The sequence below is a fragment of the Apium graveolens genome, chromosome 10 (genome assembly GCF_009905375.1).
Source record: "Apium graveolens cultivar Ventura chromosome 10, ASM990537v1, whole genome shotgun sequence".
Lineage (NCBI taxonomy): Eukaryota > Viridiplantae > Streptophyta > Magnoliopsida > Apiales > Apiaceae > Apium > Apium graveolens.
This window is the reverse complement of record NC_133656.1, coordinates 29,297,733-29,369,821: the sequence shown is the minus strand read 5'-3', so window position 1 is coordinate 29,369,821 and position 72,089 is coordinate 29,297,733. Positions and strand designations below refer to the sequence as shown.

The window sequence follows — 72,089 nt, the reverse complement described above, 5'->3', positions numbered from 1 at the left end:
GGCTGTGTTGCCCATATGAAGATAGCAGGCATTCATCTAAAAAAACTTGATGATAGAAGCAAGTCAGTCGTGTATTTGGGCAAGGAGCCAGGGACCAAAGCATTTCGTTTGTATGACCCAAGGGAAGGAACAGTTCATGTCAGTAGGGATGTGGATTTTGAAGAGAAAAAAAACTTGGCCCTGGGATAAAGAAGAAATTAGTACAACTTTGGTGGAGAATGGTTTGAGAACGTTCACGGTCCCGGATGTCGAGACAAATGTACAAGATAACAGCATGGGTGATCAAAGTCAAGTACAAAGTACACAACCTGGTATGTCAGCTACAGGTGGTAGTCAGTCTGGTATGTCGTCTCCAAGAGGAAGTAATGAAGAAGGTGGTTATAGATCTGATGTCTCGAGTCACAACAGTGAACCCTTAAGATACAGGAGACTGAGTGAAATCTATAATCAAACGGAAGAAATTCAAGCTGCTGAGGAGGAACTAATGTTGGTAGAGATTGATGAACCTACCACGTATGATCATGCAAGCAAAGAAAAAGTGTGGAGAGAAGCAATGCAAACAGAAATAGAATCCATAGAAAGAAACAACACCTGGAAATTAACTGATCTACCACCAAATCATAAGGCAATTGATTTGAAGTGGGTATTTAAGGCGAAAAAAGATACAAACGGGAAGATCGTGAAGCACAAGGCACGACTTGTTGCCAAAGGGTATGTGCAGAAATTTGGAGTCGATTTTCAGGAGGTTTTTGCTCCAGTCACAAGGATGGAAACGGTGCGATTGTTATTAGCTCTAGCTGCTTACAACGAGTGGCAGGTGCATCATCTCGACGTGAAGTCGGCTTTCCTGAATGGTGAATTATTGGAGGAAGTTTATGTAACTCAACCAAGGGGATTTGAAAAAGAGGGGGAGGAGCACAAAGTCTATAAGCTTTCAAAGGCCTTGTATGGTTTGCGCCAGGCCCCTCGAGCCTGGTATGCTCGACTCAGTAAATATCTTGTTAAGCTTGGATTTACTAAATGTCCATTCGAACACGCAGTTTACATGAAGCATGAAAACAACGAAGTGTTGATTGTAGGAGTGTATGTGGATGATTTGTTAATAACTGGGACAAACTTGAAAGGCATTACGGACTTCAAGCAGCAGATGAAAAGTGAATTCGAGATGAGTGATATGGGTCAGCTGGCATATTACATTGGGATGGAAGTCGAACAGGAAAGGGGCTATATAGAGATAAAGCAGACTGCATATGCTAAACGGATACTTGAGAGGGCTGGCATGGCTGATTGCAAACCTGTAAGTTACCCAATGGAACCTAAAATTCAGCTGCATAAGGACGAGAACGGGAAGCTGGTAAATCCAACAGAATTTAAAAGCTTGATAGGAGGATTGAGATATCTGGTAAACACGCGACCTGACATTGCTTATCCAGTTGGAGTGGTCAGCAGATTTATGGAGCAGCCAACCACTTTACATTTGAGTGCAGCTAAGCGTATATTACGCTATGTAAAAGGAACATTACACTATGGTCTGGTATATACGAAAGGTCGTGGAGATTACTTGTTGACAGGTTTCTCAGACAGTGACTTTGCAGGAAATATTGATGATAGAAAAAGCACGGGCGGAATGGCATTTTATCTTAATGAAAGTTTAATTACTTGGGTTAGTCAAAAACAGAGGTGTGTAGCTGAGTTCATGGCCGCCACTGCTGCTGCGTGCCAAGGTATATGGCTACATAGAGTGCTGAGTCAAATTTCAGAGGTATCACCAGGACCAGTCGTACTTTATATAGACAATAAGTCTGCCATTGACTTAACAAAAAACCTTGTATTTCATGGGAGAAGTAAGCATATAGATCTGAGGTATCATTTCATCAGAGATTGTGTTGAACAAGGTTCTATAGTTGTCAAACATGTGAAGACTGAAGAACAATGAGCTGATGTTCTAACGAAAGCCCTTCACTTGAGCAAGTTCGAGAGGATGAGAAAGTTACTTGGTGTCAAGAATCTCCAGCATAGTTTAGATTAAGGGGGAGTCTGTTGGATATTAATCTAAACGTTGTGTCGTTTTGAATAATTCAGCTGTATGTAGCGTATTAACAGCAACATGAATAGGTAGTAGAGTAGTTGAGTTATATCAGGCTAGTGCTAGAGATATAACAGGAAGTGTCCGAGTTTGTAGCAACCACCTGGTGTGTGGTATTTAGTTCTTTTCTCATTTCTTTGTTTCAAAGTTAAGTCTGTAACTTTTGCATAACTATTTTCAGCAATTTCATATATAAAACGAGTCTTTGCTCAAATATCTCTTTAGTTGTTTATTTATTTGCATCAACTATATAAGGAAGAAAATAACTGCTTTTGTTCCAAATTTGATCCGGATACACGAAAGATGTAAAATAAAAATTTCCAGTGCCTTGATTTTGATATCCTTAAGCGCGGGAGTTTTCTACTTATGGGAATGATTTGATAAAAAGTGGTTACACTAATGGAGGCGGTGGCGACAAAATCAGGGTCACTCATGAAAGTATTCTTGATATGCCTTTCTCCGATGCTTAATCTCATCCTCTACCGGGTTTTGACGTGCTTGGTGTACTCACTCTAAACAAATCAACCTAAACATTGATGCATCTCTATTGACATTCTTGTTATGTTATCATGCACATATAGTGAATTAACACGTCCATGTTAGGTAAGTTAGACAACCGAGTGATAAGGTGTTGCATTCACCATTGTTTATATGGTAGGGTGGTCGTTGATGCCATGTCGGTTGTCTTTAGAATGGTGAAGGTTGGTAACGAAGTGACTGCTTATGAGTCCTCATTGCAGTTGTGTACCCCAGTGTAGTCTGGCTCTTTTTATGATAATTAAATACATGCTTGACAATAATGAACCTGAAATTGTAGGGATAACAAATATACAGAATCGTACTATATTGTAGCGAAATAAATATTCTAGGTTGAATCAAGATATTGTGTGGCCCAATGCTTTCATATATTTAATATTACATCTTATTTTGGCCTGAACTCCAAAAAATATGTTATCAATGATCTCTCAGAAACACGTGTTAGTTATAAAGTTACATTTAAGATTTGCGAGCAGGATTTAGAGGATCCATTCGGAGAAGGTTGTTATTGACAAAAAGGATGAAAATAAGTCCCCATCGAGCATTTCCGGAAAAACGAGACAACAAAATTTTCTGTAAAAAAGAATGAGATCACAGGGTTGGTGTTATTTTTTTCCCCAAAAATTTTTGAAGTTAGGAAGTCTGGGCATTTTTGGGCTGCAATATTTTCAGATAGGTAGTCAGGATCATCCATCTATCCATCTAGCTCTCACTGATTGTGAACTCTGGAGTTGCTTAGTGATATGGTTGTATATATTGGTGGTGCCATTTTCATTTTCTGAACTATTAAAGTTTTTGGAGTTACCACAAAAGGGTTTTAGGGTCTCAAATTATACTGCACATACAATATATTGAATTAATGTTTGGAGGATGATGTTGATGATTAAGTGGATTCTAGAAAAAAGTTTAAAATGGGACAGATAAGATTTAATGAAGAAAATCCCTTTCACTACCTATATTTGTACTTAAATGAAATATTATGGATACTTTTCACCTAATAAAGTGAATTTGAGTACTTATCAGTTAAAAGTAAATATTAGAGATTGAATACATACTAGGGACTTTTTGTCCGCGCTACGCGCGCTCCAAATTTCTTAAATTTTAAATTTTTTTCACGAAGTTTGTTATTTTTATAATATAAAAGGGTATCTTCTAGTTTTATTTAATTTATTTATTACAGTTATTTAGGTTCCGTTTATTTTGAAATATAAAATTCATATTATAGTTTAACGTAAAATCTCAGTATTTTAATTTAGTTTTCTTTCTCTCACATTTTAACCAATTAAAAGTCTTTTAACTCATATTTTAACATTTCTCTTTTACGTTTTTAGTAGTCAATATTTTAATAATTTGTACAACAAAACTGAGTAAATATTTTTTTAATTAAATACTTTTTAAAAATATCCAGTAAATATTACATAACATAAATAGTACACCATGAGGATTCTTTAAAGTATGAGAATATTTTTATCAATCTTGTTCCTGCTTAAACATGGCATTAGATTGGTACACAGTATGTGAATAGATTTGGCGTATAGAAAAACTTGGTTGATTTTTATTACTGTCTAATCATTACTAATCAAATATTTCAATTTTGTATAGCATTATACAATGGTGTGTAATTCAATAATGAAAGTTGACAGTGGATTATATTTGTATATTGAGATTAAAAAAATCTATTAAAGTTAATTTTCGCATATATGTTTTTCTACATATATTGCTTAAACATGTGAACTCGAAATCAATTTTTGTCAATTACTCCTCTAATTGTATTTCTGTATATAAATTTCAAATATAAAAAATTAGTTCAATATTACTCGGCGTCGCCTTACGGGTCGCAGTTTAAAATTTGAAAAATTAAAAAAATGTAAATACTTCTTAATATGAGTTATTTTAAAACCGTTGAATTGAAAACTACAATGTTACATTTCTATATCTTAAACATATGAATTTGAAATTAATTTGTGTCAATTACTCTCTAACTGTATTTCTATATATATAACTTAAATATAAAAAAATTAGTTCTATATTACTCGGCATCGCCTTACGACGACACCTCGTAGTTTAAAATTTGGAAAATTAAAAAATGAAAGTACTCAATATAAGTTATTTTAAAACAGTTGAATTGAAAACTACAATGTTATATTTCTACATATATTGCTTACACATTTGAATTTGAAATCAATTTTTGACAATTACTCTCTAACTGTATTACTATATATATAACTTAAATATAAAAAAATAGTGCAATATTACTCAGCGTCGCCTTAGGGCGACACCTCGCAGTTTAAAATTTTGAAAATTAAAAGATATAAATACTAATATAAGTTATTTTAAAACTGTTGAATTGAAAACCATAATGTTTTACCTGAATACATATACAAAACATATAAATTAGTGCATTAAAATAAAAGTCATTATTCTGCTAAAGGAAATTTTTTATTCAAAGGTATTTTAATATTATTGCGACGCCTCGTCGTTTAAACATTATACAATTAAAATATTTTTTTATCAGCACAGATCCATATCAATGCTCTATAATTTGCAAAATGATTCTCCAGTTTTCTAAAAGATTTGTTGGAACTCTCTTGAACAGTAGATGTCATGGAAATCACAAATTGATTCCAAATAGCTAATGGCAAGATTGCAAGCATATGTGTGTTCTGCAAATGTTATTAAAAAAGTTAACTAAAAATATAGATATGAAACAATATACTATTCGTATTCACATCCTGATTCTAATCCTAATGCTGAATTTGCCATAATATTCTATGTGAATTGTAATCATGGAGAATATAATTGAGAGATAAGATTGTAATCACATCCTCATTCTAATCCTGATACTGACAAACCCTGATTCATATCTTGTTGCATAAGAAATCAGGATTTCTCAGCATCAAGATTAGAATGAGGATGTTAATATGTAGAGTATGCTCTAATAGATGTGAGAAATGGGATTGTTCGCTCGAACCTTCAATGTCCAAGCTACTTGAGTAACATCCAGAGCGGACAAATGCTGATGGTCGTCCATATCTGTATGCAAGAAGAGGAGAAGCTTAATAAATTACTATGGAACTTCAATGTATATTTGACAAAATAAAAAATGTGTACCTCTATTACCTTCTTTTGATGTTTGAGTATAGGTTGAGAGCCCAGACATGTGAATATATCGTACAGTTAAACGAAATTGATTATGGTAGAGTTGCATAATCTTTTAAACTTTTAAACAAATATGCACTATTTTCATTGATTAATTGACTGAGAATTTGTGTAGCCATAATATTTTCTGTGGATTGTAAACATGGAGAATCTAATTGAAAGTTAAGATTGTAATCACATGATGATTCTAATCCTGATGCTAACAAACCCTGATTCATATCCTGATATTGATTCATATCCTGATGAAGGAGAAATCCAGGAACATATCATGATCTTGATCATATCTTGTTGCGGAAGAAATCAGGATTTCTCATCATCGGGATTAAAATTAGGATGTTAATATGCAGAATATGCGCCAAGAGATATGAACAATGGTTCGAATGCAACTAATATAATTAAATCACACCTCACAGTCCAACAGAATAAGATTATGCCCGATTGCCTCCCCATGGTTATTCATTGATATCCATATTCTTGTCACTCGAACCTTCAATTTTCAAGCTACTTAAGTAGCATCCAAAGCGGAAAAATGCTGATGGTCGTTCATATATGAATGCAAGAAGGGGAGAAACTTAATAAATTAATATAAAACTTCAATTTATATTTGAGAAAATCAAGAATGTGTATCTCTATTATGTTCTTCTGATGTTTGAGTATAGGTTGAGAGCCCAAGCATGTGAATATATAGTACAGTTAAATGAAGTTGATTATGGTAGAGTTGCATAATATTTTCAACTTTTAAACAGATATGCACTATTTTCATTGATTAATTGACTGGGAGTTTGTGTATCCACAATATTCTCTGTCAATTGTAATTCAAATAATATGATTGAGAATTTAGAAAACTTGTTTCATGAATATTATGACTAAGACGGTAAGAAATGTAACAATAAAATCGGTCACGCTTAACTTGCATTTAAGGGTGATGAAAGTGATATAGGTATAAAAATGCGCACATCGATAGCATAATCACCCGGATAGAAAGCATATTCATTAATTCCCCTTAAAAAAATTAAATTCTGAAATATTTATAAGATATGTTGTATCTAAACTTGCCACTAATAATGTCAAAATAAAAAGAAATAGAAGAATAAGTAATAAAAAAATAATGTAGTATGTGTATCAGTGATACCACATTTTTTTACTCCCCTATGTTTGAGCAGCGTGTGATGATTATCAAGTTGTTTTGATTACCATTTTCTTGTTGTGAGTCAAAATCCCATTCAACATGCTTAAAACCGATATCATGTTTAAACTTTTCACATAAATCTAAGATTACCCGTGCATGGAACACCATACACAAAATAATATTGACGAAATTGCAACAATAACCAAATATCTACATAAACAGATGCAGTAATGCACTTGTTTTAGATATTAACCTTATAACCTACTTTAGTTAGATTATAAAGGGAGATGAGAGCTCTAACTAAATGTTAAGTCCCAATGTGTTTGTAGAAAGGAGGGTTGAATACAAACAGTACCGATAAATTAAATGCGGAATAAAAATATGAAACAAAATTCAAGTTAAATAAGAACTGGCATGACTTTCGGTATGACTATTGATTGTCATACCGATTGTCATACTAATACAAAAGATTGTCTTGCTGAATTAAAACAGATTTTAATCCAATAATAATTCCGATATAACAATTAAATGAACTGGCATGACTTTCGATATGACTATTGCTTGTCATACCGATTGTCATACTAATACAAAAGGTTGTCTTGTTGAATTAAAACAGATTTTAATCCGATAATAATTCTAAAAATTCTTAATATTAATTCTGAATTAATTAATCAATTAATTCAATTAATCAATAAATTAATCTTTGCAGATATAATTTATTTTCTTAATTAAATTATATGACTTAATTAATTAATAGAGAATTAATACTAATCCTGAGCAGCAACCATTCTTCTGAAAATCTTCTGAAAATCACTGAGAATTATGAATCAATTCCACCACTTCAATGTTGACACTCGATGTACTGTCTGGTTCATGAGTGACTAACTTATGTGACGTTTCTTCATGTCTTGACTTTGACAACTTGATTTTCTTCAGATTAAATCCTTGTAATTATCTGATACCCTGACGAGATCTCTGTCACTTGATTAAATCCATAATCTTGATTTGTATCACTGAGGCTTGATCAATTTCTTGAACTTCTTCCAGTGAATTAATTCCTCAAGTCTGTAGATGAACTTTGTTTCTGAATCCTTTGACAGATGTTACTTTGCGAGATCTCTTTGACGGTAGATCCACTATTTACTTATTACATTCTTATTTGGGTTGAGTTAAATCCTCGAATATACAAATAGGCTATGACATATGCCTTACAATCTCCCCCTATTTGTTTGTTAGACAATAATAACAAATACCTAGAGGATTGAAAGGAATATGTCCTAAGTCCAATCATGAATTAGGATTTAGGAATAACTCTTTATGTAATCTGTTTTGATTTCATTGATATTAATAAAAGACTTGTTTTGTTTTTATTACGGGCTCTATCTATTTAAGTGTTTAAATAAGATATACCATAGTTTAGAGTAAAGCTTTTTATGGATTATGATGAGATCATAATAGTGAGACCTAAAAGATGATAACGCTAAACTTAAATAGTTCCTGGTCGTAGGATTACTAACTGGTAATTAATAATCCGCAAAGATCGGTACATACTATGCTTGCTTCATTATGAAGGATGTCTGTTCTCATAGACATTTGTGTGGTGACACTATAGCTAGTATGTAGGTGCTTATTATAGAATAAGTTCACTGAACATGACTCGCACAGCTGAACAACTGATGGAGTTCACTCACGTGTCAGCAGTTGTTCACATAGTGATAGTTGTACAAGTATCTTTAGTGTTAGGAATATGTGTATTAGTTTGATGATAAGTTAAGCAAAACACTTAAGTAGAAATCTAGTGTTTGTAGCCTCAACGGATAAGACCATCTTGGCTATCCGTTGAAGGAGTAGCTGTACTTAGCAATAAGTTTAGTATTGTAGCACATTTCACTCTCTGGTTTCAAGCTGTAATTCTTAGATGTTGTTAGGAAATAATCAGTCATGTTGACTACTAATGGATGTACAAATAGGAGGGCTAATTATAAATATTTCATGCCTTGTAATTTTGTATAAGTGAAGAAGTGTCAACGGATATTGAAGACCTTCAACGGATAAGAAACAAAGCTTCAACGGATGTCTCTAATGCTTCAACGGATAATATCCATCAACGGATAAGTGCTTCAACGGATAAAGACTTCAACTGATAATGCATCAACGGATAAAGCTTCAACGGATAAAGCCTCAACGGATAAGGCATCAACGGATGAAAGCTTCAACGGATGCTTAGTTCATTAGCAGTTGATAGTGACAATTCACAAGCTGACAGAGGCACATGGGTTGACAGAGACATACTGGAATGTGGAAGCCTCTAGGAGGAATCAAGAAAATGCAGCATTTCCATTCTGATACAAACAAGGAAGTATTCAAAGATTTACAGATTATCCTAGATTGCATTGGATAGAGAAATGAAGAAGAAACATGTGAAGAATCTTTTCAATTGTATTTTACAGTTTGTCTTCACTTGTAAACTTGGTGATATATAAACCAAGTAGCAGCAGGTAATTAGATATGAATTTTCCTGAGCTGTTTAGAAATATCAAAAGAGAAAATCATCTAGTTTGTACTAGGAAGCAGCTGTGATTTAATTCTTTGAATCACAGATTTTCTGAAATAACACATCTCTGGTGGAACAACAAATCCACCAGAAAAGTTTTTAAGTTCTTTGTGCTCATTACATTTGTGTTTGAATATATATATATGTCTGCATCAGCTTCAAGCAATTCACACACATTTGATCACTCAAACACTTAGCCTTAGAAACTGCTCAAAACTTGAAAAAGTTTTGAGATTTACATTCAACCCCCCTTAACATACAAAGAGTTTAAAGATCTATTCTGCTAACATCATGAGTGCACAGAAGAATCCTCCTGCTACCATAATGAGTAGGAAGGATATTGGTGTAAAGATCCCAGTCCTAGAAAAAGATAATTATCATCACTGGAAAGTGAAGATGCATTTACATCTTCTTTCTCAAGATGAAAGCTACATCAACTGTATTGAAAATGGTCCTCACATCCCTCACAAAGTAGCCACAGCTGCTACTGCAATAGTTGCTGTTGGACAGTCCATTCCCAACCCAAAAGCAGAATGGACTATTGAAGACATGGAAGAAATCCGCAAGGATAAGAGAGCCATGAACATTTTGTTTAATGGCTTAGATCAAGATATGTTTGACAATGTCATCAATAGCCAAACTGCAAAGGAAGTTTGGGATACTGTACAAATCATCTGTGAAGGTACTGAGCAGGTCAGAGAGAACAAGATGCAACTTCTTATTCAACAGTATGAATATTTTTACTTTGAAGAAGGTGAATCATTAAATGATACCTTCAACAGGTTTCAGAAACTGTTGAATGGATTGAAGTTGTAAGGTAGAGTGTACCAAGTCAAGGATTCCAACTTAAAATTTCTTAGGTCTCTGCCAAAGGAATGGAAGCCCATGACTGTCTCTTTGAGAAATTCTCAAGATTATAAGAACTTCACACTTGAAAGATTATATGGAATTCTGAAGACTTATGAACTTGAAATGGAGCAGGATGAGCTGTTGGAAAAGGGAAAGAAAAAAGGAGGAACAGTTGCTCTTGTAGCTGACAGTGAGAAGATGGAAGCCAGGAATGAGGAGAAGACAATGCCAAGTCTCAAAATTGGCACAAGCAAATCAGAATCAAGCAAGGGTAAAGAGCAAGTTGCTGAGGATGAAGACAATTCCAGTCAGGATGAATCTGATGATATTGAATAACATTTGGCCTTTCTGTCCAGGAGGTTTGCAAAAATGAAGTTCAGGAAAAACACAAAGTTCACTAAGCCAAACAAAAACATGGTGGACAAATCAAAGTTCAAATGTTACAACTGTGGCATTAGTGGACACTTTGCAAGTGAGTGTAGGAAGCCAAATTCTGAGAAAAAGAAATTTGAGCAAGTTGATTACAAAAAGAAGTATTTTGATTTGCTCAAACAAAAGGAAAGAGCTTTTCTCACTCAAGATGATTGGGCAGCAGATGGGGTAAATGAAGATGATGATGTGGAATATGTCAACCTAGCCCTGATGGCTAATTCTGATGAAAATGAAACTAGTTCATCAAGCAACCAGGTAATTACTACTGATCTCTCTCAGCTTTCTAAACATGAATGCAATGAAGCCATAAATGATATGACCAATGAATTATATCATTTACGTGTTTCCCTTAAATCTCTAGCAAAAGAAAACACTAGGATCAAGGAGAATAATGTGTTTTTAAGTGATAGGAATGTTGTGTTAGAGGATCAGGTAATTGAGCTTGAAAAGATAAAATTTAAATGCTTGACTGTTGAGAGTGAACTAGCAGAAGCTGTTAAGAAAGTAGAAATTCTTTCTACACAGTTAGAAAGTGAGCAAGAGGTAATCAAGGCCTGGAAAACATCTAGGGATGTTAGTGTTCAGATTGCAAAGGTTCAGGGAATTGAATCATTCTGTGAGGATGCCTGGAAGAAAAACAAAAAGGAGTTAGAATTAATTGATGGATTGTCAACGGATGTGGAATCAACGGATGATGAAAGTTATCCGTTGAAGGAAGACAAGGAGCATCCGTTGAAGGCTCATCAATTAAAACAGGCAAGTTCTTTTAAAAATAAAAATCTCAATAAAAAGAATGATTCAACTCTCAAGAACTTTGTCAAAGTAGGAGCTAGCACATCCAGAGATATCAGTAAGGTGAATATAGGACACATGACTTTAGATCAGCTAAAAGATAGGCTTAAGTTGGTTGAGGATAAGAAGGAAACTAAAAGAAAATCTAAAAGAAATGGGAAGGTAGGGATTAATAAACATAACAATTACACACCTGATAGGTATGCTCCTAGAAAAAGCTGTGTGCATTGTAAAAGTGTTAATTACCTATCTGATAATTGTAAATCTGTTAAAAATGCTCCCATGCCTTCAAATCCCTCCATGCCTAACATGTCTATGTCACCTCTGCATGCTATGCCTGTTATGTCTCACCAGAATCCCCATGCACATTTTGCAAACATGCCATATATTAACAATCCTTATTTTACTGCATTTAGTATGCCTCAAATGCCATACAATATGCCTATGTGGAATAACATGTTTGCACAACCTATGCCTTATCAAATTCAATCAAATATGTTAAATGATTCTGTGACTAACCCTACACTTCAACCAACCACATCTGAGACCAAGGTTGACCCGAAGTTACCTAAGTCAAAAGATGCAGGAGGAATGAAGTCTAGGAAAAAGACTAACAAGGCTGGACCCAAGGAAACTTGGGTACCAAAATCAACTTGATTGATTTTGTTCTGTGCAGGGACAAAGAAGGAATCTATGGTACTTGGACAGTGGTTGTTCAAGACACATGACAGGAGATTTCACCCTGCTCACAGAGTTTAAGGAGAGAGATGGCCCTAGCATAACCTTTGGAGATGACAGCAAAGGATTCACTATGGGATATGGCTTGATTTCAAAAGAAAATATCATCATTGATGAAGTTGCATTGGTTGATGGTCTCAAACACAATTTATTGAGCATCAGTCAACTATGTGACAGAGGGAATACTGTTTCCTTCAATTCTGAAGCCTGTATTGTCACAAGTAAAAAGGACAATAAAGTGGTTCTAACTGGAGTTAGAAAAGGGAATGTGTACTTAGCTGATTTCAACTCTACAGATGCAGAATCCATTACTTGTCTTCTCAGCAAAGCAAGTCCAGTTGAAAGTTGGCTATGGCACAAGAAGCTGTCCCATTTGAATTTCAAGACAATGAATGATCTAGTCAAAAAGGACTTAGTTAGAGGAATGCCTCTAGTGGAATTCACAAGGGATGGACTGTGTGATGCTTGTCAGAAAGGAAACCAAAAGAAAGTATCATTCAGTAAGAAGCTTGAATCTGCAATTGATGAACCACTACAACTTATACACATGGATCTTTTTGGACCAGTCAATGTATTGTCAATTTCAAGGAAAAGATACTGCCTAGTGATTGTAGATGATTTCTCAAAGTTTTCATGGGTTTATTTTCTTGGATCAAAGGATGAAGCTAGTGAAATCATCATCAATCATATCAAGCAAGTCAACAATCATCATGATTTCAATGTAAGGAATATTAGGAGTGACAATGGAACTGAGTTCAAGAATTCAACCATGAAGTTGTTCTGTGAAGAAAGTGGGATCATGCATGAGTTCTCAGCTCCAAGAACTCCACAACAAAATGGTGTGGTGGAAAGGAAGAACAGATCACTAATTGAAGCTGCAAGGACAATGCTTGAAGAGTCAAAACTCCCAACTTATTTTTGGGCTGAGGTTGTTAACTGTGCATGTTACACTCAGAATATTTCTCTAATCAATCAGGCAAAATACATGACTCCCTATCAATTATTCAAGAGAAGAAAACCAACTTTAAACTTTCTACATGTCTTTGGTTGCAAATGCTACATCTTAAGGAATCAATCTGATCACAAAGGGAAGTTTGATGCAAAGGCTGATAAAGGAATATTTGTTGGTTATTCTGCTGGAAAATCATATAGGGTCTACAATCTAAGAACCAACATTGTCATGGAATCTGTACATGTTGTGTTTGATGATAAAAAGATTGATGGAGTAACAGATGAGGGACATCATGAAGGACTCAAATTTGACAACATTGAGATATACTGTGATGATAGTGAAGATGAGAATGATAAAGAAGGCATCTCAAGAAGAATTCAGAATCTGCCTTTGGATAATGCACAGAATGCTGCATCCGTTGAAAGTCATAATTCAGCTTCCGTTGAAAGAAGCAATGCAGCATCCGTTGAAAGACAAAGTGCATCATCCGTTGAAGTTCATAATGAAGCATCCGTTGATCACAGTTTGTCAATGGATAATCAATTCACTTCATCAGTTGACAGAGCTCCCAATTCCTGTCAAAGGATCAGCAACTCAGGGGGAGTTTCAACAAATCAACATTCTATCTCACATCATGACAATACTGAGGCAACCTCATCTAGGGCTAATCTACCACCTCAAAGGAAATGGACCAAGAATCACCCTTTTGAACTGATCATTGGTGATGCTACATCAAAAGTACAAACTAGAAGGGCTACTCAAGATGAATGTCTGTATAATTGCTTTCTATCACGGGAGGAACCTAAGCGAGTGGAAGAAGCTCTATTGGATCCGGATTGGATTTTAGCAATGCAAGAGGAGCTAAACCAATTTGAGAGGAACAAAGTATGGAAGCTGGTACCCAAGCCAAAGAACAAGAGTTCTATTGACACAAAATGGGTATTCAGAAACAAGATGGATGAAAATGGCATTGTCATAAGGAATAAAGCCAGATTGGTTGCTAAAGGCTATTCTCAACAAGAGGGAATAGATTTTGATGAAACATTTGCTCCAGTTGCCAGACTTGAAGCCATCAGAATCTTTCTAGCCTATGCAGCTAATTCCAATTTCAAAGTCTATCAAATGGATGTCAAGAGTGCATTTCTAAATGGGGAATTGGAGGAAGAAGTTTATGTAAGCCAACATCCAGGTTTTGAAGATCCAAATTTTCCAGACTATGTGTATTATCTGTTGAAAGCACTCTATGGACTAAAGCAAGCACCTAGAGCCTGGTATGAGACTTTGTCAAAGTTCCTTCTAGATAATCACTTCACAAGAGGTACTGTTGACAAAACTCTCTTCTTTAGAAATGTTAATGGCTCTAAGATACTTGTACAAATTTATGTAGATGATATTATATTTGGATCTACAGATGATAAGCTTTGTAAAAAGTTTGCTAAATTAATGCAAAGTAAATATGAAATGAGAATGATGGCAGAGCTAACTTACTTTCTTGGTTTACAAGTTAAACAAATTAGTGGTGGAATTTTCATTAGTCAAACTAAATATATTTATGATCTTTTAAAGAAGTTTGACTTAATGGATTGTTCACCTGCAAAAACTCCCATGTCCACTGCCACTAAGCTTGAATTAAACAAGGCTGAAAAGTCTGTGGATATTACAAGTTATAGAGGCATGGTTGGCTCACTTTTATATTTAATTGCTAGTAGACCTGATATAATATTTTCTACATGTCTCTGTGCTAGATTTCAAGCTGACCCTAAAGAATCTCACTTAGTGGCTATTAAAAGAATTTTCAGATATCTCAAGGGGACTCCAAATCTAGGAATTTGGTACCCTAGAGAGTCTGGTTTTGATCTAATTGGCTACTCAGATGCAGATTATGCAGGTTGCAAAATAGACAGGAAAAGCACAACAGGAACCTGTCAATTTCTAGGGAACAAGCTTGTATCATGGTTCAGCAAGAAGCAGAATTCTGTTTCCGCATCAACAGCTGAAGCTGAGTACATTGCTGCTGGTAGTTGCTGTGCACAGATACTATGGATGAGGAATCAACTATTTGACTATGGTCTGACTGTTGACAAAATTCCAATATTCTGTGACAACACAAGTGCCATTGCCATTACTGAAAATCCAGTGCAGCACTCAAGAACCAAGCACATTGATATCAAGTACCACTTCATTAGGGAACAAGTGATGAAAGGTACAGTGGAACTTCATTTTGTTCCAAGTGAAAAGCAGATTGCAGACATATTTACCAAGCCACTTGATGAATCAACATTCACAAGATTAGTAAGTGAGTTAGGTATGCTTAATTATTCTTAATCTATGTCATCTATATAATCTATCTTGAAGTCTGAAATGAATTTGCTGCGAGAACAAAGCTGGCTTTAATTAAGACTTATCCTATCAACGGATATTCTCTATCCGTTGAAAGCCAAAATTGTTCTATCAACGGATGTTCATTATCCGTTGAAAGACAAATACATTTATGGTAATTTTATCCTTCAACGGATAAAATGGTGTTGTTCATCAACGGATAACTATTTCCCTCATCCGTTGAAGTGTCACGACAGTTACTATAAGTGAGTCACAGCCGTTGATTCTTTTACTCAACCATTGATACAGATATACAGTGTTGTATGTATTTGAATTTAAGGTAGTTTTCAGAATTTCTACAATTTTATTTATTCTTGAACGGCTGTAACTTACTTAAAAGTATCATTTAATCATTTTATTTACGTTTTAATTCAAGAAAGTATAAAAGCCCAATTGAACTCTTATTCTCACTTTACGCTTTCTTGCAATTCTTATTCTCTTTCTCTCTAAATTCTCAAGTTTTTCTCTGCAACCTCTACTCACAACAATGGCACCAGTAGTCAAAATTATGTCTCAAACAGGATTTGTTTATGAAAAGAATAATTTCATAGCCTTGGTTGAAAAGAATGAAGCCCATTCTGATTATCACAAGATGATGGACTTCATCAAAAACTGCAAACTAAGCTATGCAATGCTGGAAGCCCCAACCATCTACTGTGAGGTGATTGAGGAGATTTGGACAACTGCAGAGTTCAACTCCACAGATATGACTATTGCCTTCTCTCTCAAAGGTAAGGACTATTGCATTAATTGTGATGATATACAATCTTGCTTTAAGTTGCCTGAGAATAATGCCATGACACCACACACTGATAAAGATGTCTCTGCTATGCTAGATTCCATAGGCTATGCTTTTGATTCTGCTAGTTTAGGTAGTATTAGAAGGAAAGGCCTTAGGAAAGAATGGAGTTTTCTTGGAGATGCCTTTATTAAGGTTTTCTCTGGGAAGATTAGCAATTTTGATGCTATCACTTCATCTCTTGTTAATATGTTCTATATGCTAGTTTCTAATAGGTACTTTAATTTTAGCAACTGTGTTATGCTAGAATTAGGTTCCAGATTAGGTAACAAAGCTAATAGACCACATAACATCTACTATGCTAGATTCTTTATGTTATTGGCTAACCATGTTGCTGAAGGTTTGGTTATATCCATTGAGAATAATAAACTCAAATGCTGGGCACAAGAGAAAAGGGTCCTTGCAGACCTTTTGAGAATGAACCTCAACAGCCAGGTGCCATTGGTATACTTGCCAATCATGAATGCACCACAGGTAAGTGAGGTAAATACTTCTATAACTCCTACTATTTCCAACCCCAATGTTTCTTTGCCTTCTAGTGTGGCTATGGAACCTGTGTCTTTGTCCAAACAGGCTCCTACCAAAGCCACCAAATCTAAAGTTTCCAAAGTCAAGTCAAAGAAACCTACCTTTGTTGTTTCTCAAAAGACAACAGTTGTAACAACTATCATAAACCCTGAAGGGAGTGAACAGGGTGTGAGTGATGAGGGGAGGGGTGAACATCAAAAAGCCCCCAGGATAAGGTGGGAGAGGTGAGTGGTACCCAAACCAGCCAAGCCACAGTCTCTCAAAAGACTGTGGTGGTTCAAAAGGAGTCCAACACATCCCTAGTTGCATCCTCCTAAAAGGTTGTAACTATTGAAAATAGTCCCCAACCAGGGACACAGAACAAAAGAGGGAGGGACACTGAAGCCACACATTCACCATTTAAAGCCTTTTCAAGGAAGAAGAAGGCCAAGACCCTAGTTTCCACACAAGGGACATACACAGCACATATACATCCACCTGTATCTGTGCCTTCTCAAATTCAGCTTGATGTGATTCCAGCAAATGTGGAATCACAGCCCCATTCTCTCAATATAGAAACACACCATTCATCAAACTCTCCAACACCCTCTCTGGATGTGGATATGATATTCACATCAATTCCTGATTCTTCCTCATTAAAACTCAGGGAGGAGCCCCACTCAAAACCTGGTGATCATCATCTTTTAGATGATTTGTTGGATCATCAGCCAATTCTTTCAGATGTAGTTGCAGAATCTGTGTCACCATACTTAAAATCAATCCACACAGATTCAACAATTATGTCACTTTCTATATCTACATCTTTTCCTTCTTCAACGGATATCTCTCATCCGTTGACAAGTGGTTGTTCTTCAACGGATAAGCTTAACAGCAGTTATCCGTTGATACCATCAGTTTCCACTTCAACGGATATTCCCTATCCGTTGATGGTCTCTACACACTTAATAGAAACAATTCCAACTGTAGAGGACATGGCAATTGTACAATCACTTTTAGGTTTGAGGGAAGGGAGTGATCTTTTGAGTGAGAGGCTGGGTTGCTCCCAGGAAAAAGGAGAGGTTGAGAGTCACCATATGCATGCTATTTCTTCCAGCATGGCAAAAGTGAGTGAGAGGAGTGCCACCTTAGAAGGTGAGGGTGAGGGTGTGAGGGTGTGTGTGAGCCAGGGGGAGCCCCTGATGCAAGAACAGAGAGAAATTGAGAGAAAGGCAGGTACAGAAGCTATAAGGGTGGATCCAGCCATTGCTAGTGAGTTAATGAAAGTGGATGATGCAGAAAAGGAAAGACAATTTCAGCAACATTATAAAGTTGTCATTGATAACATTTCCTTGGATGCTGACACTTTTACTCACCATGTTTCAGCCTATCAATTATTGGCTGCACAGGGCAATGTGGAGGTAGAACAGACACTACACATTGTACACACTTCAGAATCTCTTCTCAGAGACAAAGCTGCTGTCAACAGGCTGCCTTCTCAAGCTGGTGAGCCATCTGAAGAATTTGGAGTAAATTCTACTAATGATGACTCTAATTCTTTGAATGAGAGCATGAACTTGGGGGGAGTAGCAGGCCCAAGTTCTGTTCCTGATCTTCCTGAATGGGCATGGGCAAAACCATCAACACCAGGAGAGTTTGGTGTCACTTTGGTCAGACAAGTCATGACAATTCAGAAGGCCCTTCAGGAGACTCAAGATGCTGGTACCAAGGCAATTCTTCAAGCTCATCTGGAATCTCTGCATCTCTTGCAGTTGCAGCATTACCAGCAAAATCTAAGTGTGGATGAGCTCAAGCAGGACATTGCTGATCTGAAATCCTACAATGCTGAGAAATTGGATTCAGTTATACCCTATGGTACTATGCAAGATTTGTTGGGGAGACTGAGGAAAGCATCTGATGCTGACAAGAGGCTGGCCAGATTGGAAGATAGGGCTCAAATCATTGAAGACTTTATGGTCACCATTCTTCAGAATCAACAAACTCAAACAAATCTACTCATGCAGCTGGAAAAAGCACAAGGCTTGACCCCTACCCTTGATGATAACAAAAAGGGGGAGAATAAAGGGGAAGGGGAAGGAGAGCCATCTACAACAGTTCAGATTTCTCAAGTGCTAGTTCCTGTCATCACAACTTCTCCAACTATTCAAGTCAAAGGAAAGCTAGATGGAATTGATCTAATCCAGATAGCAGCAGCTGAATTGCAAGTCAAAGAGCAAAGGAAGAAGATTGATGAAATGATGCAACTAATATTTGGTTCTACAACTTCTCAATCACAATCTGTGAAGCATAGCACAAAAGTGGAATCAATTATTATGGAACTCAAGCCAGTAGGGAGGCATAAGGATGGAGAAACTTCTTCCAAAGATCTGCAACCTATGGTTCTCAAGCCCAACAACAGATCCAATAAGGACTCTACAAAGAATCCTCTAAAAGAGGTGGATTTTCCTCTTCCAAAAGCTGATGAGGACAAGCTTTTAGGTAGAAGTATTGCATATCTCAAAGAGACCATGGATGAGGCTGTAAGGAGAAACATGGCTAGTATCTTCAGAGAGGGAAAGATCATATGTGTGATGCAAGGACATCCCAAATTCTCAATAACCAAGAGGGAAGAAACCAAAAGGTTGAAGGAAGAAGCCAAACAGCTAAAGGCTGACAAAAGAGCACAAGCAAAGCCTGAAAAACAGCTAAAGTCAAGTCAGGCTGAAGAACAGAAAGAAATTGAAGACAAAGGTGAAGATGAAGCTATGGGGGACATGGTTGGTACTGAGATGGAGGAAAGAAGTAAGGAAGAATGGCAGAAAGGGAAAAGAAAGAAGGTCAATGCAAAGAGAAAGAAGGTAGATAAGATTGAAGAAACCCAATCAATATCCAAACCACTACCCTCTATTCCTGAACCCATTGTACCTGACCCCTTCATGAACATTCATGGTGAAACAATCATTCCCAAGGAGGAACCAATTGATTGGGACACCATCAAATTGCCCACCTTCCTAACCTCTTCTCCACCATTAAAGAAGCAGAAAAGAAGAATCAAATCAATACCCTCTAAAGCCTCAATCAAATTCACACAGAAGCCTAAGCCTAAACCTCAAACCTCTAAAGATGATTATGTTCACATCTGTGACATAAAAGAATTTTCAGACATTGAACTCTATCTGGATGAGCTGGAGGAAGTAAGGGGAATAGCTGCCTACAGACAGCTACCAGAAAGACTAGTGTTCAAATACAAAGGAGCTGGGGAAAGAACATGGCCTCTTCACAGAATTCTGAATGAAGGCTACTCTACCTTGATTAGAGTCTACTCAGCCATACAAAGGGATTCTGGCTTTACCAGGACTGCCAAGACTGAGATTCTCAACAAGATTGCCAACATAAGGAAAACTTGGAGGGAGCCCAATGCTTTGCCTAGAACTTTACTCATTCAAGAAAGAGGAATTACAATTCACAAATCACCTCATTGGTTGATGGAGTTCAGAGACAACAAAGGAGTCAGAAGATTTTTCAGAATTGAAGATCAGCTAAAGATTGCCAGTAATGAAACTCTCAAGGATATGCAATCTAAGTTAGATATCAATGAAGAAGATGAAGCTGAATTCTACAAACAACTTCAACTTCAAATAGAGGAGAATGACAGGAGGCTAGGAAAGAAAACCAGGGATCAAAGGAAAAGAAAGTAATTTGCTCAGGCTAAAGGAGCACCCTTGGAAACAATGTAATTCTTCAATTCCATCTCAGCATATACATTTTTGTAGCACTTTTGAATTTCTGCTTTATTACAGTTTATATATTTGTTAAGTGTTTTGTTATCATCAAGCTAAACCCAAATTTATGCCTACGGTTCTAGTAGACATAAATAGGGGGAGATTGTTAGGAATATGTGTATTAGTTTGATGATAAGTTAAGCAAAACACTTAAGTAGAAATCTAGTGTTTGTAGCCTCAATGGATAAGACCATCTTGGCTATCCGTTGAAGGAGTAGCTGTACTTAGCAATAAGTTTAGTATTGTAACACATTTCACTCTCTGGTTTCAAGCTGTAATTCTTAGATGTTGTTAGGAAATAATCAGTCATGTTGACTACTAATGGATGTACAAATAGGAGGGCTAATTGTAAATATTTCATGCCTTGTAATTTTGTATAAGTGAAGAAGTGTCAACGGATATTGAAGACCTTCAACGGATAAGAAACAAAGCTTCAACGGATGTCTCTAATGCTTCAACGGATAATATCCATCAACGGATAAGTGCTTCAACGGATAAAGACTTCAACTGATAATGCATCAACGGATAAAGCTTCAAAGGATAAAGCCTCAACGGATAAGGCATCAACGGATGAAAGCTTCAACAGATGCTTAGTTCATTAGCAGTTGATAGTGACAATTCACAAGCTGACAGAGGCACATGGGTTGACAGAGACATACTGGAATGTGGAAGCCTCTAGGAGGAATCAAGAAAATGCAGCATTTCCATTCTGATGCAAACAAGGAAGTATTCAAAGATTTACAGATTATCCTAGATTGCATTGGATAGAGAAATGAAGAAGAAACATGTGAAGAATCTTTTCAATTGTATTTTACAGTTTGTCTTCACTTGTAAACTTGGTGATATATAAACCAAATAGCAGCTAGTAATTAGATATGAATTTTCCTGAGCTGTTTAGAAATATCAAAAGAGAAAATCATCTAGTTTATACTAGGAAGCAGCTGTGATTTAATTCTTTGAATCACAGATTTTCTGAAATAACACATCTCTGGTGGAACAACAAATCCACCAGAAAAGTTTTTAAGTTCTTTGTGCTCATTACATTTGTGTTTGAATATATATCTGTCTGCATCAGCTTCAAGCAATTCACACACATTTGATCACTCAAACACTTAGCCTTAGAAACTGCTCAAAACTTGAAAACGTTTTGAGATTTACATTCAACCCCCCTTCTGTAAATCTCATTTGTTAGTCCACTGGGAATAACATTTAGACTTGAGGTCATCATAGTCATCTTGTGTACACTGAACTATGATTTGGTTTAGTTCTTAGTCTTTAGGGACAATTATTAGGGCTCTTCTGGGTATAGGAATTTATACACGAAGATAGTGTATGATCAATAAAGGATCCACCCCTTCCAGCGAAGGAAGCGAATGTTCAAGGCTGATCCACTTATGCTAGTTCAGGAATCTCTGGCCAGAGTGAATGAAATTAGAAAGGAGTTTCTAATTTGCATAGAACTACGCATAGTAAATGGTAAGCAAGTGATTAAATTAGATAGGCTTGACATGAGATCCATGCCTTGTATTTAATCGGGACATTGTAGGGTAGAAGGAGTTTATTGTACGGTAACTATTCACTGAATAGGTTCTTGATATTCTAAGCAGTGAATTCATATTATCCGGATAGTCACGATATGCTGAGAAGTATCCCTCACGATGTAGAATAAATGTGATTAATTAATTAATCATATTTAATAAATTAGAGAATTTATATAAATAATGATAAAATAGTTTTATTATTATTTATTTCTACTACCGGCTTAATATTGAACCTACAGGGTCACACCATAAAAAGAGAATGATTTAATGGTGGAGGAATTAATTAATAATGGCTAAATAATTATTTATTTGTGAAATAAATAATTAATTGGCAAATTTAATAATTGATTAAATGAGATTTAATTGATTATAAATTAATTAAGAAAAGTTCTTAATATTATTAATTAAAGGATTTAATTTTTGGAAATTAAATCAAGAGAGTGAATTATTTCTAAAGTGTTTAGAAAAAGGATTAATAATTAAAAGGTGTTTTAATTATTAATGAGAATAATAAATGGGATAATAATAATATTATTTATGGGAAAATTTCAGCTGAAAATTTTGCCTATAAATACACTATTATAGACCCTATTTTATTCGAACCCACATCAAACCCGAAAACCCAAAAAGTTTGGAAAACCCAATTCTCTCCACCTCCTTCCTCCTCCTTAACATCGTTTTCTTGGTGGATACCGGTGGAGTGCTTCACACTTGAGGAGCAACTGCTAAGAATCTTTGATCGTTGTCTCCGAATTATTTTTTAAAGGTTAGATTCGATCCCTCGAATTTTTATTCACGATTTATATGCTTTTATTTGGATTTTATGTGTGTAAAAGTGTTTTACCATGCCCCCGCTGCGTTAAAAATCCAACAAGTATAACTCAACTAACAAATAAGAAAAAGATATAAACATAAATGCAAAGTAAATAGCAGAAAAGTTATGGACTAGATTTAACCTTTTCCAGATTCCAAATAGATGTTCCTGTAGACTGAACATATCTTCAAGTAGTTTCATCTTCATTTGTACAACCATATTTCCTTTTGAGAAGCGCATATCTCTCTTGCTTCTCCCCCTATGAGAATCAACTGATTAAAGAAGATCACCTTCGTTTACCACATCTCCCGTACAATAGGATCCGCAGATAAAAACAAATGGTACTCCCCTTTTGGAAAACAGCTTCTTCCCTTACTAGGAAATCACCTTGTGTTTACCACCTCTCCCGTACAATAGGATCCGTAGTTACAAATAACAATGGTGTGGTGTAGTGTACATATGCTTCATCTTTTTCTTCCTCCCTGCTATTTCTCCCCCTTAGTTGAGGAATCCTCCAAACTATTACTTAAGCTTTTATCTCCCCCTTAGTGAAGGAATGTATGTCGTCGTCTGAAGGAGTTCTCATATTTCACTTGGTTGGAAAAGAAATAACAAGTAGTTTCTATTTCTTCCTCACTGTGAGTGTGTGATTCTGTTTAGTGTACCTCACATGTGTTTCACTCTTCTTTCCACTCGTGTTTACACTCATTCTCACAAGTATATCACTCTTCTCTCATAGCTCCAACATTCAGCTGTACCTGCAAGGAAAATCACCTTAGCCATCCTTAAGGAGGTCACAGGTGGTGCCATGGGAGTTCGCAAATCCCCATCCTTGTTAAACTCGTCAGATGAATCTGAGTCATAATCTACAAGTTATTAGTTTCCCTTTTAGGGTTCCAGATTTGAATTCTGGGAAGGTAAACAATGATCCAACGAATTTAGCATAAAGATCAAAGTTCCCTTCTAATGTTTGTGAAGACATTTCCTTGTGACTCATCAGGTAATATCTGAATCATTGTCAACAAGTTGCCGATCTGCACCTATGTCAGATCCACTATCCGCAGATGCATCCAGGGGATTTAAGCCTGGGGAGGTAGACACTGACCACTGACATATGGCTTTTGGATCAGTATCCTATCCTAACACCTGTAAAGGCAATTGGTCCATTAACGAACCTTAAACAATCGAATTTGACCTTAAAATGGTCAAAACTCTTGTTTCTGTCAACTCATCCTTTGTGTGTGTAACCTTTCCTTGTGCATCAAGAATTGTTTATGTTTGAAGTGGTGACACTACATCGGATACCTTGGCCGACAGACAAATTTCAATAGACACACCCTGTTGAGAGAATGAATCTAGTAACTGTTTTTGTGCCTTTTCAGCCATTACATCTTTTTGAGAAGATGTATGGGGGCTAGCAGTTGTCTCGATTTAAATACTACTCATCTATATAGGAGACAGAGCTACTGGGTTGACTACAGAACCTTCCTTATGTGGTGCACTAAGGCACTATCTCCCTCACACTCATTCATACTACATTTAGTGGTAAGAGAGTGTTGGTTGGTTCTGTTTCTGTGTTTGTCTTTACAATCTGAGATAGATGTTGTGGGTTTTCAACCTCATGACTATCAATGAAAGAAAGTCATTGGAGACTGAACCTGTATCACAGAACATATGGCACTATAGAGAGATAAAATATACTTAAGATATATAATGAATGAAAATTATACATTTAATCTTTTGAGAGAGATGATGTACAATAGTGATTTCAAAGGATTTTACATGAAATAAGAAATCACTAATGTAGAAAGAAGTTTGAGTTCAATGATAACATTACCAGCTTACAAACAGCCATATCCCTCAGATAAACCTTTGCTGTTATCTCCAAAGGTAACCAGGGGGCCAGCTTTCTCAACCACATTTGATAGCAGGGCTCTATCTCCGGTCATATGTCTTGATGATCCACTATCAAGAATCCACACTACTGGTTACACATGTTTAATGCCCTGCACTACAAATGGATTAGACCTTCTTCGGAACCCAAACTTGGTTGGGCCCGGCATACTTGTAGAATTGTCTTTTGTCAGGCAAAACAACATTTTCAATTTTAATGGTCTCAACTTTCTCAATGACTGAACATTTGACCTTGTAAACAGCCTTAACAAATTTTTGTTTAGGCTTAGGCACAAATGTCTCCTTTCTAGCCTTAGAAGGACTAGCAGTCTTAGACCTATCATGCTTCTTATTATTCACATGCTGACGAGGAGTAGTCTTATCACTAGAAACATGCTTACCATTAAAATAAGCATACATCAAATTAAAAGCACAAGACATACAATTAGCAACACCACATGCTTTATGAGAGTGATTAACAGCAGGCAATTTATGCATGGTAGACATGACATTTTTGTTATCCAACTCATGTATGTCTGAGTTAGTCTCAGTTGCTTTCACAACTTTGACTGGAACTTTCGACACACTTAACTCGGAAACAAACTTCTCATTAGCATGATCTTCAACACGTATTTCTTCTTGAATAACAGAAGAGGTCGCATCAAATGGTTCAGCAATTGATGCTTTATAGAGGGGTTCATCAACACCCTTAAGCATATGTGGTACTTCCCTACCTTTAGCACAGACATGAGGAGGGGAGTTTATGCCTAATTCTCCAATAGCAGCATTGTATTCATAACCTATTCCAGATGTTTGATTAACAGCTTGCTTAATGTAGAACTCTTTAGCCTTCGAACAAGAATTGAAGTAGGCTCTAACCTTAGTCTCAAGACCGGTGATCTTGTCTTTGAGAATAGTTTCGAGTTGTCTATAACAGTTAACTCTATTCTCTAGAAAAGATACTTGTTCTTTTAACTTGTCTTGATTAATGTGCACAAGTCTTAATTCATTGACCTCTTTCTCAAGGTCTTTGATCTGTTGACTTAACAGTTCATTATCACGACAAGCACAATCTAAGTTACCTCCTAGATGATAAACTAATTCAGCATCAGTATATTTTACCTCTTTTCTTGATGATGAAGCTTTTCCATCAATAGCCATAAGAGCAAGATTCCCTTCTTCTTCATCTTCACTATCAGTATCATCCTAGCTTCTTCCCTTTGCCAGATAAGCCCTTTCAGAGTTACTCTTCTGATTTGAATCATAAGAGTTCTTCCTTACTTGTTTTGGCTTCCTACATTCTGTGGCAAAGTGTCTCAACTCATTGCAGTTATAGCATCTAATGGTGTTCCGATCAACCATCCCTGTTTTGTATCCACCACTGCTGGTGTTAAAGGATGAAGATCCACCTTTTTGGAATTTGTTGTAGTTGGACTTGTACTTGAACTTGGGATTTCTCTTGAATCTGACATTGGAGAATCTTTTGACAATTTGGGCCATTGACTCATCTTCCAATTGCTCCAGCTCTTCCAATGAATAAAAATCATCACTGGATTGATTTGTAGTAGGAGGATCATATTCTGCTACTAACACATTTTCCTCAGCCTTGGAAAACTGTACCATTCTCTCCGACTGTTGAGATTGTTGTTGTTGTTGACCTTCAGCTACAAGAGCAGTAGATGTGCTAACCATTCTATCTTTCCCGTAGACTTCATTCTGCTGAATCTGCTCCAACTCATAGGTTTTTAACACACCATAGAGTCTATCCAAAGAAATCTCACTCAGATCTCTAGCTTCTCTAATGGCAGTGATTCTATGTTCAAGATGAGTTGCCAGTGTTAAAAGGAACTTTTTGTTGACCTCCCTGATTGAATAATATTTTCCATTTATGTTCAGGTTGTTGATCAACGCATTGTACCTCTCAAACACTTCAGTAATTCCTTCTCCTGTATTGGATTTAAAATGTTCATACTCAGAGGTTAGGATCTCCAACTTGTTATCCCTAACTTCCTCTGTGCCTTCATTAATCACCTCAATAGTTTCTCACATGTGTTTGGAATTTTTACAGTTCATCACATATCTTTTCATCAAGGGATCAAGGGAATCAATTAATATTAATTGAAGGCTGGCATCCAAGGAGGCTTCTTCCTTTTCAGCAGGAATAAAATCTTCAGGCTCTTTTGGATAGGTTCTAGCTTTGGTAATCACAACATCATCTACTATCACCTCTGGTTCAATAACCATCAGAGTTTTTGGACCCTTCTTTAACAAGTTCAGATATTTGGGATATGCAACTTGTAAAAATAATAGCATCTTCTTCTTCCACATGATATAATTTTCTTTATCAAATAGTGGAATTTTAACGGTTCCAACTTTTTGTGAAGTCATTATGAATTTTTGAATAAATAAAAATTCAAGGAGTTGAAAAAATCACAAAAGTCTAGGATCTTGATTTGTTCGTTAATCAGAAGGCTCAGATACCAATTGTTAGGTCCCAATGTGTTTGTAGAAGGGGGGTTGAATACAAACAGTACCGAATAATCGAATTAAATGCGGATTAAAAATGTGAAACAAAATTCAAGTTAAATAAGAATATTATTAAACTTGAAAGGTGTTACAACAACTGTATCGATTACAATGAATTAATCTCAAATTAATTATCACAAATCTAGAATAAATTCGACATGAACTTTTTCTATTTTTGTAATAAAAAGATTCAAATGCTAAACGCAATTTGAGATTAAGTTCTAGGGATTTTGATCCGCTAGATAGTTACACAAGAACAAGAGAATGATTTCTAGTTGATTGGATTTAACTTTACAAACTAGAAATTATGATCTTGAAGTTTGCAGATGAAGGATGAAATATTTTGCTTCTTCTTTTCTGCTGTGTTCTTGTATTGGTTGACTTGTGTTCTGTTGAATTTTATTCAATGTCCTGCTGTTTAAGTAATCAAACAACCACCTGATTTGTTGGCAAGACAATCCTTTTGAACTAGCAAGACAATCCCAACAGCTGGTAGAACTTTCGGTAGGACTATTGATTGTACTAGCAAGACAATCAAATGAACTGGCATGACTTTCGGTATGACTATTGATTGTCATACCGATTGTCATACTAATACAAAAGATTGTCTTGCTGAATTAAAACAGATTTTAATCCAATAATAATTCTGATAAGACAATTAAATGAACTGGCATGACTTTCGCTATGACTATTGATTGTCATACCGATTGTCATACTAATACAAAAGCTTGTCTTGTTGAATTAAAAACAGATTTTAATCCAATAATAATTCTGAAAATTCTTAATATTAATTCTGAATTAATTAATCAATTAATTCAATTAATCAATAAATTAATCTTTGCAGATATAATTTATTTTCTTAATTAAATTATATGACTTAATTAATTAATAGAGAATTAATACTAATCCTGAGCATCAACCATTCTTCTGAAAATCTTCTGAAAATCACTGATAATTATGAATCAATTCCACCACTTCAATGTTGACACTCGATGTACTGTCTGGTTCATGAGTGACTAACTTCCGTGACATTTCTTCATGTCTTGACTTTGACAACTTGATTTTCTTTAGATTAAATCCTTGTAATTATCTGATACCCTGACGAGATCGCTGTCACTTGATTAAATCCACAATCTTGATTTGTATCACTGAGGCTTGATCAATTTCTTGAACTTCTTCCATTGAATTAATTCCTCAAGTCTGTAGATGAACCTTGTTTCTGAATCCTTTGACAGATGTTACTTTGCGAAATCTCTTTGACGGTAGATCCACTATTTACTTATTACATTCTTATTTGAGTTGAGTTAAATCCTCGAATATACAAATAGGTTATGACATATGCCTTACACAAAAAATATGACGTTATCAAATGTTAATCAGGTTTGAAAATGACACAGATGACATAGAAGTAATATAAGGATGGTTGAAATACTGGTCGACACAAATTTTGATTCTTCAATATTTTAATATTACTGATAGTCACCTTAAAGTGACACTTCCAATTTTAAACATTATAAAATGAATTCTTCAAAAAAAAGATAATAAAATTAAAATATTCAAAATAACAGCTAAATTTTGATATAAAATTTAGTTCAATATTACCCGCCATCACGTTAGGCGACACCTCACACTTTAAACTTTGAAAAAAATATTGTCTTCCTATTATCAACATTGAGACCACGTAATCTACATTTATTAGCTGCAGCAAGAAATAACAATGGATTCTTGTTGGTCGTAATAGCAAATAAAACATAAAGTATTACAAATTTTATAAATTAGAAATTTCATAAACTGATTAATAGGTAACACACATGATTCTTCTGAAGGCGTAATTTTTTTTTCTTGGTTATTCGTTGAAACACTGTTATTAGTAGCTAAAATTTTCTCAATATTGCGACCACGTACTCTACGTTTCACAGCTGTAACAAACAATATAATATAATGTTAGCAATTTAGTAAACGCGACAGAGCATACAAAAATATTTATTTCAATATAAAGTTATAATGTAACGTACACGGCAAATTGGTAATATCTGAGAGTGTAGCAGGTTGATCCATGCACCTAGCAATTGGAGTGTTATTCTCTTCAACTGTAATCCCCGAAATAGGTGAAATTTGTACACTGACAGGCGTGCTATTTGATCCACCAAGAAGTCTCAAACCCACACTTCTGCTCATACGTTTCAAATCTAAAACAGAAAAAAAAAACAGAACAAATAGTCATACAAACATTCCCGCTTCTGAACTTTACATTGGTAAAACAAACACAAATACCTGTGAAGGAAGTCCGGGTGGTTCTATTATACGAAACATCAGCAACAAAATTAGATGGATTGTGTAGACTGGAATCTCGCAATACATTTGTATTACTATTGAATAATGTCTGTAAAGGAGACCTAAATCCAACTACAAAATGCATATGAATCATGAGTTCCCAACATTCACTAATGTAACAGATAATAAACAATAATAATGGAAAACATACCAGATGATAATGCAGAACCTGTTGACTGTGATTCGAGACTGTAACATTGGGACTCTAATTTTCTTTTTCAACACATACGTTTCTACGCTTCACAACTAATTCAATGAGACGAATATAAGAATATGAATTAGAACACAATCTACATACAAAATGTAAGAGAAAGAATAATATTCACCATTCGACTCAGAAACAGGAAAACTTGGGGTAGCCTGCAACAGAAAAGATTGATTTGAGCCCTGATCTGATGAATCTTGGCTACGAATCAAACGTTTCAACCCTACGGACAAAAACATAAAATCAATCAAAATCATATAACACTTAACGTGATTGATAGTTAACAGTTATTCATGATGAAATCAAACCTAAAAGCGATGTCCTTGCAGATCCTGAGCATTCCAGGGAGCATGAATGTGGCGCCCTCCAAACCCGGGTCAGAAGTTTGGGGTCCACACACACATCTTAATTATAACCTGCTTATATTAATAATAAAGATAATAATAATATATGCAATGACCCTACTTACCAATCACCACGGACCGCAACAGGTTAAAGTATGCACACAAGCCAAACACACTAATATATTACAAACCGTTCAAATCCCAACTATTTCAAATTCAAACTGAGTATTAAACATTATTACAAACTTTTACAAACTTAAATTATTCCAAAAGAAGCCTACTAGCTCAGCTTTCTCAACCTGAACCCCTAGCTCTCGCGCTGGACTGGGGATCCTCTTTACCAACTGGTTCCTTTTTAACTGGAAAGAATATAAACAACATTGCACGAATGAGCTAACTAGCTCAGCAAGTCACAATGACAAAACTGAGAATAATGATCATCAGGTGAATATGTTTATGATATCAAGTGAACAATGGATTATGATTTAGAATTGGATATTATACTTTTAATTTAAAAACCAAGGTTAGGCTGCTGATCAGTCACGCATTAACCCCGAGCAAGGCACACAGCATTGCTCTAACTACTGGATCCAAGGCACACATTGGCCTAACTTGACCATTATATGGTCTGACCACGAATCTGGTCCACAATTTTATAAAAACAATCAAATTCTAACATAATAACAAAATATGCAATAGTAAACAATAACCGAAATCATTAACAACAATAAATGTTTAACAATGAAAGGGTTTCAATCCTTGTAAGGATCAATAAGGCAATTTAAAAGCTTGGATGCTGGGTAATGAAAGAATTGGATAACAAAGGAATCAACGTTTCAAGGTTTCAAGGATTCGATCTTTCAAAGTATAAGATACCATGGGTTGAGTATATAATAGTTCATTTCAGTGTTTGGTATTTAGTTTGTATGTATTTGTAGAGTAGTATCGTAGATTTTTGGTTCTTGTTTGGTATACAATAATCAATGGATTAGAAAGAATATGATTCATGGCTCAAGGACAATAACTGAAATCAGGATTTAGGTTTTTGTGCTTCAAAGCACTTGCAATATCACAGGATTATCAAGTACTACAATATCTCGAGAAAGTTCAGAACACTTGCCTGATATTAGCTTACTACACAACACTCGTTTCCAATCACAACCGTCTTACTCTTCAACTATCTATTTCCCTTTCTTACGTCTTGCCTCTTCTGCTCACATATCATAAGCATCTATCAATAATTTACTCATGGAATTCTATTCAACACATACTTCTATCTACCCTTCGTTTTACCCAAATCCGATTGACGGATTAAAAGTTATGTAATAATCAAGTAAACACCGAATATATAGACCGATAGTCAATTAACAAGCCACATATAGCACATAATACATCACGTAATCAATGATATATTATTTATAAAGAAGTCTCCGGTCATAAATAGGCTTTCTGGTATTTAAAATGATTTTTAAAACATTTTTCGAAATTAAAACGGGTCGTTGGATCAATTTCGGGTTAATAAACAGGGTTCGGTTGGCCCATTCTGGCTCCGAAATAATTTTAGAATAATTATCGAGCCTTGGAAATAATTTAGAATAATATTTTAAAGCTCGAAACTATTTTTCAGAATTTTTAAATCATTTTTAAATAATTAAATCTAATTAAATAACTAATTAAAATCAATTAATATTTAATTAAATCAATTAATCAATTAATTTTCGAATTAATTGACCAATTAATCAATTATAAATTAACTGAAATTAATTAACTAATTAATTTAGATTTATTTGTGAATTAAAAATAATTTTCAGAATTAAAATAATAATTTTTAGAATTTTCAAAAATTAAAAACGAATTTTTATAATAAAAATAAATAGGAAATATGATTTTTAAACATTTTATAAACAGGAATCCTAAATTTGCAAAGTCTGGAAACTTCAGGGACCTAACTGTATCGTCCCCAAAAGTCCAGGGACCAAACTGCAATTTTATACCCCGTCGCCGGAAAACAGTCGGGTTCGCCGGAGAACACGATTTTGACCTCCTCACACTACCACAAGCTCCAGATCACATCTACAAATTACCAGGAATACAATCATGCAATCAAAACAACCTAACAATCCCTGAGTTGGCCGGAATTTGGCCGTGAAGTTTTCCAGTTTCCGGCGAACATCGGAAAACTTCAAAACACAACTCCCTTCTCTACAGACCTCGTTGGTTCATGAAACTTATACGACTAGATTGCAAATTTCACAGAGAACACAACCCACTATAACACAACATCAATCTATCACAGAATAAGAAACCCCCAAATTTCAATTAAGAACATTCATACGGGTTATAAACCCTAATTTTGAAATTCGAAAATTAAACCCACTTTTGAGCATGTTATTAAACTCCAAATCAGACGTATGACATATGAAAATCATCAGGAAAACAAGCTCTACAACATGCAATCATCAAATCATACAAACAATCATCCGAACAAAAATTCATATTTTTAATAAGATAAATTCGAAAATAAATAAATTTTTAGAAAAATAACCTTGATTTCTGCAGTGAAACAAAGCTCAGAATCTGATAGAACACCTCAAATCCTTCGTTTTGGTTACTCAAGTTTTGAAAACAGAGATCGGTAACGCCTTCGTTTTGCTGTTTGATTCTTAGAACAGTTTATGTAATTAGGGCTTTTCTCTGAAAATTATATAATTATCTGTCTGCAAATGATTTTGATACGAAATAAAATACGGTAAAAGGCTATTTATAATTACGGAAAATTAGTATCCCGTTGGATCATTCCCGATATAAAACGGTACGTTTATTTGTAAAAACTGATCCAAACGGTATCGGTTTTCGGGATAATTATCCAAATCAGTACAATTTGTACTGCGGTCTTGGTCTCAGTGCCTGGTTACACGTATTACGAAGTGATAATTGGGATAGTTTAATAAAAAGCTCCCGTTTATCAAAAATACGGGTTTTATTGATTTACCGAAACGAATATTGTATCGAAAATGTTGCGCCGGGACCCGCGCAGGACAAACCGTAAGCCGGATCGAAAAAGTCGAAACATGGAATATGCTTGGAATATTACAATTAGGTTAGGAAGGAGTTCTCGAAAGAGTTTCGGGTTCCAAAAACGTAACAACGGTTGACGTCGGTTGGTTCCCGTTTTTATAAAATAGATTTTAATTACCCGGAAAAAGATTTTAGAAATTTCATATGATTCTTATAAATCCATAAACCAACATAAAAATAATTAGGAAGATATGACAATTATCTATATTTTATTTTGGACATATAAAAATTAAAATACTCAATTAATATTATTTTTGAATATTCAAGTACAGATAACACTTAACAATTAGCTCACAGAATAGATACTGAACACACATAATAATTATATAATAGCAAAAATAATTACACGATATATCCCGGATATTACAGTGAATCCATGCTTGACAGGAGATCGGCGGAGCTAAATCATTCGATTGAGAAGCACAACAGATGAAACATATTAATCAGTTACTACATTTAGCACCAGTTTGAGAGAGAAAAATATTCAAAAAAAATTGAACGTACTAATCAGTTGCTAAAATTAGGGGGGTCTAGCTGTATAATAGGTTAGTTTGTATATGGGTTATAAAATATTTAAATCTTAAAAGATCCATGGATATGTGTATAATATAATGTTTTATGTGTTAAAAAATAAAATGGGTCATGGATAGTGGGTCATGGGTAAATTTATGGGTAAATTTAGTGGGTAAATTCTAAATGGGCATTAGTAGCCTTTAAGATAATATAGATATAGATATATATAGAACCATTAAAAAATAATTAAAATAATGTAAAAATGGAACCATTGAAAAATAATTTTTGTAATACTAAAATTACAAAAAAGAAAGAGTAAAAGAGACTACATATCAAATCAATAAAAAAAATTATACTAAAATTACAAAAAAAAAAGAGTAAAAAGTCGAATAAAAAGAAAAAGAATTGAAAATAAAAGAATGAGAGAGATAAATGTCTGATATAATTTGAAATAGTGGTTTTTGAAGGCAGATATATTTGAATAGATAGTTTTATCGTATTCGTGGCTAAAATTGTGGAACTTGAGTAGCACACATATAATATTAATTGGGCAATTTGATTGGATATGAAATAATTAAGGAAATTTGAATTTCAAAAAAAAAATAATTGAATGTGTAAATAAAGAATGAGAGAATAAGGAAACCAATAATTATCATTGAATTGGTGTTGTAACGATGTGAGAAAATCATGCAAATCTTTCCTTAGATAAGATGTTTAAATTTTAAAATTCAAAAAAATTTGAACGTACTAATCAGTTGCTATAATTAGGGGGGTCTAGCTGTATAATAGGTTAGTTTGTATATAGGTTATAAAATATTTAAATCTTAAAAAATCCATGGATATGTGTATAATATAATGTTTTATGTGTAAAAAAATTAAATGGGTCATGGATAGTGGGTCATGGGTAAATTTATGAGTAAATTTAGTGGGTAAATTTTAAATGGGCATTAGTAGCCTTTAAGATAATATAGATAAGTATGGGTTTAGAATTTAACTAACTGTAAATATAAAAAGTTTAAACAAATTTTAGTTAAATTTTTTTGCTAATATTTTGCTACAAATTTTATAGGTTATTATTAAAGAATTTACATGAATGCTCACCCTAATACTTCACATAACAAAATACATGGATCATCTTTCTTTTATACAAGTAGCATAATATTTTTGGGCAAGTCTTCCAAATTTTCGATTGAACGCACTTTAATTGAAATAGGTATGTTAATTAATTTATTTTATTCAAAGTAACGATAATAATTTGTTTTAATTGTATGAAAACTTTTTGGAAAATTACCTTTCATCATTAATATTTGAATATTAATCTTATATTTTATATTCTTACTAATCACAAAATATTAAAATCTATTTTTTGCGCGAAGCGCGGATTATTCATCCTAGTTTTCAAATATTAAAAAAAATATTTTACCAATATATTTTGTTTAATATTCCCCACTTACGGTTGAGAAAAGGAGAAAACAAATCCAAGATATTTTGTTGCTGTGAGCAAATGTAAGCCACATATTGTGTAAGCGGGAGATTGTTGGGTCAAAATTTGATACTCATTCTTTAGTCTCACTATCTTTACTTTTTTACAGTTACTTATATTTCATGGTTTATTTGTAAGATACGTATTTTCACACTTTACAAAAAAACAATTTCATAATTTATTTATAAATTTATTTTTTGTATAAAATTTTAAATATCTTATTTTTATTTAGGAAAAAGAGTTAACAAAATTAAGAAACTATACTTTACAATAATGTTTTGTTTGCTTTGCAATTTGCATGATGCGAGGGTGAATTATTTTATTTCATTCAAAATTGTTCCAAACTGCCGCTTAATTAGTTATCAAAAAATAATAAAAATGAATATCGGGTTTTAAAATGCATGTCCAACACCACTCTTAATGTAAAAAACTAGGAGGGATGTATATCTTATCTTTTACTTTTCTGCTTTTCCACCTTTTCCACCACTGATAAAAAGAACAAAAGTCAACAAAATATTGTTTTAACAATTTCTGACACTATTCTAAAAATCGGTCGATTAACCGATTAATCTACTGATTAATCCGGGTTCGTACATGTCGCATTTTGATTAATTAAAAATAGGGTTAAAGTGTGTTTTCTTAAAAATATCGGTCAAAAGTCGGTCGATTCGGTCAAAAATCAGTCAGTTCGAGTCAAAAATCAGATAGTTCAGTCAAAATATGAAAATTAATAAAAAATATTTTTTTAAAAAAATGAAATTCAAAATAATAGTTAATATTTAATAATAAATATTATATTACTATCACCTACCCCTAAATCCTAATCTCTAATATTTGAATAAGTTTTTAATTAATTTACTATTATTTATCCCAAAAATATACTCAACTGATTTATTCATTTCACAATTTCCTGTCATTGATTTGTTATGTAACTAATTTTAGCAAATCAGAAATTTTTATCTAATTTATATATATATTAGGTACTAACTTTCTAACTACTAAGTAGTCAGTATTTATTATTATGTACAAATCAATTATAAAAAATATGTATACATCATTTAAATATCAAATATAAATTAGTGATTTGTGATATTATTTTTATAAATTTTTTGAAAATTTAATGATATGTGTATATATATATAAATATATATTATATTTATTCCGGATAATGCTCTAATTAATCATTATAATTAATCACCGATTATAGATTAATTACCGAAAGATATCTTCAACGAACAATGTCGTTTTACGAATTTTAGAACACTGATTCTTAGGGTAGCTAAAATAATTTATGTTTGTTCAAGTTGATTATCAGTAAACACAGTGGCTTCACTTAACAAAATATCATCGTTTAGAAATCAATTCAATCTTAATCTTAATATTTGAAATGATGTTTCTATTAATAATAGAATTATATACATATAATTAATATTTCTTAATAACTAAACTGACAAATAAAGGTTAGTTTATATTTTCGTTATATATAAAATTATTAAGCTAACTTTTCCTTTATAGCTAATATAATTTGATGCATTCCTCATAATAAATTAGGAGGCGTTTGGATGCATCATAGAATGAGAAGCGTTTGGATGCATCATGAGAATGGTAATCGGGAATGGAAATGGAGGGTACGGGAATGGGGGTTAATGAGAATGAGAATGAAATGGAAACCCAAGACGTATTGTGGGTTTGATTTACCCACCAAGAGGGAATAGAATTTCTATTCCCCACCACTAATTGGTAATCCAAACACTATCACTTGGATTTAAAATTCCGATTTTCATTAACCGATCACATTAACTATCAACCAAACACGTCTTAGTTTTCTGTTTTTGTGTGGAGTTGGTCTATATCACCCGACCTAACTAACTATTGATGGCTTTGTTTTCAAACTAAAAATCAAATCTGACAATTTTATAAAAAATTGTTGGGTTAATATACAAAAAAAAAAAAAAAATTGCCGATTAACATGAAAAAAAATAAGTTCATTGAATTTTCAGCTAAGAGCAAGTCCAATGCATAACTATATTTAGTCTTATAGCTATAATATGAGACCAAAATCATAAAATTCAACTCTAATACATAATTATATATGAATAGATAAATAATTATACATGGATGGATAAATGCATAAATGAATACTTAGTCATATATAGGATCAAACATGACCATAACCATTCTTGCCACATCAACCAATAATTAATAATGGAGTGCAAAGACGTCCACTTTATATCGACGACTATAACCATTTTACATTTAGAATTGGACTTGCTCTAACAAGTACTTTTACTAAATTTTTACATGATGCAGAATTACAACTGATACATACATGGATTAAGGTACAAAAAAGTCTTAGAAGTATTCCCTTCTGCCTAGATTTCATAATTCTGTATCCTGTGACAATCTAAACTGGTCAGCATAACAGTTTTCTTTTTTGCTTTTAGTAACACCAACAGTAATGCTTGCTACTGAATTCTACATCCCCCATCATCTTGTCCTCGACGAACGTTGCCATACGCTGATAGTTCCAGAAGATCCATATCCCGGCCTGAACAACCAAAAACTAAAGAGCATTACCAAAATATTACATTCGACGCTTTTGCTACAAATTGACATTTTGAGTTATAGCCTATTAGCCATCAACTAACTACATGCTTGCATTTTCTATTCTATTCCATAAGCTGGGCAAATCTAAAAAAATTGGTGTATGTTTTATTTTCTTCTATTTAGTGGTCCTTGATAAAAGCTCAAGTTCATGTCATTCTAGATTGGTTTGTTAAACAGTTGTTAAATACCCGAAACTTGGCAATAAGAGCTCTTTTGAATAAGATCAGCTTTAGATATCTCAGTACAATTCCCTTTGGATCTATTAACTGTTGCCTGCATCAAAAAAAAGGATACAAATATAAGTTTTGTTGCTAAACCTTATTGACTGAAGATCCTGTTTTAGACACAATATTTGGAACAAATTCAAACCATCTATAGAAAAGTTTAGAAATCATCAGACAGAACGTATAAGCAGAAGCCAAATTGTCAAACTGATGAATATCAGTTGATAGAAATGAAGAAGCAGATTTACATTGATAGAAGAAATGTTACAAAAGTATATTATATGAGTGTACAGAGATATAAGGTCCTTTATATAGGGTACAACCTGTAACCAATTACTGTAACAAACTATTTACTCTTGCTGGTCAACTGTTACACACCTCTGTTGACTATAGTTCTTGGATGATAATGTAACATCCCCTCTCAAGTTGATAGGCTGGAAGTAATCACAGACATGTTACTGAGATGATTTAGAGTAGCAGCACCTAGAGCTTTAGTAAACATATGTGCTGGTTGTGAATTGGTAGAAATGTGAGTAGGAACCAGCAAACCATTATCAAATTGTGCACGCACCAAGTGACAATCAATCTCTATGTGCTTGGTGCGTTCATGATAAACCGGATTGGAGGCAATATAGATAGCAGATTTAGAATCACAATGGAAGGGAATAGGCAAAGGTGGATGAATCTGAAAATCTTTCAAAATTGCAACCAACCAAATGATCTCACAACATGTGTCAGCCATGGCCCGATATTCGGCCTCTGCAGATGACCTAGAAATGGTGTGTTGCTTTTTACACTTCCAGGAAACCAGAGCACCTCCAAGTAAAACACAATAACCAGTCAATGAATGCCTAGTAGTGGGATCACCCCCCAATCGAAATCGCAGAATGTGGTAAGATTTAAGTTGGGCAAAGCAGGAATAAGAAGACCCATGCCAGGAGAAGATTTGATGTATCGAAGAACTTTAAAGACAGCCAACATATGGTCTACTCGAGGCAAATTCATAAATTGAGACAAAATATGAACTGGGTAGGAAAGATCAGGACGGGTAATGGTAAGATAAATGAGACGCCCAACTAACTGTCTGTAAGAAGAAGCTTCAGAAACATTAAGTAAAGCAGATTCATTGGCCAACAACTTATGATTTTGTTCAAGAGGAACAATAGAAGGCCTGGAAGCAGTTAGACCAGTATCACGAAGAAGATCTAAGGCATACTTACGCTGGTTTAAGTAAAAACCATCAGCAGCTCGAGCCACCTCAATACCAAGAAAGTATTTAACAGGGCCAAGATCCTTGATCTTGAACTGAGTATGAAGATATTTCTTGACAGCAGATATATCGTCAACATAGACAAGAATAGCAACAAACACAGTCTGAACTCGAAGAGTAAATGAACTATTATCACTCTCAGATTGAGTAAAACCATATTTTTTAAGAGCAGATGAAAACTTGACAAACCATCTGCATGGAGCCTGCTTAAGGCCATAAATGGACTTTTTCAAACGACAAACATACTCATGAGTATTAGCGGGACACAATGAAGAAAGGTAAGCATAGCCGGGAGGCAGCTGCATATAGACAGTCTCTAGTAAGTCACCATGCAAGAAAGCATTGGTGACATCAAGCTGATAAACACTCCAATTTTTAGACGCAGCAATGGTGAGTAGTAAACGAACTGTAACCATTTTAGCAACAAGAGCATACGTGTCATAATAGTCAATTCCAAATGTTTGAGTAAAACCACGAGCGACAAGTCTTGCCTTATAACGCTCAAGAGTGCCATCAGAGTTATATTTAACTTTGAACAGCCATTTGCAGTCCACAATGTGATGATTTTGAGGTTTTATCACTAACTCCCAGGTTTTATTGTCCTCAAGAGCAAGAATTTCAGCTTTCATAGCTTGAAACCACTGAGGGTGTGATGCAGCTTGTTGAAAATTATATGGTGTAGGAATTTTATTGACAGAGGCAAGAAATGATTGATATCTAGGAGTAAATTTGGCATATGAGAGATAGTTTTGAATAGGATAAACAGGAAGCTTACCTTGTGCAGGAGAAGAAAGAGAGAGAGAGAGCAACAACATGTGTTGATGGTAAACCAGAAAAATCCTGAAACCTAGCAGGAAGTTTCTTCTGTCTGACTGGTCTAGTAGAAGAGACTGGAACACAATGATCAGATTCAGTTCTGGGAATTTCAGAACTAGTAGAGGCATCAACTTGAGTTGACTCCAAAAATGGGGTTACAGGAGGAGTACTGACATGATCAGTTTCAGGAATAACAGAAGAAATGCTAGGGAATAATGGATGATCAGAAATATTTCCAGAGGTATGAAGTTGAGAAGAAGCAAAAGGAAAACAATTTTCAACAAAACTAACATCTCTGGAATAAAAACACTTTTTAGTGTTGATGTTATAAATTTTATACCCCTTCTTCGCAAAGGGATAACCCAAGAAAATTCCCTTGATAGCCTTGGCATCAAGCTTATCAGTGACATGAAGATTGGTAGCATAACATAAACACCCAAAAGCTCTAAGAGTAAGATAGTTGGGAGCAGATTTGTATAAAATTTCAAAAGGTGTTTTATAGTTAAGAGTCTTAGTTGGAAGTAGATTTATCAAATGAGTGGCTGTAAGAACAAAATCTCCCCAAAAAGAATTAGGGAGCTGTGATTGGAATTTTAAAGCTCTAGCTACATTTAACAGATGCTGATGTTTTCTTTCAACATGCCCATTCTGTTGAGGTGTAGCAGGGCAAGAAGTTTGATGTATGATGCCATTAGTATGAAAATAAGAAGTTAAATCAGCATTGGTAAATTCAGTGCCATTGTCTGATCTAACTATATGAACAGAAGTCTTGAACTGATTTTTAACATAATCAATGAAGTTCTTGACAAGGGCGGGAACTTGAGTTTTAAACGCAAACAAAAACACCCAAGTTGCTTTTGAAAAATCATCAACTACAGTTAGAAAATAACTGTAATTATTATGAGTTACTTGCTTATACGGTCCCCAAACATCCAGATGAATAAGTTCAAACAGTTCAGTGCTCTGGCTAGTACTAAGAGGAAAAGGGTTCCTGTGTTGTTTAGAAAAATGGCATACATCACAGTCATTAAAGTCTTGAGAATGAGGATGAACAACTGAAATTTTATTAAGAATACTGGTAGAAGGATGTCCCAAACGACTGTGCCACAAATGAGCATTAGAATCTACTACAGTGTTACAACTAGGAGAAAATGAATTTCTATAGGAATCTGACAAAGATGACTGAGAAGGGACATGAAATTTATACAATCCATCTTGAAGTTTACCAATCTCTCCCCTTCTTCAAAGTAAGGTCCTGCAAAATGCAAGAATTGGAAGCAAAAACAAGATTAAAGGAAGGGTGAGAGAGTAGTTTAGCAACAGAGATAAGGTTGCAATTGAATTCAGGAACACATAAAACATTAACTAACACAATGTCTGTAGTTAGCTGCAATGTGCCTGAGTGAGATATAGCAACAGTTTTACCATCTGGTAAATATAATTCAGCTTGTAATGGCTTGATATCATGTAACAGATGTTTATGACTGGTTATATGATTAGTTGCTCCAGAATCCAGAATCCACGTATGAGATTGAGCATATTCTGGAGTTAAAACAGAATTAACCGTGACAATAGAGCAAGCATAATAATTGGAAGATGTAATACCAGTCATTTGGGAACCAGAGGATGAAGCATTCCAATTTGCAGTTTGTTTGAGTGACTCATGTATCATCTTGGACAATTGTTGACACTGAGCATCAGTGAATAGCATTGTAGAGTTACCAGAAGAATCTGAGTGACAAGCAGAATCATTTGCAGTAGGCATGCTAATGGAAACTTGAGCAGCAGTTTTCTGAGTTCCACCAGAAACAGCAGATGACACATTTTTCCTTGGTTTCGGTTTAGGCTTACCATAAAGCTTATGCCAGTCTGGATATCCATGTAAACAGAAACATTTCTCTCTAGTATGACCAGAAGAATTGCAGTAATCACAAACCAAATCAGATGTCTGTCTCTTTGAAGAAGATGCAGAAGGCTGAGAATTAGACTTAAACTTTGACAAATTGTTGTATTTAACAGTCAATGCCATAGTGTCTGAAAGCGGGGACTGAGAAGCTTTGGAAAACTCTCGCTGAGATTCTTCTTGAATTAACAAAGAGAAAGCTTGACTAATCGTCGGAGTGATTGTCATTGTACCTTGACACAAGGTACCTAGATCCTTACGAAGTTGAAAAACTCGTGGCATATTCGACTGAGAAAACCTAACAGCAAGATCATCCCATATCTCTTTTGCAGTAGCAAAATAAGCAACACTATTACGTATTTCTATAGTCATGGAGTTCAAAAGCCAAGACAAAACCATATCGTTACATCGAGACCAGATCGCAAAAGATGCAGCAGTAGGTAAAGGTTTAGGTATTGTACCATCAATTAAACCGAGTTTCATTTTAGCAGAAAGTGCAATTGAGACAGATCGACTCCACTGATAATAATTCTGATCCGTAAGAAGTTGAGTAACCAAAGGTGTACCTGGATTATCAGACGTTTGGAGATAAAATGGATGATTAATGTCAATGATCGTAGAGTTACCAGCAGTATGAGTGCCTGCAGCAGCTGCTGCATAAGTAGCCATCTGAAAACTCAACTTGAATACTCGATTGAAATAAGCTTGAAGTAAGATTGCAGTTTTAAGGCAGATTACAACACAAACAATACTCGATGAAGATCGCAGAGAGATCGAGAAATAGATCGCAAGGAGATCGAGAAATAGATCGCAGAGAGATCGAACAAACGCAATTGAAAACACAATTGAAGATGAACTCAAGAGATCGATTGAATCAATCATATCAATTGAGATAGATGATGAAGATTCACACAGTGGAATGAAACTAATGGAGCGAAGTATAGCTCTGATACCATGTCAAACTGATGAATATCAGTTGATAGAAATGAAGAAGCAGATTTACATTGATAGAAGAAATGTTACAAAAGTATATTATATGAGTGTACAGAGATATAAGGTCCTTTATATAGGGTACAACCTGTAACCAATTACTGTAACAAACTATTTACTCTTGCTGGTTAACTGTTACACACCTCTGTTGACTATAGTTCTTGGATGATAATGTAACACAAATAAAGTTGCAACTTGCATCTATAAACAGTAATCGAGCGTATATCATTAATTGGTCACGAGAGGGATGATATAGATGCATTTACTGGGAAGTATTATAAAAGGAGGGGGAAGTCAACATAGTAATGGGAAGGTGATCAAATTAATAAACATAGTAATGGGAAGGAGATCAATTTAATAAAGACAATAAATCACCAGGAGTATTAGCAATAGGGACATCCAGACTTATTAGTTATTTCCTGTTTTGTTTTATTCTGTTTTCCAAATAATTATCCTATAATTTAGGATCTGTGTTCCTGTTTTCCGCAACCTATATGTAGCCTATATAAAGGCCTTTAGAGAGGAAGAAGAGGGAAAGTTTTATTCTCTGGAAATTAAGTCTTAAAAAGGGGCTCTGTCAAGGACGAGTCTTGCTGAGAACAATTCACCATAGCTTCACATACGAATTCTCTCATATCTAGACCTGTGACTAGATCCTACGCTCAGGCACATAACATCTTGGTATCAGAGCCATCCGTCATGGGTGATGCGGAAAGTTTAGCGAGTAAATTGGATGTGTTTATGGAACAAATGGCTACCCGACAGCGTGCACTGGAAGAGCAGATGGCAGAGTTGTCAATATCGGTTAAAGGGAAAGGGAAAGATGTTGATAAAGACAGCGGGGGAGAGCAACACAGCAGAATTCATGGCAGTAGAGGAAGTTCAGGTAATAGAAATCCGAATGATTCCCAGTCAAGAGGTTTTATGGTACCTCGATACTCTAAGATGGAATTTCCTACGTATGATGGCACTGAAGATCCTTTGGGATGGCTAAAAAGATGTGAAATTTTTTTTATCAACCAAAAGATTGCTGAAGAAGATATGGTGGGACTACTTTCCTTCCACTTATTAGGTGAGGCACAACTTTGGTTTGATCAAATTGAACAGGAGGAGACAGATATGAACTGGGAGAGATTTAAAGAATGTTTTCATGTGCGATTCGGGCCCCTTATGAGTAGTAATCCTCTTGGCGAGTTGGCCAATTTCAAACAAAATGGATCTGTTGAAGATTATCAACGCCAATTCCAGTCGTTGTTGGCCAGAACTTCAGATCTTAACCCGCGTCAACAAGTAAATCTTTTTACTGCTGGTTTAAAAGAGGAGTTGAGAATTGATATTGAGTTACAGCAACCAGGGAATCTTGGTATTGCCATGAATATGGCTCGAGCATTAGAAAGGAAGCAATTAGTGTCACACGGAACCTTAACCTCGCGTGTCAATGGAAGCTGGTCCACTCCTAAATCCAACAATAATGAATCTATTTTCTCATCTAACAAGAATGCAAACACCAAAAGTGGGGAACAATTCTGGAAGCCTAATAGCAGTAGCAATCGAACGAACACTTCAACACCTTTTGTCAAGAGGCTAACGCGAGCATAGATGGCGGAAAGAAGGGCTAAGGGACTGTGCTATAATTGTGATGAATCCTATAAACAAGGGCACAAATGCAAAAGGTTGTTCTGGATTGAGGTTCCCGATGATGATAGTGAATCAGAAGAAGACAAAGCTAGTGACCTTGAGATCTCTTCGAATGCCATCAGAGGAACACGAAATTCGCCCACTATGCAGCTATTGGCAGAAGTACGTGGTGTTACGGTTTCTGTGTTGGTCGATTCGGGAAGCACACATAACTTTCTGCGTGAGGGCTTACTTCCAAGCTTGGGTCTAGAAATCTGGAAAAGACCAGGATTTATGCACCCTTGGACCAATTTTGTGGGACTTTAGTTTTTTGACTATGAAATTTGTTCTCAACGGAAAGAAGGTCATGTGGCAGGGACAACCCCCTTTAGCGGAGGCACGGCTCAGTTTGATGCAAACACGGAATTCGAATATGACAATATTAGATAATTTATTGGCAGAATATGCTGACTTATTCCTAGAGCCTTCAAGTTTACCTCCAAGCCGCGAGAGTGATCACCGCATACATTTGTTACCTGGGAAAGGACCTATTGTTGTCCGGCCTTATAGATACCCTCATTTTCAAAAAGATGAAATTGAGAAACAATGTGAACAGATGCTAAAATAAGGAATTATCCAGCCAAGTAAATCTCCATTCTCTTCCCCGGTACTTTTAGTCAAGAAACAAGATGGCTCATGGCGTTTCTGTGTGGATTATCGTGAACTTAATGCCAACACTATTAAAGATAAATTTCCAATACCAATAGTGGATGAGTTGTTGGACGAACTTCATGGAGCGCAATATTTTACAAAGTTGGATTTAAGAGCAGGATTTCACCAAATCAGAATGGCACCATCAGATAGGGAAAAGACAGCTTTTAGAACCCACCATGGGCACTTGTTTCTGGTCATGCCATTTGGGGTTACCAACGGTCCTTCTACTTTTCAGAGTCTAATGAACGAAGTTTTTCGACCTCATTTACGTAAGTTTGTCTTGGTTTTCTTTGATGACATATTAATTTATAGCAAAACATGGGTTCAACATATGCAACATGTGAAATTAGTTTTTGAACTCTTGCGCTCTAATGTGTTGTTTTTAAAGAAATCTAAGTGTTCCTTTGGCGAGTCAAATGTAAATTATCTGGGACATATCATTCACGGAGAGGGAGTTGAAGTTGATACAACAAAAATCAAGGCCCTCACAGATTGGCCAACACCTAAACCAACTAAGGCTTTACGGGGTTTTCTAGGGCTGGCCGGTTATTACAGGAATTCATCAAAGATTACGGACTACTGGCTGCACCATTAACTAGTTTACTAAAGAAAAATTCTTTCAAGTGGAGTACTGAAGCAAACACTGCTTTTAATCACTTAAAGACCTCTCTCTCAACAGCCCCTGTTTTGAAGTTACCAGACTTCAAAGAGGAATTTGTGGTCGAATGTGACGCTTCTGGAAGCGGATTTGGGGCTGTATTGCAACAAACAGGTCATCCAGTAGCTTATTTCAGCCGCAAAATAGCTGACCGCCATCTGAAATTGGCTGCATACGAGCAAGAATTGATTGGATTGGCAAAAGCAATAGCTCATTGGAGACCATATCTTTGGGGCAGACACTTCCTTGTTCGGACTGATCATTTCAGTCTTAAATATTTGTTAGAGCGGCGCATTACCACATCACCACAACAACATTGGATCAACAAGCTAATGTGATTCGGTTTTCGAGTGGAATTCAAGGCTGGAAAGTTAAATAAGGCTGCTGATGCCTTGTCTAGATGTGAGGAACACTCCCCGCTCATGGCAATTTCTCTTCCTCGAGTTGAAATCCTTAATGCAATTCGACAAGAAATATCTACCTCACAAGAATTACAACAATTGCAAAGACGCATTGTGCAAGGGGAGTTGGGGGCTGAATGGAATGTAAAGGATGGACTAATTTTCTTCAAGGGTAAAGTATATCTTTTACCCACCTCTTCGATTATCTCAACTCTGATTTCAGCTATTCATGATATGGCTCATGAAGGTGGACAAAAGACGATACAACGTATTAATCAGGATTTCTATTGGAAGGGCATGAAACGTGTTGTTTTAGAGTTTATACAAAATTGTGTGATTTGTCAGCGCCACAAGTGGCAAAATCTACAACCTGCAGGATTACTTCAACCTCTTACAGTCCCGCAACAGGTATGGGCTGATATTTCCATGGACTTTGTGGAAGGATTACCTAAGGTTCGAGGTAAATCTGTCCTTATGGTGGTTGTTGACCGACTTTCCAAGTATGCTCATTTTTTTCCGTTGGCTCATCCATTTACGGTTATATCTGTTGCTACTACCTTTTTTGCAGAGGTGTTTCGCCTCCACGGACTACCCGAATCAATAGTCTCAGATCGTGATAAGGTTTTTCTAAGTTTGTTTTGGAAAGAGTTATTTCGTCTAAGTGGTTCTAAGCTAGCTTTTTCTACAGCTTACCATCCTCAATCAGACGGTCAAACAGAGGTGGTTAATCGAACGATTGAAATGTACCTACATTGTTTGACAAGTGATCGACCTCAACAATGGGTTGATTGGCTACCTTGGGCCGAGTATTGTTATAATACCTCGTATCACACTTCTTTGGGAAACACTCCTTTTCAGCTCGTTTATGGCAGATTGCCTCCTCGATTACTTTCTTATTCAGCTGGTTCTACACGAGTTGATGCAGTGGATAAAGCTCTGCTGGAGAGGGATGCAGTACTGAAGGCTGCTCGTGATAAGCTTTTACAAGCTCAACAACGAATGAAAAACACATATGATTCTGGTCATCGGGAGTTGAGTTTTGCAGTTGGAGATTAGGTCTGGCTAGCCATATCGTCAGTTAACAATAGCACGAAAAAAGTATCATAAACTCCTTCCAAAATATTTTGGCCCTTTTAAAATTACAGCCACCATGGGACCTGTGGCTTACAAACTTGAGCTTCCAGCTGGTAGTAGAATACACGATGTGTTCCATGTGTCTCTTCCCAAAGAGTACAAGGGTCCTCCTCCAGAAGTTGTGACTAATTTACCTCCTGTAGTTGATGGGAAAAGTTTGCCAACACCCCATACTGTTATCCGTAGCAGGCTTAATAGGGGCCAACGTGAGCTGCTAGTACATTGGACAGGTTGTTCCAGCGAAGATGCAACATGGGAGCCATTTGAACACTTCCAAGCAGCCTACCCAGAATTTAAGCTTGAGGACAAGCTAAAAGACGCGATGGGGAGTGATGATATAGATGCATTTACTGGGAAGTATTATAAAAGGAGGGGGAAGTCAACATAGTAATGGGAAGGTGATCAAATTAATAAACATAGTAATGGGAAGGAGATCAATTTAAGAAAGGCAATAAATCACCAGGAGTATTAGCAATAGGGACATCCAGACTTATTAGTTATTTCCTGTTTTGTTTTGTTCTGTTTTCCAAATAATTATCCTATAATTTAGGATCTGTGTTCCTGTTTTACGCAACCTATATGTAGCCTATATAAAGGCCTTTGGAGAGGAAGAAGAGGGAAAGTTTTATTCTCTGGAAATTAAGTCTTAAAAAGGGGCTCTGTCAAGGACGAGTCTTGCTGAGAACAATTCACCATAGCTTCACATACGAATTCTCTCGTATCTAGACCTGTGACTAGATCCTAGATCCTACGCTCAGGCACATAATAAGGAATTGCTCAAATCTACCCAGAGGCACGCAAGGGTTGCGAGCTAAAGGGCATCAGAATCCAGAACCTCATAAGTACAATCAAAGTTTTAATATTTCGAGTCGGATGCTACACATATGGAGAGATCGAAACAATCAATATCATAAAGTTGTATTGTATTTTCATTATAATCTGTATAGAGTGCTGACTTAAAGTCTTGTGCCGCTTGTCTCTTCTCCTTATCGTATATCCCAGCCAGAACCTCATAAGCACAATCAAAAGTTAATATTTCAAGTCGGATGCTACACGTATGGAGAGATCAAAACAATCAATATCATAAAGTTGTATTGTATTTTGATTTTAATCTGTATAGAGTGCTGACTTAAAGTCTTGTGCCGCTTGTCTCTTCTCCTTATGGTATATCCCAGCCAGAACCTTAGCACACTCAAAAGTTTTAATATTTCAAGTCGGATGCTACACGTATGGAGAGATCAAAACAATCAATATCATAAAGTTGTATTGTATTTTCATTTTAATCTGTGTAGAGTGCTGACTTAAAGGCTTGTGCCGCTTGTCTCTTCTCCTTATGGTATATCCCCCGTACATATCCTTTTTATTCAATGCATTAGCTTTTTAGCAAAAAATTAAAAGAGAAGAGTGCATTCTTCATTTCCAAGTTGTTTCCTGGATGTGATGTGAAATTATTTGTCCTAAAAGAACTAAGTACTCAATTGTTATGATAGGTTTGCAGCAAACCAAAATAAAAAAATATTTAAAAACCGGAAGAGATGGAAAAATTCCACCTATACCTTTTGTCAAATATCAACAATAATGGTGACATAATTATGCTTAGGTCATCAATATGACATCGTCATTGTACTCGGTTACTGTAGCAAGAGTAGCCACCAAGTTTTATAGTTACTACAGTAGATTTATTATAGTCATTTATTACTCATGTTTTATCTATAAATAAAGGCATAGCCTCATTGTAATACTTGGAGAAGTATGAATACAATTAGACCTAACAAATCGGATAACCGGTTCGATTCCGGATCAGATCAATTTCGGATCAGATCGCTTTCGCATTATAATATATTTGAAGACCATTTGGGACGGATTTTCGGTTCGGGTCTAATTCGGATTAAAATCATATGAAATTCGGATGTAAAATCAGACAAAATACAATTCAGATTAAATTCGGTCCGGAAATTCTCGGATCATAACTTATTAATTTTTTCAACTTGTGAGTTAAAAAATTATATTTTTATTATATTTAGTATTTTTAATATTATATGATGTACTTTTACAATAGATTATGATTAAATAATTATGTCATCATAAACATAAAATTGTTTAAAGTATGATTTTTGCTTATTTCGGGTCATATTCGGTTTAAGATAATATGTTATTCGGTTTTGATCGGTTTCAGGTCATAAACGGATCTTGTATTTTGGATGATTTTCGGTTAAATTATCGGTTCGAGTAATTTTCGGATCGGTTTAAATTGGTTTTCGGATAATTATCGGTTTGTATAATTTAGATCTCGGATCAGATCTCGGTTTGATGAATTTCGATTCGGATTTTCGGATACAGACCCATTTTGCCAAGTCTAATTACAATTCATAGCATAAACACTTCTGCCCCAGTTCTATAATCTATAGAAAAGATTTCTCTCTAACATATGATCTAAATTTTTAATATGATATCAGATCATGAGTTTTTCAGTTGAAGCTTTGTTGTTTTTCCAAAGGAAACCCAAGCTGCCTAGTTAGGGTTCTTCAATATTAAAACCCTGACACAAAACCAAAACACACAAAGAGGCAAGTCTGTGGCGAGATTCCGACTTGGAACCACTAAGATTCATGCTCTCACGTGCCCCTGGTAGATGGAAATCGGATGAGTTCATACATACACCAAATCATACTTACCGTTTGTTCATAACAGTAACTGGCCATCAAACACCAACCAAACAGAAACCCAGGTCTTGTTTTCCCATAGTAAATATATAAACGAAGGTCATCTCAGTTTGGCAAAAGTTGCAATGCCACCGAAAATCTTGCTAGCCTTTTGATATCATCTGATTCTCTTCATCATCTTCTTTAGATGAGTTGATTGATACACTCTTTGCTCAAACCCAGTAAGTAAGTTTAATCTCTGAAGAATTGAAGATATACATACATACCTATATATACAGATATCTACATAACTGTGTGTATTGTTTGTGTTTTTAACAAGGGATTATTTTACTTGGGCTAGAGTTTATTTACATAATGAGTTGATGAGTTCAGCCCATCACAATTCCTAACCTTCAAGCAGACATGGCACATCATATCCATTTAACCAATACGACTATGATCATCTTGTTCAATTCTCAAAGAAATCCAATCAAAATTTTTGTCAGAAAGAAGAGTTTGGTGTTCAAAATTTTATTTGGGACAAATGCAATTTGGTATATGAATCGGGAGACATTTCTTTTCACATCCAAATTCTTAGTGTCTTCTTTTACTCGTAATTTGCGCATCAATTTGTTCATGGACAATGGATCAAGTGCAAAGCACAAACTACAAAGAATACAAACGTCTACAAACTGTTTTCATCCAGTATTCATAAAGGCACATCTTCGTGATCTGATCTATTTTACATTCACATGGCACTGAAAATTGTGCGAGATTCGTACTTATTCATCATTACCCAATTCAAAGTGGATTTTAGGTAAGTCCCGTGTGAATAATACTCTGGGCTAAGGTTTGTTTCGAATCTTTTTAATTTAAGTGAGCATTTTTTGGTTTGTTTCAAATTGGTATTGATTTTTGCATATACGTTATATTGTTCATCTCACTTTTTACGTATTTTTACATGCACACACAAGCCGAGGGTCTTCAGGAAAGAGCCTCTTCATTCTTTTAGAATGAGGGGAAGGTTGCGTACATTTTACCCTCCCCAAACCCTGCGTTAAGCGGGATATACTGGGTATGTTTGCTTTGGTTTGGTTTAGTTGATGAGTTGATATATGCAGTGTTTGTCACTGGACATGAGTTTAACAGAAGTTAGTTTGTTTAAGTTGTTACATGGGTCAGACTTCTGTTACTGGGCCTGGTATTAAAAAAAAGTTGACAGCCTATACAGTTGGTTGTGTTTGAGTGGGCTTACTTTTATTATTGGGCTTTAAATTATTACCAATATATGGGCTGATCGGGCTGTTAGAATCTAAAAAGATTAAGCCAGCATATAGTCTATTAGTTAACAGGCGATTTCCCCTTGTCAAGACAGGTTCATTCATGAATGAAAACAGCATAAGTAGTGTATGTCGACATATACATAAACTCGGTTCACTGCCATAACAACAGCAGAAGTAGTGTATATAGATATACATACACACAGTTCACTTCTATATCATGCATTCATTCTCGTGGAAGCAGGACTTATTCTTGGACAATCTTAAAGGGATGCACGCAGTCTACCAAACATACTAGTCTACCAAACATACACTGACTGTAGCAACTCTTATGATTGTTTGACAGCCTAAAATGTATGGCATGGTCGTGAAGTCGAGTTCCGGTATACCCAAAATTCTCCGAAAATTATCCCAAGAAAGGTCGATTCCAAGATGGGTCAATCTCAAAATGAATTGTTAACTCCAAGATGAGTCAATCCCAATATGGATCAATCCTAAGACGGGTCTGGTGGGACACTAAGGTTATGCTTAAGGGCTCCTTGTGTTCCACTCTTCAATCCCAAGATTGGTATTTCATCCCAAGATGGAATTGTGTTCCACTCTTCAATCCCAAGATTGGTATTTCATCCCAAGATGGAATTTCGAGTAAGGGGGTGTGTCAAATATCAACAGACAACAATAATGGTGACATAAATATGCTTTAGGTCGTCAATATGACATCATCATTGTACTCGGTTACTGTAGGAAGAGTAGCCACCGAGTTTCATAGTTACTACATTAGATTTATTATAGGCTTCATTACTCATGTTTTATCTATAAAGAGAGGCATAGCCTCAATGTAATACTTGGAGAAGTATGAACACAATTCATAGCATAAACACTTCTGCCCTTGTTGGCTTGTTCTATAATCTATAGAACAGATTTCTCTCTTTTCTCTCTAGCATATAATCTAAGTTTCTAACACCTTTCTGCTTGCAAGCGTATTTCAAGAAATTAGAAGCACAGTACCATGTGTTCTCCAACTAAAAACTGGAGGATGTTCATCTCTTTCTCCCAGCCAAGCAAAATTCGGGAAACTATACCTGTCTCCCATTTCTGCATTATCTAACTTCACCTCGCCAGAAATCATCAGGGTGATGCACATAGCACATACGAAGGGTCCTGAATTTACAGATGTAGCTAGGGTTTGTTATCGTTCTTACTCTCTGTTTCATTAATCTTCTTCCCTCTCCCTCCAAATATTAATTGATTGAGTTAAAGTTTTACATTTCTTATAATCAGAATTGATACTGTCATTGAGGTTCACAGTTAGTCACTATCAAACACAAATCGGATTACGGGATCATTCTTCTAATTCCTCCTTATCGGTTACCATAATTTTAAAGTCAATGCATGCTCACAAACGTAATAATTTATATGAGAAGGATGAAATTACAGCTCATATGATAATAAGAGGCATTGTGTACAATATATTTGTATTCATTAAAATTAATGAAGACATAGTCATAGCAATAAACAAATACAACAATAACTGAAATGCAATAGGAAAAAAAATAGTGGAAGAACATTCAGCCCAGTAAACCATTTTAATACTAGTTGCAAAGTAACGCACCTGTAAAACCTGACAGTTTTCTAATGTGCTTTGCCCGCCCTGAAAGTAAAAAGTACAACGTCAAGCAACAGTTGAATTGAACTGAACCTTTCATGAGTAGTAAGAAAAGTCTTATTCTCTGGAATAAGATATCTACTTATTTACAACTTACAGATGTATTTACTCCAAAACATGATGATAAGAAAAAATAAGACTAGAAAAAGGCACATCTGACGGATGGTTAATGGCTTACAAGTAAAATGCATTCAAGATAAGTATCACATAACAATAACCAATGGGAATGTTTATTTTCATAGCACATAACAATATCACAATGACACATTCTCAACAAACGCACAAAATTCTAAAAATGTAAGATGGTTTGTGGATGCAACATTACAAACACAAGTTTCAAACAATGAAGTATGGTAGGCTCGAAACAAGAGCAATACTAATCCTACACATGATCGATTCATCAACTCAGATAAAGCTTATTTGACCTACCAATTACTGCTTACAAGTGTTGATTGAATTATAAACACATTGTTTGATAACATGTTCATCCAAGCCCTTATCACACATGAGCATAAGCTTAAAACTAAAGGATATAAAATCCAGAATCATCTCAAGTGAAACATTACCACCCATTTTGGTGATAGTAAAAAATAATTTATATCTAACCCATAAAAAATAATGTCATATATAGTAAAATATGATTAAACTTTCTATCTCAAAATTTAATCACAAGTACAAAACAGCTCGATTCAAATGACTCTAGGCATATTTAGGCATATTTATTAGGAGTTGTCTCACATTGTTTGTGGGAGGGGTAGTTTGCTAAAATATAAGCAGCCTGATAACTCTATCAGAATGAGGCCTTTTCGGAGTGGCCCTAAACCAAATCCGTGCGGGCTCGGACTAATTTGGACAATATCATACTAATGTGGAGTTAAGTTCCACTTAGCAAGCTCAACAAGTGGTATCACAGCTATGGTTGCAACGATCTAGAACAATCTCAAACAGGCTCCAGAATGGACTCCGGCAAATGGGCTACCCAGTATGGGCTCAATGAAAAGGCAGGTGAGCCTTCCAATATGGGACTGGGGGGCCAGAAAGCTGAAAGGATTCCAGTATGGGTGAAGGGGGAGCCTAGTCACACTGAAGAAGGCATAATCGAAAGATGTCTGGCTCGATATGTAAAGGGGGAGATTGTTAGGAGTTATCTCATATCGTTTGTGCGAGGGGCAATTTGCTAGAATATAAGCAGCCAGTTAACTTCGTTAGGATGAGGACTTTTGGGATGTGCCCAAAAACAAACTCGTGCGGGCTCGGCCCAAAGCGGACAATATCATAGTAATGTGAAGTTAGGTTCGCTTAGCAAGCCCAACAAGTGGTATTAGAGTTATGGTTGCAACGGTCCAGAACAATCTCAAACAGCCTCCAGCATGAACTTAGAGGAGGCAGATAAGCTACCCAGTATGGCTCAAGGAAAAGGCAGGTGGGCCTTCCAGTATGGGACTATGGAGGCCAGAAAGATGGAAGGATTCCAATATAGGTCAAGAGGGAGCCTGGTCACACTAAAGATGGGTTGAGACCTCTAGTCTTACCTTAACTCCCACACCATGTCAAGTTACTACCATCCCAAAGTCTTAGGATCTTGTAAGGAAGACCTACTATGTTTGATTGTATATCTTTCTATTCATAATTGCCAAATCGTATTAATAGCTATCCACGAAACCAATGCAACAAAATGAGCAGCAAGAGACATACGAAATAGAATTAACCAAATAATGTCATAGCTTTAGCACAACCTAGGCTTGGTTCAGGCTCCAGAATTAAGCTAGTATTTAGCACAATTGCCACTCAGTTCATTAAACAGCCGAGCTTCAGCAGTCAGAAGCCTTAATTATGGCTCTCGCATATATATATATATATATTACAAGTTCACAAAAAAATCATGAACTCAAGTACTCTCTTCACTTGACTAAAAAATTAAATGTTGAACTACAATTATGCATTTAACCATTATCTATCTACACAATACACTGAACAACGTGAAGAAAACAAACAAACAAGTCGTAAACACAAACCAAGGCAATTGAATATATCGAAACAAAAAGAAATGAAAAAATAAAGAACATTAGTACCTTGGAGAAAGGCACAATATGATCATAATCATGACAAAGACAACCGGGGCAGCCGACAAGTTTGCGAAAAAGGGTATTCCCAAGGACATCACGGCGCCACCTATCAGGGTCTCTTCCTTTAACCCTTTCAGCTTTTTCCCAACATTTTTGCTTCACATTATGAGGAAAGCTTCTTGGGTGGTTGTTATTGTAAGGGGTAGTTTGGTAAAAGGACAGCTCTTCACTTACAAACTCAGTGGTTGTTGATGGTTTAGAAGCTGCGGCTGTGGAGATTGACCCAGATGAAGAACGGCTTCTGCTTCCGCTTCCGCTTCCGCTTCCACTTCCGCTTCCGCTTCTGCTTCTTTTAGGTGAGTCTAGTTTTGTTGCTCTCATCTTGCGCCCTTTGCTTTCTGTATATCCCTCATTGGTTGCTTATATATGGAAAAATATAGATTAAGAAAACGAAACCCCAAAATAACCAAGTACATTTAAATATCGATAAATTAAGGGATTTTCTATGGTGTGCCTAAGGTCACGTGATACTAAGAGCAACCACATCGGGTCCGCCAAAGTGGACAGTCCCTTTGTGGAGGTCCCGTTCCAGTTTAATTTTTTTATTGCTTAAATGTAAAAACTGGACAAAGCAACGGTATTGTAGCAGCTTGCTTTTATTTTTTATACGTTACATTTCAACGTAAATATTTAACGGTTAGAGTTTTTCTATATAAATACTCACTCTCTCTTCTTCTTATTCACACTTTTTATTCAACAAAAAAAATCTACCAAAAAAAATATGAATCCAAATAATCTCCCATCTTCAAATCATCAAAATTCGAATTCTCAAAGTCCAAACCCTCAATTTCCATATCCATATCCAAGTCCCTATTTTCCAAATCCACAAAATTTTACTAATTCTCAAAATCCAAATTTTCAATATCAATTTTCAAATTCTCAAAACTCTCAATTTTCATTTTCATATCCTCAAAATTCTCCATATCAATTTCCATTTCCTCCATTTTCAAATCCACAATTTGAAACTCAACAAACACCGATCAATATCCAAAATTCTCCGGAAGCGCAAGTACCGGCTTTTGGTCACGAAAATATTATTGATCTAAATGATGATTGCGAAGAAATTGAAGATTTACGAGAAATTACCGGTCAGTGGAAGTGGGTTGAAGATAAACTCTTAATAAGTGCATGGTTGAATGTGTCAATTGATCCACTAATCGGTACGGATCAAAAAGCCGAAGCATTTTGGGATTGAATTCATCAATATTGTGAAGAAGATAATCCCGGTGTCATTAAAAGAGGAGTTGTGGCAATGAAAAAAAGGTGGCAAAGAATAAATGAAGGTGCTAAAAAATTTGGTGCGTGTTATGACGAGGCTCAGCGAAAAATCGGGAGCGGTTCAAACTTGGACAAAATAATTGAGAAAGCTCATCAAGAGCATTTAACTAATTACAAGAAGAAGTCTAACTTTGAGCTTCATCGGCGTGAGCTTCGTCGACATCCCAAGTGGAGAGCTCCTCCAACTAGTGCAACTTCTAAAAGAACTAAATTAAGTAGTTCTGGAGCTTACTCATCAGAAGGAAATAACGATACACCAACATCTGATGAATTTGAACCGGTTCGTCCTAAAGGTACAAAAGCTGCAACTAAAAGGAAAGGAAAAGGGAAGGCCGCGGCTGCAGAAGTTGATGAATGGGAATCTTTACGACTTAATCACGAAAGAAAAATGGACATAATGGATAGATTAAATGAAATTCGGCAAAGGGAGCTTGAGGCGATGCAATCTGAGATGGATTTACAGGTCATTATGGCAGATACTACTAAAATGAATGATACTCAGCGGAAGGCTCATGCAAAGTTGCTTGAGAAAATCATAGCAAGAAACTAGAATTTGTGTTTTCTTGTTTGTTTGTATTTGTTTGTAAACTAGCCGTTGGAAGCTAGTATTTGTTTGTATTTGTTTGTAAGCTAGCCGTTGGAAACTAGTATTTGTTTTTATTTATTTGTAAGCTATCCGTTGGAATATATTCGTTTTTTACTTTCTATATAAACAAGATGTATCAATTCTTTCAATTCACATCAAAATGAATCAAACACCTACACCAGAAAGCTTCACTAAAGAATTCATTGAAGAATTCATTGAAGAGTTTTGTGATGACACTGAAGACAATCGTCGAGTCGAGCTCTTTCATAAAATATATGGACAGAGTTCAACATCTACGCCTCGAAAGTGTATTTACAGAGATCGTGAAGCAGGTCATCAACGTCTGGAGAATGATTATTTTTCACCTAATCCAGTATATCCAGAAAATATATTCCGACGAAGATTCCGTATAGGAAGACATGTCTTTCTTCGTATTGTGGATGCTGTTTCAAATTTTGATCCATACTTCCAACAAAGAATTGATGCAGTGGGAAGAAAAGGTTTATCATCCTTACAAAAATGCACTGCGGCAATGCGTATGTTGTCATACGGTGTATCTGCTGACGCTGTTGATGACTATGTTCGTATTGGAGAGAGTACAGCGGTTGAATGCTTGAAAAAATTTGTCTCCAATATAATTACAATATTTGAGGGTGAATACTTACGAAAGCCGAACTCAAATGATGTGCAACGCCTATTACAGATGGGTGAGGCTCGTGGTTTTCCTGGTATGATGGGAAGTATTGATTGCATGCACTAGCAATGGAAAAATTATCCAAAAGCATGGAAGGGAATGTTCATGAGTGGTCACAAAGGAGTTGCAACAATTATATTGGAAGCAGTTGCTTCATCTAATTTATGGATATGGCATGCATTTGTTGGAGTTGCTGGATCAAATAATGACATCAATGTTTTAGATCGGTCACCAGTATTTGATGATTTACTACAAGGTCGTGCTCCAGAGGTAAATTTCACAATCAATGGAAACAATTATAATATAGGATATTACTTAACAGATGGAATATATCCTGAATGGTCAACATTCGTTAAAACAATACCACGTCCACAAAGTGAGAAAAGGAAATTATTTTCAAAATATCAAGAAAGCCAACGAAAAGACGTTGAACGAGCGTTTGGTGTGTTACAGTCCTGCTTCGCAATTGTACGTGGTCCGACACATTTTTGGGATAGAGCAGATCTTGGCAGAATCATGAGAGCGTGCATCATAATGCATAATATGATTGTTGAAGACGAGAGAGACACATATGCCACTCAATTTGGTCCACTACCAACTTATGATGATGCAAAAAATGGCTTACCAGAACCAAATTTAGGTGAAGAACATTTTATCCCGTATGAAACATATGTTCAAAACAGTATGCAGATGCGTGATAAACGGATACACCGTCAGCTACAAAATGACTTGGTTGAGCATATTTTCCAGTTTCATAACAATCGTTAATTTATTTTATATTGTAATGCTTAAATTCAATGTTTTCTCGTGTGATGTTTTTTATTTAATGTTTTAAATAATATGGTGCATTTTAATTACGTGATTTTTTATTTAGTAATATTTTTAGAATTTTAATCACTTCATTTTGATTATTATAGATTTAAATCTGTTTTAAAAATTCAAAGTAAAATCATTTTATTAACAAATAGAATAAATAACGTTAATTTATGTTGTCAAAATTTTACACAGCTGAAGCTTACTATGAAGAGTATGTACAAGATATTAAACAAATATATTGAAAACTGGGAAGTGGGTCGCATGATGCTTTGGCCACTTTGTTTTCTATCCCACTTTTGCTTAGGTGGAATGTGGGTGGGGTCAAAAAGATAAGAAAACGACCCTCAACGTTGTGGGTGCTCTAACTTTCATAAAAAAAAATGGGTTCTTCTCAAGGGCACACAATAGTCAGACCGATAAATTAATACTTCACTAATTACTAGTAATTTCTACTCCTCATGTACAACCGGATTCTTTACGTACTTTTTCGTCGTAATTGACACATATTTTAAGACTATTATAAAATATAATTTTAGAATTTTTTTAAAAATATTTTTCTCTGTATAAATATTTAAACATTATATTCTTATTTAAAGAAAAAAATTAAAATTATTTAGATAACCAGACTTTACGGGAGTCTTAAAATGCGCGTCGATCCCTCGTCCACCAATGTAAAGAATACAGCGGGACAAAGGGAGTATTAATACTCCTGTTTTTTAATATATGACGTTTGACTTTTTGGCAACAGACGTTTGACCCCGTGGTTAAAATATTTGTTTTCAAAAAATTCTTTTTATGAATAAAAGTTTTGATCTCATATTTTTATTCAAAAAAAAAATTTCTTACTGCAGACAAATTGCAAATTAAAGTATACTTGTGATACATGTATACTTAGATAATACAAACAAATTGTACTGCAAGTGGATGTGGATGAACTGAAACAATGAAATTAAATTACTGTGCTTTCAATCAAAGTTTCTTGATCACTTTCAATTCAAAATTTGAATGGTCATTTCCTCTCTTTTTCTATATAGGTAATATTATATTATATAATTTGAATGTCATTTTCAAGTATTCAATTTCTAATTCTCTATTACTTCTTAACTGTTTTGTTCTTTGTTCTTCTATTTAATTTTCGCTTTTGAAATTTTTTATTATTTGTATCTGATTTCAAATATTTCTCTCTTTGTTCATCAGATTTTTGATATAATATCACAAAGAATTCCAGTCAATGAAGGTATGATATTATATTTAAAGACTTTGTTTATACATAAGTTGTATTTTTGACATTTATTTGAATATTTTTATTGTTATTCTAATGATTGTAATGTGTTGTGTTTCGATTGTTTGATAAAAATTCTGCAAGAACTTGGAGAGAATGAATTGATAAATGAGGTATGATAATTTGTAAAACTTCTGCAAAAATTTTTTATGCATTATTTTGTTTATTATTGAATCTTGAGTAACTTAATTCATCACTTATATTTTGGTTTTATTTTTATAAGCATGAACTTATATTTTGGTTAATATTGGGTAATAATGTAGTTTTTTAAGTTAACAACTTTGAAACTATCGGATATGAGACCTTTGCAATTAAGAAATATACATCATTTTTTAAGATAAATCTTTGACAACCTTCATTTGGAAAAGGGACATGGTTTCTAAAATTATCTTTTATGTTTTGTACAGGAGGGGAAGGGAGGGGTTTATAATTAAAATTACATATAAGTCCTTTAGGATATATGTAAGTGTTAAGAAGGTGTAAGGTCATTTTTGTCAATAAAATTTCTCCCCTCCAAAAAACCCCAAATCGGGAGGAAACAAAATAAGACCCAAAAGGGATTTTGGGCCCCTTCATTTCCCTCCCCTCTCCTTTAAAAATATGAACCAAACACATTTTTTATTGTAGGAACCCTCCCCTCCCCTCATTTTTCTTCCAACCAAATAGGGGCTTAGGTGATGTTTCGAACTATTGAATTATTGGACTGATTTTCAAACCATGACTATATCTTTCCCTTATTTACTTTGCATTTATCAATCCACGGGAATTAGCCATCAGGATGTGATAGGCCATATCAATATATATCTTAAATCCTGGATCCTTTTTTCACACAATGACACCTACTACCCCTCATATTTTCTATTGTAAAAAGGGCAAGGTGGTACTTTCCTTCCACCAGTGATGTAATAATGATGTCAGTATTATGTCACAAATCATAAATAATTCAGTATTCACAGCTGTATACCATTAACTCTCTTCTCCATTTTCAAACTTCTTCCGTAAGTTTATCAATTCAAATTTGTTCTCTATTATTCTATTGCATATTCAATTAGATTTTTTCATCATAAACAATTCATCGTGTTTATTCAATCATCTTCAATAACAATCATTTCTGATTTGCTCCTTATTGCAGATTTGTGGTCCTTCATTTTTTTTCAATAATAAATTTCAAATTTATTTTAACACCCAGCTTTTGTATACGATTTGGGTTTCACATACATCATTGGAGTCAAAGTTTGTATCTACGGAGAAGGATATGGTTGGTGTACTGAAGAGTTTCCTCTATTTTTCTGTATAACATGTGAGATTAATATTGTATATGTTATTTGTTTAGGATAAGGAGAATTGTAATGCTAGGCATGTGAATTGTAGTGGGAACATGCAATCTCAGGTGTTGCAAGCATATGGTATGTCCATTTATGATTTGGGCATTTGTACATCTACTATCTTTAGTATAATGTAATCATTAGAGGTTGTTGTTATTGTGTTCAGATAGTTACAATGATATTTTGCCGCGAAAAAGGGGCCGACCTAGAAAAGTGTTAGAACCAGCAAGTGAAGATGTGTTGTTGAAGGAAAATCGTTGTGAGTATTTGGGATATTGTTTGTTTAATAAAGTTTATGACTTATGTTGTATGCTGATTGTTCTTTCTTTTTCATATTTAGGTACATCTGATCTTGCAGTGGTATGTCTTCATGTTACCATATATTTTGCAGTGGTATGTCTTCATATTATTACATGTTTGCATTCAATGTGTTGCAGAATCAATACAATGATGTCCATGGAGATATACCACGAAAAAGGGGAAGATCAAGAAAAGATATTACTGTAGAAAATATTGCAGGTAGACACGAGTTTACATAATTGCGAGGGCTTGATGATATTTTCAGTTATGTATGTTTTTATCAAGATTTTTGATTTATCTCACATGATGTTAGAAATTGTTTTACTTAAATATACGTAGGTGTCAAAGATTTACAGTTCACAAGAAAGCATGGTAGACCTAAAAAATATGATGATTTTGTTCCACTTGAATTAGTTGATCCACAAACACCTGGAAGACCAAGAAAATATTCAATTGACTCTTCAAATACTCCTCAATCTATTGTAAAAAATTATAGTGGCAATGGAAGTAATTCAGGTGAATTTCTTACTATATGTAATATACAAGGTAGAATATTCATAATGATATATGTAGTGATGTCCTTAGTATTATGATGCGTGTGTAATCTTAATAAAATTTTGTATTGTAGGTGCTCATTTCAACAGTTTTTACCATACTCCATTATTGGATATTACGAATGTACAAGGTAAAGGAAATATGTACACTTAAGAATTTTGATTTCAAATTTTGTACGCATGATTAGATTGTTGATTGTTGAGATTTTGTACTTATGATGAGATTGTTGATTGTGCCGCTATATTTTTTATTTATCTCTGAGTAGGGAAATGTCCTCCAAAACAAAACCGCGGAAGGCCACTGAAATATGTTGAACACTCTGTTGTTTCAGCTGATTCCATAATTTTAAATCCCACAAACCAGAAGAATAAATCAAAGAGTGAAAAGGGAATGTATAATGCCAGTCCTCGTGATCTGAATGTAGAATTTCAGAGATCTACTCCATGTGAAGGTATTGTAATTACCTCCGAAACCAGAAATTTAACTTTATGTGTAAAAATAATAAATTGAATGAAATTATTTTATATTTGTGCAGATTATGGAGGAAGTTCAAAGCAAACGGATGTAGTTGATGACTGGAACCAGCGTAATTGTGATGACTATGAAAATTTTGGTAATATTTAAGTACCTATGTGTTATACATTTTTTATGAAATGTTATCTAAATGTTTATGATGTTGTATATGCAGATGAAATGCAGAATAATAATTTTTGGGACTGTGACATCGAAGATGACTTTGATAGTGCTGAATTATTTTATGAATTTCCTGAATGTGATGGTACTGAGGAAGATCATCAACCGAGTAATCTAAGTCATTATGGTGCGGATGCTATTGACCTAAAAAGTTTGCCACTATGCCCTGAATACAATAGTCTTGGTCCTCCCACGATAAAATGTAAATTTTGCAATGCACTGATGTGGAATGAGGAGCGTGTAAACAAGAGAAATGTTAATGCGGATCCTTTATTTTCTATTTGTTGTTGCAAAGGACAAGTTACACTTCCAAAGATACAACCAACGCCGGAGTACTTACATGAATTGTACCATGATCCAGTACGAGGTCCTAAATTTTTGCAAAATATCCGTGCATACAACTCCATGGTATGTATGACTTCTAATGGTGCCCATATTGATCATTCAGTCAATAAATTAAAGGGACCATGGGTTTATAGAATTCTTGGACTGCACTACCATCAGTATGGTACTTTGATGCCTAATGATTCAAGAACTCCAAAGTTTTGTCAGCTTTATGTTTTTGACACACAGAATGAAATAGAGAATCGACTCAAAGTTGTTGGTCAGGTGAATGGGAATTCTATTGATCGAGATGTATTGCAGGGAATTCTTAACATGCTTGATGAAGTTAATCCTCTGGTTAAAAAGTTTCGTATGGCTCGAGATCGGTTTGAAGAAGATAAAATTGTTGATTTGAAGATATTCATGAAGGTTCACCGTTCTGAAAGTGGACGTGAAAATAGTATGAGTAATGGTGATGAAGTTGCTACATTGATAGTTGGTGATCCCACTTATACGTGTGGAAAGCGTGACATTCTAATACATAATAAAGTACTTGGTTTGGAGCAAATAAGTGATTTGCATCCTTTAATGATGTCATTACAGTATCCTTTGTTATTCCCGCGTGGCGAAGATGGGTTCCATGAAAAGATTAAATATTCCAATCAGAATAAAGTTGAAGGAAAGAAACGAGAGTATATGTCTATTAAAGAATTCTACTCATACCAGTTTCAGGTTAGGCCAGATGAAGGTAAATATTGATTTCAACCCTTTTGACCATAAATATGAATTTTGTTTATCAAATGTTGTTTGAAAACATAAATTAATGTTAAAATTTGCAGGCCAAACATTGAGGTATGGAGGGAGATTATTCCAACAATTTGTTGTTGATGTTTTCTCTTCTATTGAACATTCTAGACTTATTTGGTTATCCCTCAATCAAGATAAGTTGAGAAGTGAACTTTATCATAATCTACGTGACATTGTCTCAAAAGATGATTTGGTTGCACCATCTTCTGTTGGTAAAGGATATGTTCTTCCTTCTTCTTTCATTGGTTCAGCGTGATACATGCAACAATATTTTATGGACTCTCTAGCTATATGTCGTGAAATTGGTTATCCTGCTATTTTTTTGACAATGACGTGTAACTCACAGTGGGTTGAGATTCAAGAAATGTTAAAACATGTTCCTTCAAAACAACCCCAAGACAATCCTGATTTGTTGGCTAGAGTTTTCAAGTTGAAACTTGATCAGCTATATGATGATATTAAAAACAAAAATTGCTTTGGAAAATGTATTTCAGGTATGTTTTGTTTAATTTAGTGAGTGCGGTTGATTACTATTCTATTTTCTCTCATTTATTTTTTTTGCAAATCTGTAGTGATGTATGTTGTAGAATATCAGAAAAGAGGCCTCCCACATGCTCATATATTGGTATGGCTTGAAAAGAAATCATTGTCTTTTCTCCATTTCATATTATTTTTTCATAATATTGCAATGATATAATTTTACTATTTTCAATCACTATATGTAGATCATAATGAATTTAAATTTTTATTTTAATTTAAATATTCTGGGACATTTTAGTAGATCATTATGTGTTATTTTTTGTTATTTTTGAAAAAAGTGTTATTTTGTTCAACATAAGATTAAATGTATACAAAATCTATAATTTCACACCAAAAAATTACAATTTTACCTTTCATTCATTTAAATTACTACAATAATATTGTATAATATTTTGTTTTACAAATATATTATTCTTTCTATAATATTGAAATTATATAATTTTACTATTTTCAATCACTATATGTAGATCATAGTGAATTTAATTTATATTTTAATTTAAATTTTCACGGACATTTTATTAATATCATTACAATAATAACCAGTTTATGTAAATTAATCAATAAATGTTTAAAATATAACTTGAAACTTTATGAGTAACATATATTTCGTTGTACAATTGTTTTTTTGGAATTCATATATTTAATCGCAAATATATTTTAATTTAAATATTTTAGACATTTTATTAATTTAATTACAATAATAACCAATTTATGTAACTTGATTAAGAAATATTTAAAAAATTTATTTTTTACTTCCCAATAATTAAAATTATGACAATGTAACTTGAAATTGAACATTTTATGAGTAACATATGTTAAGTTGTAAAAAATAATTACTTTTCATAAAACTATAATCATATAATTTCCCTTATATGATTTTATTATTTGAAATCACTATATGTACATGATAACAAAACTTAATATAAATAGGAATTTAAATATTTTTGAAAAAATTGTTATTTTTTGAACGTAAGATGAAATGTATACAAAATCTATAATTGAGCAACCAAAAATTTAGAATTAACTTTCATTCTATTAAATTACTACAATAATATTGCTTAATATTTATTTTATAAATGAATTATTCTTCCCTAATATTGCAATTATATAATTTTATTATTTTCAATCAGTACATGTAGATCATAATTAATTTAAATTTAAATTTTAATTTAAATATTCTGGGGCATTTTAGTTGATCATAATGAAATTAATTGTATATGTGAATATTTAAAGTTTAATATGGAAATTCATTAATAACTGTTAAAGATATTTAATTTAACTTATATGCAAAAAAATTAGTACAATGTAATTTGAAAATATATATTTCCCGAGGAGCATATATTTTGTTTTATCAATAAATTATTATATTCATAATAAGGAAATTATATGATTTTACTAATTGAAATCGCTATATGTACATGATAACGAAACTAAATTTAAATATTTTTTAAAAATGTGTTATTTTGTTCAACATAAGATGAAATATATACAAAATCTATAATTTTGCAATCAAAAATTTAGAATTTTACCTTCAATTCAGTTAAATTACTACAATAATATTGTTCAAAATATGATTTTTATGTTTTATTATTTAGGTTTGATAAAATCTCAAAATTATTTATATAATTATAAATTAATATTTAAAATATGTAAATCCAAAAATAAAAATAGTATAGAGTGAACATGGTGTAGATATGTTAAATATAGTTTTTATGTTTTACAAACATAGTTTTTACATAGCAAATTCATTTTCCTTAAAATTGTGTCTTGACAATCTTAATTTAATAAATAAACAATTCTTCTAAGTTACTAGATAAACATTAATCCAAAATAATAAATAGAACAGGGTTTGGTTAAACCAATGTCATACAATAGCAACAGAATTTCTAAAACAGAACTACTCATAAAACATGACCAAGTAGCAACATCAAACATCTTCCTTCTTGATTATTGTCACATCAAACTCGTTGAAGCATTCTCTCATAACAAAGTAACAAGTGTCTCCTACCTTTAGATTGAAAAAATTGCCGAAAGCAATCCAACCATCATGCAGTGTTATCTTTGTCTTTCTTTTCTTTACTTTCACTAACCAAGAAGAATAACCATGATGAAGAATAATGTTTGTTCCATTTTCCCAATGATCTGTTAATGGCTTGAACTAAATATGTATTACTGCATATGCAAATATCATCAATTAATGAAAAGAAAATGAATTTTTCAAAAGGGAGAGAATCTTTGTATAGAAATGACTCACAACACCATAGCAATGTGGCAAAACATGTGATTGTGTGATTTTTACTTTGAACTCAGTTTCGTCTGACATCTTCCAATCTGAAGTCATAACGCATGGTATGAATAGACAATGTAATATATCACATGATGAGGCTATGTTATGTTTGAAATGTATAGTAATTGAGATTTCTTACCAGGATATTACAGGTGAACATTCATGAGAGATCTTTCTATTCCATTCTCATTGAATGCCGAGAAGTAGAACATCTGATTACCATCATATGTTATGATGCAATCAATGAGTTGCCGACAACCAATGAAATGAATGATGTTGCAAACACCATGTAGTTTCTTCTCAACCTCACAGTAACGTCCTTCATATACATCACCATTATTTGGAATCAAGTAGATAACCATAGGAATGTTGCTACCAAATTCATTCAAGAATGCAGTAGGCAAGTCCTACAAATCAAAGATTAAAATACACTTCATAAGCATTGACTACTACAATGTCATATCAAATTTTATTAAACATACTTATAATATCAATTAGGTTCATTGAAGAATCAATTTTTATGTGAAACTTCCAGACACCTTGAATTGAACAGCAGTCTGCATCAGACAAAGCTTATGACTTCACAATTCAATATAGTAGTACAAACATGATCATAAAGTACTCAAACTGAAAATTCAATTCGCTTATCATACCTTGCAATCTGTGAAAATTGTTAACATTTCCCGATCGTTCTGAATCTTCAATTTCACAACCACCATTGTTTAAGGTGAAAACATAAAATCGTCCAGTGCCAAAGTACTCAAACAGAAGGTAAGACCCAAGCCCACAATTATAGTTCTTGAAAATCTTTTGTATTCCAAAGAAAACCTTTCTACTTTCATTAATTCCGACCACTATCTTACTTCCATCGCGAAAAATAAACTTTACAAAATCTTTTAGTCCGTTTTTGAACTTATCAAAGAAAACTTCTGGGATAATCTACAACATTTTTTTAAACAAATTTAGAATAGAATGAAATTATATCATACCGTGTATGAATAGAATGAATCTTACCAGTTCGTTTGATTGAATCACATCTTCTGATACAAATGCAATTATATCATGTCCAGTATCCATGACAGGTTTCTATGAGCGTCTTCAAAGTGAGAATATTGAAACCTTTATTAAATTTGAAATATACTAAACTAAATTTATGTTTTGTGTGTATGCCTTATTAATCACAATGACAGTTGAATGCGTCGTTTAAGATGGTTTAGAAGAAGAGAGTGAATTATTTTCAAACCCATATAATTAGAGATAGTAATTTTTGATATATGAATAAGTTATATAAAAAATTTATTAATAATAAAATACATCAGTTTTTTGTATCTTATTTCTTCATATGTAAAATACGTATATTTTATAAATAATTCTATTTCAAAAACTTTGTTTTCAAAGTAAAATGATCTTTCTTTTATTTTTCTTCACATTAATTACTTTCTCAATAAAAATGTGTTGATTCTTTCAAGACATGACGTTATGTCTACTCATCTTAATTAAAGTAATTATTATAACTTCCTTTCTTGATTGTCAAAAATTACTTCCTTGACTGTTGGACTTACTGTCATTATCACAAAATCTTGCGTATATAATAAAATAAATAATACAATCAATCTTGCTGATATAGTTCAAAACAAATTTATGGTACATATAACAGTTGTAGTTATACATTTTCAAGGAAACACTTCATCATAATTATTATATGCAGTAAATACAATCAATCACAAATGTCACTCCATACAATATTATATTGTTTAACGGGATATGAAGCACAAGAATCTAAGCGTCAATTGTGACAGCTTCTTTCTACACACCTCCATAAATTATGCATATATATAGTTATCATATATATATTTCTACTATGCAACACATTCTTATTTACAAACCCTATTCGACATATTATGCGCAGCTTTAAGAACTAAAGTTTACAAGGTAATGTACCGATGAATGCATCATAAGTTAATCTAAATCATAATAAAATTTCTGTAATATCGATTATATTCACTGTACAGGATATCATGAAGATCTTTGATTCCATTGATTATTTGCATGAAGGACGATTCGACTGGAATCTTAGAGTGAGACTGGTTCGTGAATGGGATAGCTACAACTCAAAGGCTGGAAGAGAATTCAAGGGAAAGAACTTGCTTTTAGTGGATGATAGGGTTAGTTATTTTCTCAAATTTCTATATCTCACATAACTCATTCACTGTGTTCACTGAAACAAAACTTGGTAAATATCGCAGCATTCACGTATCCATGCATTTGTATGACCAAACAACATCCAAGATATAAAGTGTGAGATTGTTGAAGGAAAGATCTATATAATCAGCAATGTCCAAGTGAAGACTTATCGTAATGATTCAATAAAATGCATCCAGTCCGATAAGCAAATATGGTTTTCCAGTCGTACGGACATGCAAGTACTTGAAAATTATGATAACATGATTCCAAGAAATGTGTTTGATTTCTACAACTTCTCTGATGTCAAAGATTTGCCAACTACTTTGCCAAAGTCACAGCTTATATGTTACTATTCATCAGTCGATACATGTCATGTTCTGTGCAAATCCATGTCCAAAGAATTGTAGTAACATGTATTTGATAATTCACATGTTATTGGTTATATAATTGAAGGAGATTACAACATAAGGCAGCTAACAAACAACAACGATGTAGAACAAATACAGCTGCATTTCACAATGACTGATGGAAGGTATAAAAATCTATCATTTATGTCGATTTGAGATTACTTTTTCATATTTCTTTTAATAATTGTAACATAACTATATTTAAAGATATCAATGTGTAATGTCGCACTTTGTTTTACCAGGACTTCAGTAAAATTTTGCTTCTGGGATGATTTTACAACAACTTTTGATAAGGAAGTAAAAGCTCAACATGTCAGACCTATCATTGCTATTGTATCAAGCTGTAGATATGGTCTTTTCAAGGGTGAGAAAATATGCATAGTCATATAAATTTGTTACCAAGACCATATTGTTTCACATCTCATTATTCACAACTATTTTTTATATGAAATAGAGGAAGTGCAATTATCAAATCTTCCTGCAACAAGGTTTTTCATTAATTATGATCATCCGGCTGTTGAACACTTTCGTGAGAGGTATATAGTCATAGCTTTATAAAGTAAATTTGTAATGGTACGCTGAGTAATATCAACAGAACAATAACAAATATAATTATAGGTATGATGAAGGAGAAAAGTCAAAATTGTTGATGTGGAAGAAAAGTCCAACTGGTGGCATTACATCTGCACAAAATGTCACCTACCAGTGAAAGAACTGAAACATGACTTTGAGTGTGAAAAGTGCAAGAGGATTGTTCCTGTACCAGAAAAAAGGTTTGATATTATTTTATATACACTTTTACAGTCCAGTATTGAAAAGTTAAGTTATAAACATTGTTTAGTTATTACTAACACATGCTTTCTATAACAGTTTCAAGTTATGTGTGAATGTTGAAGATGATAGCGTAGGGGCTGCTATTTTGTTATATGATCGTGAGGTACAACGAATTTCTGGAAAAAATGTATATGAGGTTTTCATGGAGCAAAAGAAGGTAATGAATTACAAAATTTATCAAACTATGCTAATCTTCAAAACTGTATTCAGTAACATTTTTATTGTCTTATATGTGCTTAGTCTAGAAAAAAGGACAAATTCCCATCCGTGTTAAAAAATATTGAAGGAAAGCAATACACTTGCACAAAAGAAATAATAGAAAACAATGTAAAACAAAGATCTTACCTCTACACAGCAGTAGATATTTTGGAAGGTGTTGACTCCGTGGAGTATTCAAAGAATCATACTGGAAATACTGAATTTGCAGATGGAATTTCGGAGGTAAAGATTATACATATAATTCAAAATTACGTTGTTATGTTGTATCTGTAATATTTAAGAATTTAAGCTGGCTTTGTTCATAGTTAAGTGAAAATATCTCTACAAATCAGAGCATTTCACTTGACTCTTTCACTCCTGATACTGAGAAATCAACAACTATAAAGCCTAACAAAAGGAAAATTGAAGATGTGGTGGTGGAAAATATGCAAGAACTGGCAGATGTTGGTGATCAGAAAGAGAGTGGGAAACAAGTTCCGAGTCCAGTTCTGCTAAAAAATATTAAGAAGGAACGTGTAAGTTGCACAATTTGGATTGGTTTCATTTCATTGATTATCTTACTACTTGCCACCACCTTGATCAAGCCTATGAATATGCAGGATTAAGAATTCTGACTAAAGTTTCTGGAAAAATTACTATTAGTTCAACCATGAGGAATGTGGGCCTTTGCTTCAAATATGTTTTGCTATTTTGAACTTTATTTCTTCAGATTTTGTTGTTTTAGTTTGATTTGTCAAACTTTTAAATTACTGTTGTAATGAACTTAATTATGTTTGCTCTTTGGTTTGTAATGAAGTCTATTATTGGATAATTAAGTTTTTGATTGCTTTGTCCTATTATTTATCATAGTTTGCTTTGTTACATTGCTGAAATTTAACTATATGAATTGTCAATGGTATACCATTCATTGCAATATATCAACTTATTTTTCAAGTAAATTAAATGCATTACTTTTTTACACTAATATTTTTAATCTATAACTTCCATTTTAATCCATAATTTTCATACTATATCTTGCTGTTATACATAAGAAAAATATTAATGGGACTTTATTTTACAAAAGGAAATTATATAAAATCGTACAAGATTATATAAAAATATTTTTGTAATTTCCAATTAAAAACCCAATAATTTCAATTTTGTAATATAAATTCATTTCGTCTATAAGAAATTTTACAAGATTGAGTTATGATTCTTTTCAAATTTAATTGTAATAGTCTATGTATAATACGTTTAAATTGGAAAGATATTTAAAATTTAGAAAAATGAAATAATTTTACAAACCAATATATGTTATGCTAAAAAAATACAGTAATAACATTTTTGGGAGTAATTTATAGAAATATTAGTTTTTTAATGAACAATAACAATAAATTTATTTATTTATTTACTCATGTAAGAAAATAAAAATCTTCATAATATCATATTTTTTAATAAAATGAAATATTTTAAGTATAATATATAAACTTATATTGCATTGTGAAAAA

General features: G+C 34.2%; 3 protein-coding genes and 1 pseudogene across 3 annotated transcripts; 3 read left to right on the top strand and 1 right to left on the bottom strand.

The window, feature by feature from the left end:
* Positions 1–37,629: 37,629 nt before the first annotated feature.
* Positions 37,630–55,851, bottom strand: LOC141690297 (uncharacterized). Its single transcript, XM_074495025.1, has 4 exons — positions 55,418–55,851; positions 53,292–53,330; positions 38,219–38,303; positions 37,630–37,971 (listed from the first exon to the last, which is right to left on the bottom strand). Exons 1-4 carry the CDS (start codon positions 55,790–55,792, stop codon positions 37,889–37,891), a joined length of 582 nt encoding a protein of 193 aa, XP_074351126.1. The 5' UTR covers positions 55,793–55,851; the 3' UTR covers positions 37,630–37,888.
* An 872-nt stretch (positions 55,852–56,723) lies between these two features.
* LOC141690477 (uncharacterized) lies at positions 56,724–57,299 on the top strand. The gene has a single exon (XM_074495272.1). It carries the CDS (start codon positions 56,724–56,726, stop codon positions 57,297–57,299), a length of 576 nt encoding a protein of 191 aa, XP_074351373.1.
* A 196-nt stretch (positions 57,300–57,495) lies between these two features.
* On the top strand, positions 57,496–62,460 carry LOC141690476 (uncharacterized; annotated as a pseudogene).
* A 477-nt stretch (positions 62,461–62,937) lies between these two features.
* On the top strand, positions 62,938–64,387 carry LOC141690475 (uncharacterized). Its single transcript, XM_074495271.1, has 2 exons — positions 62,938–64,072; positions 64,164–64,387. The coding sequence occupies exons 1-2, from the start codon at positions 62,938–62,940 to the stop codon at positions 64,385–64,387; spliced, it is 1,359 nt and encodes a 452-aa protein (XP_074351372.1).
* Positions 64,388–72,089: the final 7,702 nt, after the last annotated feature.

Excerpts from the sequence above, each read along its gene's own strand:
- LOC141690477 (XM_074495272.1), top strand. The coding sequence starts at position 56,724 with ATGAAAAAAAGGTGGCAAAGAATAAATGAAGGTGCTAAAAAATTTGGT.
- LOC141690475 (XM_074495271.1), top strand. The coding sequence starts at position 62,938 with ATGTGTTATACATTTTTTATGAAATGTTATCTAAATGTTTATGATGTT. Across the intron at positions 64,073-64,163 it reads TCAGGTTAGGCCAGATGAAG|GCCAAACATTGAGGTATGGA; the intron begins GTAAATATTGAT and ends TAAAATTTGCAG.
- LOC141690297 (XM_074495025.1), bottom strand. The coding sequence starts at position 55,792 with ATGAGAGCAACAAAACTAGACTCACCTAAAAGAAGCAGAAGCGGAAGC. Across the intron at positions 38,304-53,291 it reads AAAACTGTCAGGTTTTACAG|GCAACAGTTAATAGATCCAA; the intron begins GTGCGTTACTTT and ends TTTTTGATGCAG. Across the intron at positions 37,972-38,218 it reads CTCTTATTGCCAAGTTTCGG|GCCGGGATATGGATCTTCTG; the intron begins GTATTTAACAAC and ends TTGGTTGTTCAG.